Raw genomic sequence first — 61,608 nt, 5'->3', positions numbered from 1 at the left:
TGTCGCCTTTGATGTAGCCTTGCCTCATTCGTTCAAAACAAGTAGCATTATCCTTAACGCTCGTAGGCTCATCTGTGGTAAACTTTAGACCACAATTGTTCGAACATGCGTAACTATGGATCCAATCCATATTCATTCACGAACCACTTCATGAAGAACGATGATCTCTGCATTGTTCGAGGATATAGCGACTAGGGTCTATTCAGTCGACCTCCAAGATGTCACGGTCTTTTCCCATGGTGAACACTTAATCGGATTGGGAATGACCATTGTGTGGGTTAGAGAGATACCCAACATCAGTAAAACCTTCCAAAACACATGTCGTTTTGGGATGGGGATAGAGAACGCAGGCCAGCGTTGGCGGCGTTTCTGGTGTGTGATGGGTCCGAATCCATCATCTCTCTATAGGGATAGAACAAGCCTATATCATTCATACATCTCAAGTATCGAAAGATATCTTTTACACCAATCCAATGGCGTCGCATTGGCGCAGAGCTATATCTAGCTAACAAGTTCACAACATATGAGATGTCCAGTCTTGTGCATTGGGATAAGTACAATAATGCGCCTATTGTACCAAGTAAGGCACTTTTGCCTCTAGCACATCTTCGTCATCATCCTTTCGACGAAGAGGATCATTTTCAGGATCAAGACTACGAACGATCATGGGGGTGCTTGAAGGCTTGACCTTGTCAAAATGCCTAAGCATCTATCGACACGATGCTCAAGTTCCAAGCAGAGACATAATCGTGTTCTCCCAAAATCCTTCATCTCAAACTCGGATTTCAAGTGTTCAGCGGTTTCCCTTAACTCTTTAAGGGCTTCTAATGAAGATCATGTCCAACATGAACCGCAATAGAATCCGAAACTTGTCATAGAAACGCGTGGGCATATCCCTTTCCAATCAAGTAGTCACTTTAGTGAGCGTTTCAACCTCTTTGTAAACGCGCTTCATGGTCTAGAGCTACTTGACTTGGGTAAATGAAGTTCGCCATGAACCTTCATGTATATTTCGTATCTAGATCCCTATAGAGATACGTAGTAACCATATTTGTAAGCTGCATGTTCAGTTATTCGGAAACTACCAAACTGACAGGGTAGTGGAGTGCAATGACATCCATTACGAGAGAATATGTCTCATCGTAGTCGATTCCAGGGCGTTTTGTGAGAAGCCTTGCGCCATAAGGCGAGATTACCATCTCTTTTTCTCACTACGCTTTCTAACGAAGACCCATTAGTTAACAGGTTTTATATTAGGAGGTGTTGGCATCTCTAGCTCGAAAACCTTCCTCTTCGTTAGAGAATCCATCTTAACCTGGATCGCATCTTTCCATTTAGGCCAAAAACTCTCTACGTTGGCATTCATTCATCAACGGAGCATGGTTCGATATCATCTAACTCAAAGACTCATGCGCAACAAAATACGCAACTACATCATCAATTCTGATGGAGTTTCTATCCCACGTCTCATGTACACTAGTGTAAGTTTCATAAAGCTCATTCTCAGGAATAGGTTCTGACGTTGAGGCGTCCCCCAACGATAACCATAACCAGGAAGATACTCATGAGACGGATTTTTGAGTGTCGATGATCGAGGATTGGTTTGTGCCAATGTATCCTTCGAACCCACGGGCCTCCCACGCATCCTAGCTGGGGCCATGGCCTGTAATGCCAGAGTGCCACTCTCTTTGGCATTGGAGCCATGCCTACCTTCGTGTAGGGTGGCGCTACGTCCTTTCGTAGGGACGTCCTTCCTTGCAGGCATGTTTGCAGCATATGTGTGTGATCTCGTCACTTTAATAGGGATCAAGATGAGACATAGTGGGGACAGACTACGACAATTCCTGTCGTTCCTGTTGAACATCTGTGTTCTTATCTCCCCCGAACGACGGGAAGACTGTCTCATCAAAGTGACAACCCACAAATCTAGAGGTAAAGAGATCGCCTTGCAAGGGCATTAAGTGGCGGCCGATTGTTGGAGTCTCAAATCCAACGTAGTTGCCCATTCGTCTGTAAGGACCCATCATGGAGCGCTATGGCGGCGCAATTGGCACATAAATGGCTCACTCAAATGTGCGTAAGTACAAAATACGTGTACCCAGTCACTAGCTGTAACGCATAGGTACATCGAGTGGCGGCAGGTCGTAGACGAATTAGCATACCTGCATGCGATATTGCATCACCCCAAGCGGATGTAAGAAGACTGGTGCGCATTACCAATGTTCGGACTACCATCGTAGTCGTTTCCGTGAGACCAATTGGGTGTGTACATGGGAATGTGATGTCCAACATCCAGCCCATTGCAATATCCATCGAAAGTCTTTCGATGTAAACTCACTAGCATAGTCAAATCCAATTGACTGAATAGGATGATTTGGGGAGTGAGCCCATTGTCATATGATATGTGCTAGGAGTGTAGCATAAGCAGCATTTATAGGTGGACAATGGCACAACACGTGACCAGCGTGTTTGCATGTCAAACAACATCATAAAATATTTAAGCGTCCGCAAGTTGGTTGAATCAATCCACAAAATCCCTATGGATTCTTTGTAAGAACAGAAAGTATTGTCATATCCTTTGCATAGGACAGTCTCAGTCCTAGTGTCCCTAAGGAACGGGCTTTGTAAAACGAGCGAGAGGCCTTAGAAGCAACCGTTAAGTATTTTGGTTAGGCCTGAGCGTTCGAAACGCTATGTGAAGTAAGTTGGTGATTGCAACATCACCTTACCATGATGGACGCTATCCATGGCGTCATGGATAAGGACTACGCCAGCCTTAGGCTGGTGGTGGACGGAGGCGGTGCCCTAGGCAGCAGTGTCGGTCACACTTAGTCTAAGAATCAACTTTTGATTCATGCTTCAATTTGCTCGAGAGAAAAGATGTCCGTGTGAAATCTTTTTGTAGACGGATCATCATATCATGACTAGGATGATCTATCATGTCGTGACAAAGCCAATATGTGTCTAAATCCAAGAGATCTTCTCTCATAACTTTATTGGATTTAATAGCTCGAATAGTGACATAAAGTCTACTAGAGAGACACATAAACTTCTCTAAGATGCGTCTTAGAGGTAATGCAAAGGAACTCATTTCCGTTCTCCACATGCATTTTCGCATGGAATTCGTTGGCTATTCATAGGGTACGATTTGCCCTAAGAGTGTAGAGAGTTTCTGTGACAGCAGTAATCAAGGTGCCATTTGGCAAGTGGAACTTGGGCTATTCCATGTCCTTGAATTAATATTGATGGTCTAGCCATCGTAGTTACAAAGTCATATGCTCAGAATCAAAATTGAGTCATAATGAAAAGCACTCGAAATTTTATTCATAAGCCAACGGAGTACATCATTGTTTCCTTGATCAAAGAAAATCTAATCCAATAAAAAGTAATATGGCAATCGCCTACATCTCTTGGAAAATAAAGACTTAAACAGAATTGGCGATCTATTGATCCCAGCCAGATTTGTAGTCTTCAACCCTTCACTCTAGATCATCTTCTTGATCTTCTTGTTCCACATAGTGAGCTTCTCTTGCTTCACAATATGATTTGTAGGCGGTGACAAGTTCTGATAGCTATATTTAAAGCTATTGATTTTTCTTATTCTCCTGCAAATATGTCAATTGTAATATAGGGAAATAAGGGTCTCCCGCAGAGGATTAAGTTAAACTAAATGCTTCAACAAAAGTCACAAAACGCGACTGCAGTTCCTACTGAACAGAAGTCGAAAAACAAACTAAAAACCTAACCAAAACAACCCAGAAAAATATGAAAATTTACAGAGATGTACTAGACACACAAAGCGTCCAGCACACAAAATTTGGGAATTTTTGGAGTTCGTTTACTATGAGAATAAAATACGTCAAAACAGAGAACAGAAAGAAAAACGAAACTGAACAGATTTAAGATTGGTCGATATCTAGATGATGAAACTAGCTAGGAAGGAAGTATCCACCTCCAACAATCACACACAATACACTTTGTCCAATTTACTACCAATTAACTTAGTTGAAGACGCTCAGATTGGCTCGGTACGCTTGAACACAACCTATTACCCTTTCTTACTTTGTATGCTAGGCAGGAAGTGCTCTACACCTAGACTATTCCCAAGCAATGCAACCTAAAGGTACGCTTATTAGATTAAACATGTAGAGATCATTAAGTTTGAAAAGAGTTTGAGCAATCACTAGGCATCGCAAATAACTTAGAGCCTTGCTAAACCTAGGGTTTTGTTTACTTGCTAGTGAAAACTACCAATTACTTCTCTAAACAATTTGAGGAATCCAACTATTGATCCAGGCATCAAACAATCAAAGTATTAGAACCCTAGCATGCATACTAAGTAGGCCTCCAAAGCATAGAAACATAGAATTCATCAATGAGAAATCGGTAAACAAAACCTCAACTTTATTAATTGGAAAACAAATTGAATGTCAAAGCATGTTATGGATCATGTCTAGGGGTTTCAACTGCCCCCTAACTACTGGAAATTTAGTTACACATAATGGAATCAAAAACACAAAATAATGAAAAAGGGAGGAAGAAGAAGCGAGCGAGCTGCTGCAGATTGGTCTCCTTTTATATGCTTAAAGGTTAGGAAATCCAAAACCTAAAAGAATTTAGGGTTCACGTGCTTAGCTGGAGTTTTCCTATTGGCGTTTGAGCTTGATGACTCATTCCAACCATTCACATCATGCCATTTGTCCATCATAAGTCAGAATATGAAGCAGAAACTCGTTCTCGGGCTTCTTGGTTTGATTTGGGCCTCGAAACCTAAATTCCCGTCCAACCTCAGATTCACGCGCAGCCTGACCTTTTTGTACTAAATCGGCCATAGCTTCCTTTAGAAAAATGATATTGATGAGCCGTAAAAATATTTGGAAACTAGACATCCGAGGCTTTCCATCAATATAAAGATCATTCTCTGGATCGTTCTGAGCTGGTCTCAGTGCTCTGTCGAAGTTAACTGATCTGCACAGGCAGATTTCCCGATTTTGCTTTTCAATCCCTCTTTTACTTCTTTTCTTCTTCTTTACTCCAAGATACCTATAAAACAAATAAAAAAAGTAAATAACCAGAAAATACACTAAACTAACAAAGAAAGTATGGAGATTAACGCTATTAACATCGCATAAATATGCTCTTATCAAGTTCTTCACGAGCTCTACAAATGTGTGCCCAATGATCAGACACTCCACATCGAGAACATACATCTCTTTGCTCAAACTCCATTGATTGAGGCGCTTTGAAAGCGTCATTTAGATGGCTCTTAGTGTTGGTGGCGCCACCAACATGGCCAAAGGCGTTTCCTCCCTCTCTCTTTCCACGTTTACCTTTTCGGTTCCGTGTTCGCCTATTTTGGCGGTTACCTTCCCAAGTAGAGCGATTATATGGATCAGAATGTCCAGAAGTATACCTAAGATTAGGGTTTCGCTCTTGGCGCCCTCTCTTAGAGGTGCGACTATAATTGGATTCCGGAATATGTTATGTTTCCACGGATCTCGAATTATAGTTCTTCACAAGGATATTGTCATGCTTTTCAGCGATAGTCATAGCTCCAATGAGCTCATGAAACCTTGTGATCCGTCTTGCATTTACATTGATTCGATAGTTCTTAGCAACCATCAATGTAGAAACGGGGAAGGTAGAGAGAGTCTTCTCAATCAACATCGCATCTGTGATCTTTTTACCACAGAATTCCATTAAGGATTTAATGCGAAGTGCTTCCGAGTTATAGTCAAGAACTGACTTGAAATCACAGAAGCGGAGGCTATGCCATCTCACTTCTAGGTCAGGAAGCAAGGAGTCACGGACGTTGTCAAATCTTTCTTCGAGTGAGACCCACAGCCTTCTGGGGTCTTCTTCATTCATATACTCGTACTGGAGCGAATCATCCATATGACGAGTCATTAGGATGATGGCTTTTACCTTATTTGCCTCTAAGGCTGCTCTATTTGCTTCCAAAGCTTAAGCTTGCTCAACAGTTAGCACGTCCTAGCTAGGCTCTAGAATCATATCCAGGATTCCATCAGCCTTGAGATGTTGGCGGATATCACGAACCCACCTGTGATATCCAGAGCCAGTTGTTCTCAATGGAGTAAAGTCCAATTTGTTCAGGTTACTCATCCTGAAAGAGAACAAGAAATTAGGGTTAGTTTCGGAGCGAAATAGGCTACCACGAAAACATATGAAATTTCTGAGCGAAATCGCTTCCAAGAAATTAGGAATTTCCGAGCGTAGTCGCTTCCAAGAAATTCGATTCCAAGAGATATTGGATTAGATCGAAACAATGATTTAAGTGGTCGATCATAAATTATCTACAAACTCTAAGTTTGGAGATCTCAACAAGCTCTAAGCTTGGAGTGAGTACGAACCCCCACAGTTCGGCTTAATTTGGTCTCCCCTATAATGAAGAAAGGGGAGTAGAAGAAGGGAGGTTGCAAGTCCCCGAGAAAAGAAGAAAAGAGAGAAAAAAAACTTCAAAAAGGGGAACTTTTAGAAAAGTTTACCTTGAAAAATAGCCGGAAATCTTGACCAGAAAAAGCTACTGTAGATGGCCGGAAAAAGGTCGCCGGAAAAGTGGCCGGAAATTGGTGGTCGGCGGTGGTGGCCGGAGCTAGGCCGGGCTGTGCAGGGGCGCTGTAGGGGGTATGCAGAGGCTGTGCAGCAGCTGTGCGGAGGTTGTGCAGGGGCTGTCGGCAGATGTTTCAGGGGGGGGGTCTGCAGGGGCTTCGACAGATATCGGCAGGTCTCGGCAGCTCTTGGCAGGTGCTTGCAGGGGCTGTCGGCAGCTCTCGGCAGGTGCTTGCAGGGGCTTTCGGCATATGTCGACAGCACTCGGCAGGAGGCTTGCAGGGGTTGTCGACAGGTCTCGGCAGGGCTTGCAGACGCTTCGACAGATGCGCGCAGGCACTCGGCAGGTCTCGGCAGGGGCTCAGCAGCTACTCGGCAGATGCGCGCAGGTACTCGGCAGGGGTTCGGCAGCTACTCGGCAGATGCGCGCAGGTACTCGGCAGCACTCGGCAAATGCGCACAAGTACTCGGCAGCACTCGGCAAATGCGCACAAGTACTCGGCAGCACTCAGCAGGGGTTCGGCAGGGGCAGAGATTGGTCCGATTTTTCCGACAGCCGGTTCAGGGGTTTTCCGGCTTGTTCCGGTGGTTCCGCCGCCGGTTCTGGGCTCCTTGGGATTAGGGCTTCGATATGTGGGGCGGTGGTTGCAGGATTTTGAGGGCTACGAAATTAGGGTTTCAGGGTTAGAGGCTCGTGCTGATAACGTGTTGTAGAGAAACTGAAATTGAGAGAAATTCGCTGTGTATTCTCATTGATAATAGGGGCCACTTTATATAGAGGATTACAATGCATAGAATCTCAATTATACAAGGAAAGTAATCTTACATCAATTAGGAATCTAGATCCTTCTAATCGAACCCTATTACCACTAGGTCAAGTAACCTAGAGTTTGGGCTAAACACAAATTAGGTTTTCCTTGAACAATAACATATTATTTAGGGAAATGTCCAAATACCCTAGTTTTAAAGAAATTAGTCCTCTTTATCTCAACAAACTTACGGATTGGGTAATATAAGATAATTGATTTTGTTTTGTAATACCTAATTGAAAAGTTTTTTTTTTTTTGCTTTTTATTTATTTTAAAGACTATTCTGGCCTCTCATTCTTTTGTCACATAGAGATAAAGTGGAAGAGATAGAGGTCACCAAAGTTTGCCAAAACCTCATCGGAGCTCATTGAAAACTCGCCGGTCGTCGGAGGTCACCGGAGAGGTCTCCAGAGATCCTCAGGGAGATCTTTGGAGATCTCATAAATGTTTTAGAAGGTTTATTGACCCCCACGCATTGGATACCATTCTCTTCCTCCTTTCCAATAATACAGAAAAAGCTCTTGAATCTGATCGATCCTTTGAATTTGGAACGCAGATTCATTTCATATACCCCTAAAATCTATGAACCACACTTTGATTAAATTGCCATGTTGAATATGGCAAATCTGAAGCTTTTTTCTAATACAAATAGCAAAACCCACAAGAAACAACTTCACCTTTTGCAACGAAAAACCAATTTCTTTAATCAAAATCCCTCAAGTCTTAATTAGATTTGTGAAATTTTTTTTTTTTGTTAAACAAAATATAGGAACCATTTCTTCACTGTTATTGGTGCAGAACAGAGGACGATTAAGACAACAAAAGAAGATGAAGCACACTTGAATCCTGACGCACATGACCACTGCGATGTTGCCAGAGATCAAGGTGCAGTCTAGGCACTCCCACTGCGCCATCTAGGCTAGGGTTTTGGGGAGTGACAAGGGAGCAAGTCACATTGGCATATAGCTTAATGCCATCCAACTGGTGTATTAAGCTATATGCCTATTGTATTATAAGACATGTTGATTATCTCCCTCAATTGTAAAAAATCTTTTTTTTTTTCTTTTTTTTTTTTGGGGGGGGGGGGGCGGGGGTTGTATAATCCTAAATATTTTGGCTATAAATCAACTATATCTTCCTTCATAAAATCCCTCTTAAGTCGACTTTGTTCATAAATTAATATTGGAAGAAACACATAATTCAATTAGGAATATTTCTTCTGAAGCAAGTTTTATTCAAAATCTCATGTAGAATATTCTTGTATATTTTTACTTCCCATATCATCCTTAATTCGTTCCACTTTTTTCAATTTTTCTTAGCCTTCTTGAGGTGTCTTAGATTTCCTAAAGATTTACCTTAGTATATATAGTTAAGAACTTAAGACATTATATATGTCCTAAAGATTGAAACCGAAAGACACTATAGATTTCCAGGTCCCTTTGGTCTTCTCTCTTGAACAAATTTTTTGGCCATTAGTTTGTTTCAACCATGAGACGTGACCAAAAAAGGTGTCTCGGCATCCTCTTCTGCCTTTCCGGCATAGGCCTTACCGTACTCATACTATGCATCTTCTTCGTCTTTCCTCCCGCTCTTACTGTCAGAATCACTAATGCCTCTCTCACCCAATTCAAACTCAGCGAGGAATCTCTCAACTACAACCTTGCACTAGACCTCGCCATCAAAGACACCAACAAAGTGTTTCCTATTCACTACAACAGCATCGAACTCGTTGCCAAGTATGGGAAGGAAGGGTTTGCTTTTATGAGTTCCCTGCCTCACTTCAAACAACGCTACAAGAACACGACCATTCTGCACACAATTCTTCAAGGGCAGCAGTTGGTGAGGTTTTCGGAACGTGAGCTCTCCCGGTTTAACTTGGAGACTGTTGCTGGAGTTTACGGTATTGATGTGGTCGCAACTATGCAAATAAAAAAATCTGTATCCGCAAGGGTTTACAAACGTGAATGGATCTGCAGACTAATGCTTCCTTTGAGTTCTGACCAAGCATTTTCGAGTTTCAAGGCTATAAAGTGTATTAATTCAATTTAAGGCTTGTAGCCTTTTTAGGGATAGAACCTTCTAGAGTTCTAGTTCTAAGCTTACCATCGTAAGCTGAGTCTTTCTTCAATTTTTAGTTTTTTTTTTGCTTATTATTAGTTTTTTTATCTGGCTGTTTATTTTAGGTTAATTTTAGTTTAAATGGTTGATGGAAAGGTCTGATTTTCTTCCCTTGATAGAAAGGCCTTCTTCTTTTTTTGAAACATTTTTTTTTTTTTGAGTAAGAAGGTCATCCCAATATTGTATTTCAGCAAGCAGTACCAACCCGACATACCCCTAGGGGCCATTAGAAAGAGCCGTATTACAGAGTATCCTAAGAACCTATTCTCAATACAGAATAAGAAACTAGTATACTCTCAGTACACCCACCTTTTAAGATTACGCACTTTTATTCTAACAAAAACCTAACGCTCCGAAGCGAATTAAAAGATCAACAGAGCAAATTAGATCTTTGCGACCTATTATCTCAAAAAAAGAAACTTGACCTAACCTCCTTTAGTAAAAAAGAAGGCAGACCCAATAGGCCAATACTAAAACTAAAAAAAAAAAAACTAAATAACCAAGGAGGCCCAAGTCCACACAAGGAAGGCCCAACCTCCAACTTGAGGCCCAGAATGCCTAACCATTGGAAACCTTAGCACAGAGCCTCCACCGACTGCAACATGACCGCTGGTGCTGCTACTGCCATCACCGATCCCATAACTCCCAGCCAATTGTCCAGACCAGCCACCACATCGCCGCCATCCTCAGCGACCCGGAAAGCATCTACCAACATTACCCAAGCCAAATCCAATCCACCCGGTTAGAACGACGTGGGTAGAAACATGAAATAACCAAAAGACTCACTCTCGTTCCTTTCACCATCAACGAGCCACCTAGAAAAAGCCACATCGCTGCCAGACTTGAAACCATGCCGCATCACTGATGCAGTCTCCATCAGAGCACCACCACCGAGATATCCCCCCGACCATAAGGCAAAGGCGCCTCCAGTCAACAGAAGATGACCAGATGCAGCAAACTCAGCAACTCGATGAAGTCGAAGCTCACCGCCGTCCTCGGAAGAGCGATCAGAGAGAAGAGAAAATCCCACCTTTCCGATCATAGGTTTACCGTCGGCACTCGGGTGAGATAGCCGCAAGCGGATATTCTCTCGTGAGAGAGTCGGAGAGAGAGACATGCTCTCACGGGTTATTTGCATGTTAGACTTTTTTTTTTTTTTTTGAAACATTATTACAACTTGCAACAAATAGTACATCAATTGAAATCATGACTTTTCACTCCACTAAACTTGATGATACTGAGTCTTTTGGAATGTGTTATTCTTTAATTCCTACCAATAATGTTTTTGTTAGGGTATTTTTTTCACTTTGTCCTTTTGAGTCCCACCTGAACTAGTGAGACTCTTGTTCGTAAGTGAAAGATTATTGATTCAACTGACAAACAAATAATTATTGTGGATTCTTAGTTGGTATATGATAATAAAGAATAATAAGAATCTTCTAAAAAAAAAAAATGAATAATAAGAAACTCTTTAGCTATTGCTAAAGAGCTAGCTAGTAGCTGGGCAAATTAAAAGATAGGATAATAAAATACGATTACGGCCATATATGTCTTGCTGAAAGCCTGAAACATTAATACAAATTGTAGCTTGAAAATTAATATAGCACATTCATCTCTCATTCTCTCTGCAGGATACAAGATCAAAACTAAATTTCAACCCAACATTAATAAAGTAGATGATTGCACATCTGCAGGTTCTGAGGCATGTTAAAGCAAGTTGAAGTCTGACGTACAAATCAAAAACTTGCTAAGGGCTCAATCACAATCAATTTCACAGCTTTGTGACCCTTTTGGGAGATCTGATATCTGTTTGTTAAGATCCCTTTTCTTCTCTGTATTTCCTTCTAGGGTACCGCGGTAGCTTACAAACATATTCTCCAAGACAATTGCATTCTTTAGCAAAATCCTTAATGCACGAAGCTCATTCTGGTTTCCACAAAATTCAGTGACTGCAATCTCTTTAAGACTGGTCGAAAAACATGGAGGCAGTGGAATATCCAACATCCCATCATCTTTTGCATCATCTGAGCACAGCCTAACCCCCTAAAGCATTAAAACACCAATTTTATCAACACTAAAGGAAAACGCAATCAAGAATAATGGATTCTAATATACAAGAGAAAACGCGCAAATACTTTTGAAGTTACCTCATGAAATGACAGATCCCTAAGACAAGGACAGTTTTGGAGTATCCTCAATAGTACCATACTATCAAGTTCTATCACACTCCCGTCGAATATCAAGGTGGTTAGATCATTGAACATGGGCATCTGGGCAAGGAGTTCTGATGCACCAGTTAGAGCCACCTAACAACAGAAGGTGAAGTCAATCATCATGATCAAGTGATTTAGACACATTCATGGAACAGAATGTTAATTAATGCCACATGAATGCAATTTGTAAACAGATATCGATACATCAAACTTAAATTGTAGTCAATAAAAGAGAAGCAAACAAACCTCAAAGTTCTGATGAAATATAGTTAGGCTCTTCACAGTAGAGAGCCCTCTAAGAAGCTTATGCAACAGGTAACTATCAAGTCTGGAGCCCTTTGTATCATCAATACTAATATGAGCCTCATGTACTGATGAGTTACACAAACAATAGTCATTTAGCAACTGACCTGAGTAATAAAAATATGCCAGACTAGCTCCAAACACCATAATCTGACACACATTTGAGCCTCTGGAAATTGGCAACTCGCTTTCATCGATGCTCAAACTCAGAAGTTTAGGAGCACAAATACTCACAAACTTGATATTCTCCCAATTACACTCTGAAAAAGATAATTTTTCAAGGACTGGGCAACCAGAAAACAGCTGCTGGGTTGAGTAGTCATCAGAAAACACCACGGAGCAAAGAGACAATTCCCTTAGACTTGAGAAACAAATAGTAGAAGGAACTTTGAAACTACACGGGAGATACAGGTTCAGCACTTTCAATGTGGCAGAAGTAAGTAGAGAATGAGGCAATGAAAATGGTTCCTTGTGGCTATCCAGCTCTATAGATAAGTCTTCAACATTGCGCCGTACTATGGCAGAGATCCAGGCATGAACACGAGATGCATCACCCAGTACTGGAAACCTAAGACGGAACCGTTTTATATCAGAAGGGCCACGTAAAAGAAGTGCTCTATCTACAACATTCACCAAGAGAGATCTCTTAGCATTCCCTGGATAAAATTCAAGATTGGGAATTGATGTCCATAGGTATTCCCATCTTTTAGACAGTATGCTTGTTCTGATAGCCTCTTTAGTTGGAAGTGAAGAGATGATTTTTGCAATAACCACATCAGGTAAATCACTTAAACCCTTTCTCTGTCCAACCATCTCTTCTCCTCCACCCAACTTCTGCTTTTTGGGTCTTTCCATCTGAGAACTTACATCCATAGTTCAGAACTTCAGATAGTTTCCCTATATAAACCAAATAATGTCAGATTAGACATTACATGCTAAACATATTGAACAAGAAAGAAAGTACAGATATTCAGCATTAAGGCCAAATGCCAAGAATAAAGACTGCAAACGTCGAAGAAGAAATTGATGGCTAGGAGGATGGGATTGCTTTGAGAACAAAATTCAGCCAATGCAATGTGGTGAACAATAATCATAATGAAAATAATGTCTACAGCTTTCAGGACCAAGTGAAAAGGAGCGCATCAAACAAACTGCATATAAACCAGAGTATATATTCAGTAAAGAAATATCATTATAGCGATTTGTTTTCCATTTGAAAAATGATAACAATAATAAACCAGGACAAAAAGTTCATTGCTAGAACTCGAAATGGGCAATAGTTAACGTCTCTATGTCAAGTTTTGTGCTGAGCATACCATGAAAATCATTTAAATTCTTAACTATGCTAGCTACTGTGATGATGTACTAAACATCAAACATGTTAAACGTGCTATTAAAAAGGAAGCACCAAAGCAAATTGAAAAAAAAAAAAAAAACAACTGTAAATTTTGAATTGAAAACCCAAAAACAAATCACAATGCAAATAATCAAACCCAAGATTCACTTCGCAACAAGATAAAGGCCTGAAGTTCCTATGATTTTTATATATAGAGGAACACAGAAAGCTAAGACCACCTGTTTGCTAAAAAGATGAGACGATTCCGCGATTCGATTCTCAGAGAAAAGTTGACAGCGCACTGGCTTCCTCGGTAGAATGTGTAACTTCTGAATCAAACACAAAACCAAGAAGAAACAAAGTTAAGTGAAGCAGTAGAATAAAGCTCACTGAAAATGTAACAAAATGTAGCAAAGCCCAGGAAACCCACTTGCTCTAAATCACGAAAAGTTCCATTTCTAATGAGATAAAACTTACCCAGAATTGAGCGCTTTCTGTAGTCGTAATGAAATGAACGTGCGGATTAGAACTAGGGATATGGCTATATGTATAACACTACAAGAAATTTCTGCCCAATAATGTTGTTTGAACATTGAAATTTGAGAAAGGGCGGGACCGTCCAAACTTTGAGACCTTTTCCCTCCAAAGTAGCAGAATACGACAAAGCAGATCCACACAGTAAATAACAAAGTTACTACTTACTACTACAAAATGTAGTAACTCTGTTGTGTATAAGTGTGTAACTATACAAGTTGGTGAAATACTGGAACTGGTGGTTAAAGCCCCACAGAGCAACATGAAAAATTTAACTTGTGAAGGCATGGAGGTCCTGTGGAAAATTTTAAAGACTTTCAACTAAAAATACTTGGGAACGTACACTTTAAGTAATTATTAATTTTTCTTTTCAATGGAAGAATAATAATATAAAGACGATTACTTCATGATAACTATTGAAGGAAAATTGACTTAGTTTGCCTTATCAAACTAGGATTAGTTTCATGGTTGTAATAGTAGAGAAGGTTATAGAATTCCTAGTTCTACACATATTAGTTTTCCTTGTAATATTAGAACATGTACTTTGTAATCCCTATATATAGGGCTCCTATTCTCAATTTATCGAATATAATTCTCTCTCGAATCCTTTATTCTTAAACACGTTATCAGCACGAGTTCTAACCACAAAACAAAAGCCAAAAACTGAAAACTCTTCTCACCAAAAATCTACCGCAGCCCCTAGCCCAAGCTAGCCGAGCCATCCCCTACAGCTTGCCCCGAGCGTGCTCCGCGCTACCTGCCCCTGCGCCCCCCTGCTGCCCGCCTGCGTGCCTGAGCGCCTGCAGCCCTGCATCGCTGCTCCTGCAGCATCACCGCAGCCCCTACTGCCCGTGTACTCTGCTGCCCTTGCAGCGTCTGCGTCCCAGCTGCATCTGCAGCCTTCTCGGCCAGCCAACCGGTCACACTTTCGGCCTCATCCCATTAGTGCACAAGCCTAGCATCACCGGGCCATCCAAGGTTTTCTCCACCGAAGCTACATCAACTCCAAATTCAAGATTTCAAGCTCCAAACAAACAAGTAAGTATTTACATTAAAGTTCCCGCTTTTGAAATTTATTTTTCCTCTTCTTTTTCTTCGAGGACTTGCAACTTCCCTTCTTCTACATCCCACCTTTCTTATAACGTGGGTTCGATTCTTGAAAAACAGAATCGTGGAGATTCACGCTATTAACGAACTAAGAGCGTTCGTAAGACTTCAGACTAAGAGCGTCCGTAAGCATCGATTTATGACCATCTAAACATCATTGTTTCAGTCTAATCCAATTATTCTTGGAAATCGATTTCTTGGTAGCATAGCTCGGAAATCTTATTATTATTTAGTTGTCGTGGAAGTTTTTAACTTCGAAACTAAAATATTTTTTCTTCTTATTTCAGGATGTCGAAGCCGAAACTTGACTTTCCTATACTTGACTCAACTGGTTCGGAATATCATAGTTGGGTCACGGATGTTGAGAACCACCTCACTTCAAAAGGGTTCCTACCCGTAATTCAGGCACCAAATCCTGATCTTCTATTCGAGCGTACGGCTACGAATAATGCCACCGCCCTCATCTTGATGAGGTGTCACATGAACAAATCACTCCGATTGGAGTACATGGCAATCAAGGATGCTAGAGAATTATGGGTTGCGCTAGAAGAGCGTTTTGGCAATGTAAAGGACTCCCTTCTCCCCTACTTGAAAGTTCAACGGAGCAATCTACGATTCGCCAACTTCAAGTCTGTAGCTGAATATAATTCAAAAGTTCTTCGCCTCAAAACCATGTTGGGGTTTTGTGGACAACCCGTCACAGAGCAAGAGCTAATTGAGAAAACTCTCTCCACCTTCCCTGTCTCAACAATTTTGGTATCAGAGCAATATCGAACCGAATACAATACTGGACGGATCACGAGGTTTCATCAGCTAATTAATGTTATGTCTGTAGCTGAAAAACATGATAATATCCTCGTGAAGAATTATAATTCAAGGCCTATCGGAACTAAGAGCGTTTGTAACGCCCCGTACATCAATTTACTAGTTTACTAGTCATTTGGACGGTAAATAACGATTACTTCCACTTTTTACTTTGTTGAATACTTTTAGTGGCCCTAAAAGTTGACTTTTTGTTCGGTTCAAAATTTGACAAAATTTTCTTCATAAAAGTTGTAGAGGACATTAAACCGAGAGCGTGCATATGTGGTACACTTAAATCGGAGTTCGTATGCGAAAGTTATGGCCAAAATACTAAAATTACTGTTCATAGTAACTTGCTATATATAGAGAAAGTACTGTGGTAAGTTTCCATATTTTTCTAGAAACTTACCGACTCCTCTCCACTCCCCATCGCGTTTTTTTTTCTGGGGTCTTCTTTGTCCGGCCATATCTTCCTCCACAGGCCTCCAATCGACTTGATTCCAAAAGCAATTTTTCTCACCTTGACGTCGTCTATAACTTCTCAGAAGACATCAGGGTGAAAATCGAACTGTGGAGGGTGCTGTAAGGCCGAGAAGCTGCACAGCTCGAGACGTAGTCCATTGGAAGCGCCTTCGGACGTAGTCCAGTGATAAACCTTAGTCCATTGGAAGCGCCTTCGGACGTAGATGATGCTCCCCGAAGCTTTTGCTGAGATTTGAAGCGTGGAGGAAGAATTGACGGTTTGAAGTTGGAGGTTACTATTCACGATTCGGGTTCAACCTTCCCCTTAATTGTTAAGGTACTTCCGCTCATTTTCTAACTTGGTCACAGTTGAAAGAATTAATGGGTGTGTTGAGAAGGTGCTACTGCCAAATTTTGGTGGCCATTGGAGTTGGTGGCAGTGGCGGCGGCGCCGCCACTGTGGGCGGCGGTAGCGGCGGCTAGGGTAGCTTTTTAGTTTCAATTTCTGGCTAGTTAAATGTTATAATTATCATAGAGCTTATATCTGAAGTTTGGTGAGGATTGGTGGAGTTTTGAATCGGTTATAAATTTCTAAAGATTTGGATTTCGGTTAATGTTAATCGTGAATCCGATTGTCGGATTTCCTCCATAATTGTTATATAGTCTGAAATCGACGAGTGGGCAGTGTTGGTGAAGTTTGGTTGGATGTGGAAGAGGATTGGAGAAGTTGAGGTTATGGGTTTTGAGATTTAATTATTGATTATCATAAAATTATTTTTCCGTCTGGTAATTATTTATGTACGAATAATTGTGTACAGGACGAGGTACCGACTCATCGCTCGACGAGGATCCTTAAGATACCACGTTAGCTGTATACTGTGAGTGGACTTTTGTTTTTAAGTAAATGATGCATGCATTTATTTATTAAAGTATGCTCTATTTAATTATCATATTACATTTCGAGCATATGATTTAATTTCAGAGATTGATTTCGCTTTATGTCATATAATTGCTTTCGATAGTGATTTGTTTTCGAAGTTGGTTGTGATTTATAATCCTATTTGACGAATTATTTATTTCCGATGTGATTTCCGGAATTATACTATTTATATTATATTTATATTCGTCGATTTGAGATTTTTAAGAGATTTTCGAAATGAGAATTCGATAGAGTTAGTCTTCATATTTATTTATCGACTTTCGGTTTTGGCATTGGGAATGCCTTGATGATGATCTTGGAATTGGTTTTGTTTCGATTAATGGAGATTATGTTTTATTATTATCTCTCTCCTATTTATTTTGAACTTGAGATTATCTTGGCGTGTGGGACACGTCGTTGGAAATTCATTTGCGAGAGTTGGGGAAGCTTTATGGATTTATGTGGTTTTCGGATTTTCTTTTGCCATACTTTGGGTGACTATTATCATTGCTAGCATTGATCTTCCGCCTTTGTGGTGAGGTGATGGGATCACCGAAGCTCGTCCGCCTTTGTGGCGCTGGTTACTGTCTTTGTGACAGTAATGCTGAAGCCCAATATCCTAATCGCTACACTTAGTGGCGTGTGGGTATATAACGGGAGTATATGGGAGTACTTTAGCCTGGGAGGCTCATTCGTATGGCTATCTTCTTCCCCTACTTTTATATTATTTGTGGGCTAGCGGGGTCTAGTCCGATGATACGATACACAGCAGGTTTGATTTACAGTTTCCAGTCGCCTGATTTTAAGAAATAAAGTTTTATAAACGTTGCATGCATCGAAGTTTTATAAATTTAAATAAGTGGGAAAAGTATTTAAGTTTGCTTCATTTAAATCATCTTATTTATTTATTTTTGTCCACTCACACTGACATGTTTTCAATACTTTTCCCCTGGGCCCTTCGGTTTCAAATGCCCAGTTTGCAGGCGAAATTAGTTGAGGTCGGGCGTACATGGAGTTGAGGCATAGTCAACAGCATGGCTTCCGCGGTTTCCTTTGAATTAGGTTTTCCTTGTTTACCATTTTTATTAGAATTGCTCTGATTACCTGTGGGATTAATGTTATTAAGTTGAGATTTGTGTAATGTGAATTGGAAGATGTTGTGATTGGGGAGCAGGGTGGCTCCAGGAGAATAAGGATGGGTATTTTAGAAGTGTAAATTTCATTTCTCCAGGTTTTGGGTAGTCCATTTTAGGGGAAGTTCTGCCAAATATTTGGTAGAATTTCTTCTAAAGTGAGCCCCGCAGGACCACTTCGGATTTTGGGGTGAAATCCAGGGTGGGTCCTGTCAGCGTTCAAGGGGTGAATTATAATAATGCACCCAAAGGAGGGTGCAAGGAGCGGAACCCTAAAAATAAGGGACACAACGGACGTTTTGGTCCATATAACCGCCCTACAAAGGAAGGTAATCGTCAGAATGAAGGACGAACACGTGGCAACACATGGCAACGTGGGAGAGGAGGCCGTGGGGCTCCAGGACGTGGTGGAGCCGCCCAAGGCCGTGGGAATGGCGCCAACTCCTCTAGGGGACGCCACCCAAGTGCAAACAATGCACCTCAATTAAAGGGAGGCAATCACAATGACATGTGTCATCGATGTGAATCAAGTGAGCATTGGTTCAAGCAATGCAATGCAAGCAATCAATTAGTTGCGCATTATAAGACATATAGAGACTCTAGAGAGCATGAAGCCTATCTTGCCAAAGAAGAAGATGGTGATGATGCCAACGTCAATCTCACCATAGCGGACTTCAAATCTAACAAAGAATTGCACAAGGATGCTGCAGATTTTGATTAGTATAGTCCTTTATTTTTATTTTCCAAGAATTATGTAATGGCAATATGCCTTAGTCAATAAATGACATTTGTATTAACTCTCTCTCATGTGGCGCATCCAATGAATTATGATGTCTAGGAAAGTAATTGAGATTAGTGGTACTTAAGAGAGCCTCGCTCCACCGACATCTCTCTCTACTTCCCTGGTCATATTTGATTGGAGTTACCAAACGGATAGAGTGACTATGATTTGTCTAAATTTGATTTTTATTTTGGATTAGACTTTGGAAATTTTGATGTAATCATTGGTTATTATTAATAAAGTATCGATTTATTTTTCAATGTCTTGGACATATTTTAATTTCAAACTTTATTATTTTTCAGTATGTTTCCTGGAGAGATAGAATGCCTTGTGGATAGTGCAACTACACATACCATCCTTCGAAATAGGTAACTATTCCTATGAATGACTCATTCTCGATTTTCTGTGACTACGATGGCTGGATCATCTCAATTGATTCATGGTAGAGGACTATCCCAATTTATGTTGCCAAATGGCACAATTTTAAATGTCACCGAAGCTCTTTATGCTCCTAGGGCAGGAAGAACCCTATTGAGCTTCAAAGATATAAGAGCCAATGGTTTTCATGTGGAAACACATTGTGAGAATGGGCAAGAGTTCCTTTGCATCACCTCTAATGACTACGGACATAAAAGAGTCCTAGAGAAACTTATGTGTCGATCTAGTGGGTTGTATGCAACCACTATTCGAATAATTGAATCCAATCATGTTATGAGAGATGATTTATGGGATTTCGACACATATAGGCTTTGGCATGACCGTTTGGGACATCCAGGTCGTGATATGATGATCTGAATATTAAAAACTTCACATGGACATCCATTTTTCAGAATGAAAAGAAGCAAAAATCGGATTTTGGACCTCGAAAGAGCCCCTGCGCCTCACGGAGCCGTTCACCCCCAAAACCGGCTTTCACTGGCCGGCGCCGTCGTCCCCCTGCGGCCCAATGGTGGCTTTGATGCCACCAATGCTCTTTTGTCTCCAAATTTTACTTCTAAAGTCAATTGTGACTTCGTGGCTCAACCCAAATCCTCATTGGTTGTTTCTAAAGCCCAATTAAAAAATAGAAAAAATAGAAAATTATTAGGGCTTATTCGGGCGGCCCTAAAGGGCTCAAACGGGCAGGAGGGTTGGGCCGGGTTTCATTCTCATGGCCCATACCCTACCCTATTTTAAAAAGGGTCGGCCCGGGTCGGGCTTCGGCCCTACGAGCCGGGCGGGTTTAGGGCCTAAGGGCCAAATGATGACCCCTATCCAAATTAATTACTCTCAATGAGGCAAGTGATTGTAGAACTCGTTGTCTAGAGAGTGTAGGGACCTCAACTTATATAGAGGTTGATATTAGGTTTGTTCTGCAAAGCCTGCTCTTTAGCAAAATTAGGATCGAGACCATCACATGCAAAGGACACTAGGGCTGGGCGTTTAAGCCCAAAAACCCGCAAATCCGGACCGACCCGTCAAAGCCAGACCCGTTCAGGCAGGGCCCTATTTTTTTCTTCAGTAAAACAATTCGGGCCGAGCCTTGACTTTCAAAGTTGGAAAAGTCGGTCAGGCCCGTATTAGGTTAAAAAAGAGACATATGTCAATGTTTTATTGGTCAATATAAGGCCTCAAAATATTTATCATAGGATCAGGCACACTGAATTATATTCCTCACTGAAATACCTAAACCTAAACAACATGTTCTCTCTGCCTCATTTCTTCCCCCAAAGTCCCAAACCTGATCTGAGAGAGTGGCCGCCTCCTAACCCCTCCTTCACAAACCCGATCTGAACCATCTGAACCTAACCCTCCTCCGGCCGCTTCCGCCAAGTCCGCCGACGCCAAGACCTCTCTCTCTCTCTCTCTCTCCACTTCACTTCACCTGTAACCTAATCAGTCTCAGTTCCAAAACTTGATCTCAACCTTCAGTTAGCATATTGTTTCAGAAATTTGTGGGTTTCGGTTTCAGAGCTTAGTATTTGTGGGTTTCTGTTTAAGGAATTCTTCCGGATTGGGCAGGTTAATTTCTCTTTCTCTTTGTTCATTTGTTGTCTTGTTGTGATATTGTGCTAGAGTTAAGGTTCTGGTTTGATTTTGGGAAGCTTCAAATTGGTGGCTCTCGAGTTGTGAACAATCAGCAAAAAAGGCTGCTTGTAGGGCCAAAAAATCGAAGATGGCTGCTGGTATTTGATCTATTGCTTGCTGCATTATTTTTTGCTTATTTTGTGTATTATTCTTTGCTTGCTGCATTTTGTTATTTGTGCAGCTTGAATGGTTCTTTTGTGCAGCTTGAATGGTTCTTTGATATCTAAATCTATATCTATTTATGATGGCTGTTGTAGTGAAAATGGTGGAAGCCAATTGATGGATGGCTGCATTGCTGGTGATTTAGTGGATAGAAGACCAGAAAAATGTCTACTAAGTTGCTATATTTGAATTAGGACTTTCTATTTCATTGCATATTTGTACTTGAATCTGGACTTCGTATTTAAATTTGGACACTTTGTATTTCAATTGTTGCTTTAATTGTTCTTGATGAGTACTTGAATTTGGATATTATGTATTCTGGATATTTGAATTTGCAGCTTGAACTTTAGATCTTGATATTGTCTTTTGATTCAAATCTTCAGCAGGTTTGATATGAATGAAAGTTGGATATATAGCAAAAGTAAATATAGAAATGGTAAAATATAGGTATTTGGGCCCGAAATGAAACGGGCCGGTCCCTATTTGTGCCAAAAACAGGCTTTGGGCCTGAACCGTCTAAAACGGGCCTAGCCCGAGCCCAGTAAAATTTAAGTCAAACCCGGCCCATGCCCAGCCCTAAAGGACACTAAAGAAAATATATCATTCTTGCAACGAATCTGAGGAGATATTTGTGGACCTAGTCAATCACCATGCGGACCATTTCAATATTTTATGGTGTTAGTAGATGCATCGACACGCTGGTCACATGTCATGCTATTGTCCACAAGGAACGCTGCATTTGCTAAACTCCTAGCACAAATTATTAAATTAAGGGCTCACCACCCAAATCATCCTATTAAGTCTTTAAGATTAGACAACGCTGAGGAGTTTACATCAAATTTTTTTGATGATTATTGCATGTCCATTGGGATTGAAGTTGAACATTGACTTGATGCATATGCTCTCGCAAGCGTACGAATCGTTGTCAAGTAAGGAAAGTATTTGAACCTTGATTATCGTACCTCGGGGATTAGGTGTTGGACCTAACCAAGGTAATTGGCGGTAGAGTAACTTAAAAGTATACAATGAAAAATAAAAATAAAATAAAGCGAAATAATATTCACAAGGCACCAAGCCTCAGCAATGCTCGGCTTAGCTCACACTAAACCTAATCAAAGCCACTAACTTGTAGCCCAAATGAGTTATGCACAATGGAAGGTAGAATTTTGTTTGGAAGTTTTGAATTGGGAATTAAGTAAATTAAATGCAAACTAAAATAAAAGCAAACAACTAATTATCAAGCAAGAAATTAAATTTGGATTTTCAAATTAATGGGAACTTGGGAGTGTCTGGTGATTCACACTAACTCTCTTGCAAATATCGATACTAATTTCACAAACGCATGCATTTCCTATATGTTAAGTCCCGTATCTAGTACCGGTTAAGGCTACTAAACCAATTATCCTTTCGGTATATTGATTATGCCGGTTAAGGCCACAATCAACTCTCTAATTTGGGCATTACGCCGGTTAAGGCCGCAATATTCAAAATTAGAGGCCTAGAGAGCAAGATAATAGAGACCCAAGCAAGCTTAGCTACAATTAAGCTAGTTAATGGTCACCACACTTAAATCCTAGATGCAACAAGACTAATAAGTTGTCAGTTTATCAATCTATTCATCACAATTGCCCACAACATAATTTCAAAGGGTGACAAATCCTAGAAACATGCTTCTAAGGACCAATAAATTCGGATTTAAAGCATACATAATGGAAATTGCATTTATTAAGATTAAATCATCAATATTTATACAAGATGAGTTAGGGCTTCACAACCCTAACTCCCAAAATTGAACTACTCACTTGATACGCCCAAAATAGACGCTCAACTTAACCCTGCAAGATGTAGTCGTCAGCAATATAGAGTAAGCAGGGATCGTTCAAGCCGGGGATTGAGGGTAACTATTTAATCACAAAGAAAATTAAAAATAAACTAATCTAAACTAATCAAAGAACACAAATCAAACAACCAAAGAAATTAACTAAAAGAAAAGAAAACAAACGTAGAATAAGGAGAAGAAGAAAAGAAGCAACGAAATAAAAGAAGAAAAGAAAAATAAATGTTTTTGGGGGTTTTTAGGTTTTACGAAAATTAAAGGAAAACAAAGAAAGCAATTTCGAATTTTAAGTTGAAAAACAATATGGAGAAGACGTTAGAGACTCAGAAATCCACCACCAATTATTTTCGAACAATGTTAAGTTAACCTAGTTTCAATTACTAAGGTGTGAACAGAAATCAACCAAGAAACAAGTCGGAGCAGATCATGTCCCTTATTAATGTTTCCCTAATTACCTAGTCTACGTGAACGCACAATAGCAAAGCCTATCAAACATGCAATCAAGGTATAGAACGCTATCCTATCAACAACACATATAGTGTCAACATGTTTGAAGCATTAAGATCTCATGGAAACGATTGATTATAGAGTTGCAGTCTAGTGTGGAACGCCTACCTAGCATGCTCTTCTAGTTGTTTAAAACATTAACTTTTGTTCAAAGCCTTGCATACTTGTGGATTAGAAAACAAGACGATTAAGTGAATTATTTTCTAAACCTAGCTCCAATTACATGCATAAATCCTATGTTGGCCACCATAAAACAAACACATGTAAAAGTTTTCAATCAATCAGAGATAAACGACCAATCCACACCACAGATCAAGAAACTAAATTTAAACAAATATATGTTCTACATAATTGGGGCTTCAAACCTCGCCCCTAACAAAAAGTAACTAGCCACACATCGTCTTAAATTCAACAATTAAAAACATGAGTATTAGATTACAAGATGATAAAAACCGTAAAAGGGAGAGTATGAGAGCCACGAATTCACCTTTAGGCAGCCTTAGATGCAGGCACTCCTTCAAGACAAGTCACGGCAGAAGCTTGATGGAGATGGATGGTGATGTTCACGGTTTTCCTTCTTGAAGACTTGGGAATTTTTGAGACTTTGTGTGCTAGGGTTTGGGAACAGAAGATGGCGCTGTAGGATGGTGCCCTCCAACGTGTTCAGAGCCTCTATATATATAGAATACACAGCCCAAGTTTCCTTTTCCAATTCAGCTTTTAAAGCCTCTCCTAGTTGCTTGAGGATTACTCTACTTGGTGCATAATTAAATGATTTTCAAGCCTTAATAATCTTCCCAAAATCTTGAGGAATCATTCTAGGACTCTCCTTCATATTTGCAGCAACAATAACCTTCCAAAAATGCCCTGGAAATCCGTCCAAAGAAGAATTCTGCAAAACCGTCCTGTTTTGACTAGGATTCAATTTCTGACTCTGAAGCTTCCTTCTTGGACAAGGAACGACTTCGTCTTGACAATTTTCTGGATGGTTCTTGACTCCCACGTGTTCTATGACATCATATCATCTAGAAGGATCAATAACTTTCTGGAAAAACTCCAAGAAAATCGCCGGAAAAGATCTCCCAAAAAGCTTCGTGAAAAGCTGACAGTTTTTGCCTTATCGGGAAGCATACTTCGACTTTGATTTCCTACTGCCTCGTTGATGCTTCTGACCTTTTCTTTAGCTTTAGTTGAAGTATAACATCATTTATTCAAGGATCACTGGCCCTTTCTTCAAATTTGCAGCTGGAAGGATGCAAGAATGTCTCCTCAATACCGTTCCCAGAAAGCTGATTCTGAAACTGCAGTTTTCTGCTTTGCAGCAACTGTTTTTCACAATGAATTCTGTGGACTTCCCTTGTAATTTCTGGCCAAATGGTTAATCAAACTTGGTCCTTTGCATCAGTACTTCATTATCCATGGCTCCATTGCTCCCTTTCAGCTCTTATTTCTCTTGAATCACTCCATGAACTACCTAAAAAGAAAACAAAGTTAAAACTAACTTTAAAGGAAATAGCTAAGAAAAGTGTAGGGATTTCACACTATATTCGTCGCATTTATGCTCCTATCATCACTCATAATTAAAACAAGATTTAACATCAAAACCATGTACAATTAAAATAGATGAGAAGAGAGAGGATAAGCTTTGCTTAATTTCAACAATGCTAGAAAGCAAAGAAAACTAAGCTAGCTTGAATCCTCCTAACTACCCAAGATGAAATTAAGGTCTTGATGATCTTCCTTGATGAAATTTGAGAAGAGCCCAATAATTTAATGTAGAAGAGTGAGTGAAATGGGAGAGTGGGTGAGAGAGTTATGGAAGAGTGGTAATTGGGGGTGGTGTGCGGCTGTAGAGATGAAGAAAGAGAAAATGGATCTGGGGAGAGGATTGGGGTGTGCTGCCGAATTCTGTAGGGTTATGGGTCTATATATATGTGTGTGGCTGGGCTGTGTGGTTGCAGAGAATATGGAATAGATGAGGCCACGTGGCAAGAAAGGAGAGGGAGAGGAAAGAAAATCGGTGCGTGAAGAAGAGGATGGACGAGATGAGAATCATGGTTTAATTAACCATGGGTGCCACATGTCAAAGCTGAATTGGTTTTCAACCAATTATATACAGATCTGCACGTGCTGCAATGTTGCTCAACTCTCTTACTTAATTAATCAAATTAATGATTAATTAACCAAATCAATAGTTAATCGATCAAATCAGCGATTAATTAACACTTTTCTTCAATTTCCTCCCTCTTCTTCTTGTAATTTCATGCACATACCCATAACTATGCGTAATAGCCTTATGCTTCTTTCTTGGCTCTGACTTTAGTTGACCACATCGGCAATTCGTCTTTTTGTCGGTAATTCCAATTAACTCCAATTTCGCACAACTTCTTCCGAAATCCACAACTCCGCTTATTTACTACAATATAAATAAAAGTGAATTAATTACATAATAATTGACATGAGGATTAGGTTAATTCTAGTGTTTTAGACATAATTACACATATATAAATGCGTGTAATCAAACATCTAGTTCCTCATGTTCACACCCAAAATGGTCTCGCAGAAGCCGCCATTAAACAACTACAAATGGTCGCTAGAGAATTGGTAATGCGCACCAATCTCCCTATTTCTGCTTGGGGCTATGCAATATTGCATGCAGCTGTGCTTATTCGTCTGAGTCCCACTGCCAATCAACCTTTTTCTGCGTCCCAGATGGTGACTGGGTATGAGCCTGATGTCTCACACTTACGCATATTTGGGTGTGCAGTTTATGTGCCAATTGTGCCGCCACAGCGCACTAAAATGGGTCCTCAATGACGATTAGGCATTTGTGTTGGATATGATTCTCCAACGATTGTCCGCTACTTATAACCCTTGACAGGCGATCTCTTTACCGCTAGATTCGCTGATTGTCACTTTGATGAGACAGTCTTCCCGTCGTTAGGGTGAGATAAGAACATAAATGTTCAACAGGAACGACAGGAATTGTCGTGGTCTGTCCCCACTCTGTCTCATCTTGATCCCCAAACCGCACAGTCCGAAATTGAAGTGCGGAGAATTCTCAATCTTCAGAACGTAGCAGAATCGATGCCTGATGCTTTTTCTGATATCGCTAAAGTGACGAGATCACACATACCTGCTGCAAACGTGCCTGCAAGGATTGATTTCCCTAAAATTAGAGGACATGACGCCATCTCAAGAGTACGTACCTGAGAATGGCGCCAACGTCCCCACCCTTGATGACGTTGTGGCTAAGAAAGAATGCGCGGGAGACCAACGTCCCCACGGCTCCTGCCAGGAAGCGCGGGAGACCAATAGGTTCGATGGATTCTTGCCCAAGAAAGAAAGCGAGTTTGGCACAAAATAATCCATTAATCATCGATGTAAATAATCCATCTCATGAGAATATTCCGGATTATGGTTATGTCCAAGAGACATCATTGGAGGACGCTCCAATGTCAGAACCAATCCCAGAGAATAGAGAGATCTCCATGAATTACACTAGTGTACATGAGATGATGGATAGAAATTCTATGGCAATTGATGATGCATTTGCATATCATGTTGCAAAAGGAATTATAGAATATGATGATGTCAAACCTCACTCTGTCGAAGAATGTCAACGAAGAGCAGATTGGCCTAAATGGAAAGATGTGATCCAGGCTGAATTGGATTCACTAACAAAGAGACAAGTATTTGGGCCTATAACGCAGACACCCCCAGATGTAAAACCTGTTGGCCATAAATGGGTCTTTGTTAGAAAGCGTAATGAGAAAAATGAGGTGGTTAGATATAAAGCCCGCCGCGTGGCGCAAGGTTTCTCACAACGCCCTGGAATCGACTACGAGGAGACATATTCTCCCGTAATGGACGTTATAATGTTCTGCTACCTTGTCAGTTTGGTAGGTTCCGAAAAACTTCACATGCAGCTTATGGATGTGGTTACAGCATATCTCTATGGGGATCTAGATTCAGAGATATATATGAAGGTTCCAGATGGACTTCAATTACCCAAATCAAGTGGCTCTAAACCATGGAGCGCGTTTTCAATAAGGTTAAAACGCTCACTATATGGATTAAAACAATCCGGACGGATGTGGTATAACCGTCTAAGTGACTACTTGATTGGGAAGGGATATATTAACAATGAAATATGCTCATGCGTATTCATTAAAAGAACAAGTTCCGGATTTACAATCGTAGCAGTTTATGTCGATGACATGAACCTAATTGGGACTCTAGATGAGTTAAAAGAAACTGCTAAATATTTGAAATACAAATTTGAGATGAAAGATCTTGGGAAAACACAGTTTTGCCTCTGTTTAGAACTCGAGCACTGTAGTGATGGGATTTTAATCCATCAGTCTACATATACTCAGAAAATCCTAAGGCGCTTTAATGAAGATAAAGCAAAGCCTATGAGTACTCCCATGATCGGCCGTAGTCTTGAGCCCGGAAAAGATCCATTTCGTCCAAAGGATGAGGACGAAGAATTATTAGAGGCCGAAGTGCCCTATTTAAGTGCAATAGGCGCATTATTGTACTTAGCTCAATGCACAAGACCGGACATCTCCTTCATAGTGAACTTGTTAGCTCAACATAGTTTTGTGCCAACACACCGCCATTGGATTGGTGTAAAGACAATCTTTCGATACTTAGGAGGTACGATTGATATAGGCTTATTTTATCCATACAGAGAGAAAAGGAATGACTAAAATTTGGGATCGGACCCCAAGAGGCAAAAAGCCACCTTCCAAGAGTTGGCCGCCGGCCATGTTGCCACCGCCGCCGCCGCCCATGGTGGCCGACGTCTTCCTACTCCCCTCCATCAAAACAACAATGATGTTTTCATGGGTTTCGCTGATGCAGGGTACCTCTCTGACCCTCACAATGGTCGCTCCCAAACGGGTTATGTCTTTACCATGGGAAGCACTGTGATATCTTGAAGGTCTACAAAACAGACCCTTGTTGCTACTTCTTCAAATCATGCAGAGATTATTGCTCTAGATGAAGCTGTGCGTGAATGTATATGGCTAAGGTCTGTAATTAGACATATTTAAGGAAGTTGTGATTTGAAGTCTACCACGGATGAACCTACATGCATTTATGAGGATAATGCAGCTTGTATTGAGCAAATGAAGTTAGGTTTCATCAAGGGCGACAACACTAAGCATATATCGCCTAAGTTCTTTTACAATCAGCAACAACAATCACTTCTAAAGATTGAAGTGAATCAAATCCGATCAGAGGATAATGTAGCAGACTTATTCACTAAGTCGTTACCTAAATCCACCTTCGAGAAACATGTGAAGAGCATCAGATTGAGAAAGTTATCCGAACTCCCATGATTGTAGCAATCAGGAGGAGATATCGACATCAGGGGGAGTTATGATGTCTACATGTTCGATCTCGAAGAGTGAAGGACGTGTTGTACTCTTTTTCTCATCCTCGAGGTAGTTTTTGTCCCACAGGGTTTTTCACTCGAGCAAGGTTTTTAACGAGACAATGGATGAAGCGTCACCACCAAGTTTGAGCGGCATAAGGGGGAGTGTTGAAGGAAAATCGACTTAGTGTACCTTATCAAACTAGGATTAGTTTCATGGTTGTAATAGGAGAGAAGGTTCTAGAATTCCTAGTTCTACACGGATTAGTTTTCCTTGTAACATTAGAACATATACTTTGTAATCCCTATATATAGGACTCCTATTCTCAATTTATGGAATACAATTCTCTCATCAATTCTCTCTCGAATCCTTTATTCTTAAACAATAACAACATGAGAACCGAGTAGTCTAAGCTAAACAAAAACACTTTGCCTGCCGACATTGCACTCTAATGGCCCTCGATTTGAGTAATTATTCATCAACTGAATACCAACTGGTAAGTTGATGGTACATAAATAACTTTAGCAGAGAAAACTACGACAAGTATTCCACCACTAACAGACTCCTTTAACGGAAGGGATACTCTAATAGAGGGTAATTTCTACCTAGACTCTTCCTAGAAATTCCAAGTAAATTAACAAAACCGAAAAACTTAACAGCCTCCCTCAAACTGAAGTCCCTTACGCAAGAAACTCCAGCAGCTTACTTCATGCCGGAGTTTCTTCTGTAAATTGATGTCTTAAGGACGGATTCAGTTTAAGGGAAAGTGTTAAGTTTTTGGTTTTGTTAATTTGTTTAAACAAATTTTGAAGTTTGTCAGCGTGCTTTTTCTCATGGACAAGCAACAAACTCTGCAGCTCCTTCAAACAAATTCTCCATACCCTTTTTGACTTGCACCAGCAAGAGTCATGGTACATAATTGTTGTCGGTCGCGGCCATGATTGTTGTTGGTGCAAGTCACAAAAGCTACTGCTTTTCTTTTCTACCTCAAGCCCAGTGGGGGCTCTGATACCAAATGTGAAAAAATTAAAGACTTTGAACTGAAAATACTAGAGAAAACTAAAGAAATTGAAGTGATTATTCATTGAGTGACTCTTAAATAGAGCGTCACCTAAACAACTTTAGCAGAAAATCTAGGACCTCTAGTTCGCTACTAACAGACTCCTTAGAGTAGGTAAAAGCTACTGACTCCTAACAAATTGGATTAACAAATTGGATAGCAAGAATAATTCAAAGTAAATCTACAGAAAGCTTAATGGGAGCCTAAATACCCAGTTAGTCCTTGACACCCATATTCGTCAATATACTAGGTGGCTTGTAGCAAATGAACCCTTCCATGAGTAGGAAAAGTGGTCAAGATACAACACCATTGTACAATGTCATCTGATAATTGAGGCAGTAAGGAAGAGTGGCTAAAGTCACAAGTCTAAAGCAAAAGGATTCTCGCAGGAGAGATGACTAGGGGTTCCTGAGTTGGGCAAAAGGTAGAGGCAGGGTTGATCATTATTGTTTGGTTAGAACCTACATATTGAAGTTAGTAAGGTATTAACTTCAAGAAAGTATTTGGATATTGTAAAAATATCCATTATACAGCACATAGAGGATTCAGGACAAGTAATTATCAACCAAATGAGACAGAAGAGTATTGCAAACCAGCAGGTTAAACTTAAAAAGAAGGCAATGAAGTCTGCAAGTACAATTTTAATACGCGATCAAAGGGATCAAACAAGAACAACTTCACAGCTTTCTGACCCTTTTGGGAGATCTGATAGCTGTTTGTTAACATCCTTTTTCTTCTCTGATCCTCCAACAAAATTGTGCATGCAAGTTAAGATCATCGTCTCCAAGACCATGGCATTCTTTAGCAAAATCTTTATTGCACAAAGATTATTCTCGTCTCCATAGAATTCACGAACTTCAATCTGTTTAAGACTAGTCAGGAAACATGGAGGCAGCGGCTCCAACACCCCATCGTTGTTAGCATCATCTGAGGACAGGTTAATCTCCTAAAACATCAAAAGATATCAATGTGAACAAAATTACCAAAAACACGACACTAGAAAACAAACTGTGCACATGAACTTACCTGAAAGAATATCAGAGTTTGAAGGTAAGGACAGATTCCAAGCATTCTCAATAGTGCTTTGCTACAGGGAACTACTTCCTCTGCTTCCAATTTCAAAGTGGTTAGGTGATTCAACAGGGGCATCTGGGTAAGCAGTTCTGTTGCATGAATCTGAATCACCTAAGAGATTGAGGGTGAAGCAATCTTCAGGACCAAGCAAATTTAGACAGGCCATTACTGGCATAGAAAGTTAATGCAGCATATGCCGTCTGTAACAGAAATTAATAGATCAAATTAACATTTGTAATCAATTAATAAGAGAGGAGAATACATACCTCAAGGGAATCAGAATTGATAGCTAGTTTCTTCACACTAGATAGTCCTCCAAGAAGCTTATTAAACCCGTAACTCATATGCCTCGACTTCTCATCAGAGAAATGAAAAATACGAGCCTTATCTACTGATGAGTTATTGAAGCAATAATGATTTCGGAATTCACCCGAGTAATAAAAGTTCGTGAGACTAACACCAAATATCATAATCTGGCAACCATCTGAACCTTTGGGATAAAAATCAATGTCTTCATCAATTTCCAATCTCAAAAGTTTGGGGGCACAAATACTCACAAACTTGCAATTGCCCCAGCTGCATTCTCCTAGTATCAAGTCCTCAAGGACTGGACAACCCGAAAACAGCTGCTGGGTTGAGCAGTCATCAGAAAACACCACGCATTGAAGTCTCAACATCCTTAAACTTGATAGACAAACAGTAGAAGGAACTTTGAAAATACAGGGCACAATTATGTCCAAGTACGTGAGTGTTGCAGAAGTAAATAAAGAACGAGGCAGTGAAAGCTCCTTAGAGTTAGACAGGCGAAGTATAAGCTCTTCAACATTACGTCTTAGCATGGCAGTGATCCACCGATTAACACGAGATGCATCATCTAGCTGCTCTAACCCTCTAAACAAAAGAAGAAACTGTTTTAGATCAGCAGGGCCACGAAGAATTAGTGCTCTGTCCACAGCAGTCACAAAGGAACATCTCGTTTCATTCCTCCCTTGAATGAACTTAAGTTCAGGAAGTGATGTCCATAGGTATTCCCATCTTTTAGACAGAATGCTTGTTCGGATAGCATCTTTTGTTGGAAGGAAGGAGATAATTTGTTCAATAAGCACATCAGGTAACTTGCTTAAGCTCATGCTGCCTCCTTCCTCTTTTTCCCCAGATAACTTCTGCTTTTTGGGTTGTCCCGTTTGAAAACTTGCATCCATATTTCAACCTAGCTGTATCAAACAATCTGTCAAATCAGACATAAACGATAACGTGAAAACCAATTAATGTAAACATCTTAGATAATACTGAAGTGCAAACATTTGGCTATAAAGATTAAGGCCAAATGTCAAATGCTAAGAATAAAGAGCATAAGCTCCAAAGAAATCTGGTGGCCTAGTGGGATATAATCAATTTGCCTCTAGGACAAAATTTCAAAATACAATTGGTACAATTCAAAGTAATTTTGCTAAACAATACAGTCAACAATAGTTCTGATAAAAATATATCTTCCCTTTCAGGAAAGAGTGAGAAACACACAACCTGATAGACTAGAACAAACAAAACATAGAAACCGGAGGAATGTATTTGGTGTAGAAATCATATCATAAACATTTGTTTCATAAAAATGTAATTATTCAACATGGATTTCAGATCAAGAAAATTCAAAAATCAACCAAACCTCAATGACTAAGAGAAAAGGTAGTAATTATTTTATTAATACCATACATAAACTATAACATGAAATAGCAAATAAAAAAGAGAGTGCATTATATCTTGCACAATGTAGTTCAGGGGGACTGTGCTTTTATGTCATGTTCTCTTGAATCTACCTCACTTTTGCCCCATCAGTTTGGAGTTTTGTGCTAAAGCTAACTGAAGGCTAAACTAAGTAATGAAAATTGTTTCACAGATTTAACTTGATTGCACCTGATCTGTACTTTTGTGTCATTTTACATTATGTTTACTCGAATCTGCTTCATTCTTTACTGATCAGTAAAGAGTTTGTCACAGAATAATAGTGGATTAATTGTTAAATTTAGAAATGAACCAACATTCAAAACCTTAACTTAAATAAACCTGATCTGTGCATAATTAGTGACCAGAGGTCTAGAGCTCAAATAAATTCATTTTCAACTATTAGAAAAATATGATCGGGCTAGATAACTTTTGACTTATGGACTGAATTTTGATGCCATTTGTGGCTTAAGTTATGTACGTTGCCCTTCTGAATCTGTGTGCCTATAACTTTTAATTAGAACGGGAGACAATAACATCTACACACCCATTTTTTCTAGTAGTCTTATCGTGAAGTATTCACTGATATAAACATGCATATTAGTGTCATAGAAAGATGGAAAATTGAGATCACCTGCTTTGTCACTAGCTGCCACAGAAGACTGTATATCTCCTGAATCAAGCACAAGACAGAAGATTTAAGTGAAGTGAAGCAATAGAATGAAGCTCACTGAAAATGTAACAAAATAAAGCAAAACCCAGAAAACCCACTCGCTCTAAATCACGAAACCATCCATTTCCAGAGAGAGAGAGAGAGAGAGAGAGAGAGATCTACCCAGAATGCTCTGCTTATTTGTAGTCGTAAGAAAACCAAAAGTGGTTTGGATAATGATATTGGATGTTCCTATTATTGGAATTTTGAAAACAGCGGGAGCGTGAAAATTTTGGGAGATTCTCCCTCCAAACTAGCAGAATACGACAACCGTGCGTCAGAGAGTGGTAATTTCCTTGTAGAGTTTTTTTTTTTTTTTCTTTTCTTTTTCACGAAAATACCCACAGAATGTGGAAGAGTAATATAAGGCCTGCAAAAATAGAGGGAAAAGGCCCAAAGGAAAATGGAGAGAAAAAATTTTCTTTAAAAAAAAGAGAGAGATGACGGTTTCAACTCCTAAGATTTTAAGATATCTCGTCGATATACAAGTTAAATGGTAAAGTATTTAGCCCAATTTTTTTTTTTTTTTTTTAAAAACCACTTAAAAGGAAATGCCAATAAAAAAGAGGTTTAATGGGATATGTAATATAAAAGACGGTTTTTAAAACATTTCTCCAAAGGGTTTTTTTTTTTTTTTAATGAATAAGGGATTAGACGATATTAGTTCATCGGAGGCAAACGATGTAGGGAACAAGTCTCACCCTCTATCCCAAAGGAGATGGGTTTGCTACACTCTGGGAACCCACCGCCCGTCCCCCTATTTTTATTTTATTAATAACATAAAAAGAAAATACAACCTAAAGAAGGGGGGACATAAACCTTACCCCAAAAGCTAGAAAGAAAGACAAAAGGAAGTGAAAAAATTGAAGCAGAACCTCAAATTTTCCCAACTTCCAGATAATTAAACAGCTTGCAAAGCAAAACAATGGAAGAAAAAATAAAAATTGCACTATCTGCCAAGAGAAGCCATGCATCAGCACCCAGCTTCGTAATGAAACGAATGTCCAAGTAATAGCGACCAGCGTTTGCATTATAAGGAATGTAGAAAATATAGTTGCCAATGTTAAAACAAGCCCAACACCAACCCATGCAAGAAAGAGAGTTAAACATGGTGAAGGTAAGGGAATCCCAAATCATCCATACGAAGATAAGGAGATATATTAAGCGGAGGAGAAACATGCCATACCAGGGATGGAGAAAGTAAGCCCATGTTTGCCATTCTATCAGCCACCGTATTTCCTTCCCAAAGTATATGGGAACAATGAAAGGTCATTGCTCTAATACATGCTAAGCAAGTAAGCCATGCAATTCGAAGCAGCCAAGGTGGAACAAAAGATGAGGATTTGATGCATGCAATTACACTAGTCGAAACACATTCAAGCCATAGGCATCGCCAACCATACTGGAAGGCATATTCAATCCCAATGATCACACCCATAAACTCTGAGTAGAAGGCAGATTTATGTCCCAATCCTTGACAGTAACTGCCAATGTAATGACTATGGGTGTCACAAAACACACCACCACAAGCTGCAGGTCCTGGATTACCCTTTGCAAGACCATCAGTATTCAACTTAATCTAAGGAAAAATTGGAGGGTGCCAGAGAACTAACCGAGGCGCTACTCGATTATTAGGACCAACCAACAACTGAGTGTCAACCAAACCATTCGAATAACCTGGCATGTCAGAAGCAGCAAAGCGAAGCCAAACCTTGAGAGAGCTGAAAATTCACATGAGGGAAGGGCGCTTGTCCTCAAATCTAAGCTTATTGCGAGCTTTCCATATAGCCATAAGAGCATAGAGACAACTAGCAAGCCAAATATTTTTTAGTTGGGGAGAGAAAGACTTGCCAATAATGGAGGTAAATAACCCGCCAATAGTGCCACTAGTTGGTAAGAAAGTCCCAAAACAGCATGCTAACCATTGCCAAACATGTTGCGCAAATGAGCAAGTGACAAATAAGTGAATAGAATCCTCAATATAGCCAAAAGTACAAAGCTGGCAAACAGACACTGTTGGGATACCCCGTTTTTGAAACTGCACATCAGTAGGTAGTTCATCATAGGAAAGGCACCATGCTAGTAAAGATAAACGTGGTGGAATGAAAGAATGCCAAACCTTAGAAACCCACTCATCTTCTGAAAATGATTGTCGGACTACATGGTATCCATCAGAAAAAGAGAAAGAACCTGAGCTTGAAGGCTCCCAAATTAATACATCACTTTCAGGTTCAATTGGTAGTGGAATCTGAAGAATTTCAGCTGCCAAAATCGGAAATGAAATTGAAAATTCACTGGGCAAGGTCCATTGCTGAGTAGTAATAAAATTTTCCACCTTACTCATCAAACGTTTGGGAAAATTCAGAGCCTGTAATTTTACAATTAAGGGGGCATTCAACCACTTGTCCATCCATAAATTCACCAACTTTCCATCACCAATAAGCCACTTGGAGTTATGGAAAATGAAAGGAAGAGCTGCCTTTAAACCATGCCAAACTGAGGACCTGAAATACCGATATTTCATAATGCAGCAAATAGAAAACCGTTGAGATGCATAGCTACTCCATATCAAACCCAATGTGAGAGTAGACCAACTAAGAGATATCAGAGTTGCCAAGTTAAGAGACTTGAGATCACGTAGCCCAAGGCTCCCTTCCTTCTTTGGCACACAAACCTGCTGCTAAAAAACGATGACAAGTTTTCTTTTTGATAAATCTCCAGACCAAATAAAGTTTCGAGCACATGTAGACAAGTGTTTCAATAGTGAAGAAGGCCACAAGTACACAGAGAAACTATGAATAAGCAAACTCTAAAATACATCATGAACCAATTGAACACACCCCGCCATGGACAACAACTTGCCTTGCCTTGCTTTGCCTTCTCCAAATGGGTTTGATGATAAGTAGGCGTGCTATATGATTAGAGCTTCAAAGGGTGTCAAAATGAGTTTAGCACCCAGAATGGGACTTCACCATTAGAGTTGCCCACACAAGTTCATCATAGACCAATACTAGCAAGTAGCAATGTTATTTCCCCATTATCATCCACTCTTTCAGCATGACAGTATTGAACCAATTCTATCCAAAAAATAAATAAATAAACCAATGAGTGGGAAACCATATGACTAATCCACAGCAGTCGATCTATAAAGGCAGAAGCTCATTATACCCCCAAATTGAGGCCTATCTTCTATCATTCTTCGCTATGTTATTTTTGAAATTTGAACGTCAAAACAAATTGCAAATCAAGTCACAAGAATATCATTCCGCATCGGCATGTTTAAAAGGAAAGCCTGCCAAAGCAATTTAAAGTCTATGCATATATGGTAAAAACTCAAGGGCTCAACGAACAAATAACTTCACAGCATTTGGATGAGCCTCTAGGTAAATCTGCTAACTGATTGTTAACATCCCTCAACTTCTCCGGTCTGCCTTGAAAAGAATCGGAGCAAGTTATAATCAGCTTCTCCAAGACCATTGCATTCTTTAACAGAACCTTTAATGCATCAAGCTCTTCCTGGTTTCCAAGAAACGCATGAACTTCAATCTTTTTAAGACTTTTCAAGAAACAAGGAGGCAGTGGCTCTAACACCCCATCATCTTCTGCATCATCGGAGGACAGCGTAATGCCCTAAATCATCAAAGTTCAGCAATTTTAACATGCATTACTGGGAAACACATTAATACAACTAACACATAGTAGCACTCATGAAGTTACCTCACTGCATACTAGAGTTTGGAGAGAAGGACAGTTTTGGAACATCCTCAGTAGTCCCTTACAACCAATATTTACTTCCTTTTCTTCAAATATCAAAGTGGCTAGATTACTAAACAAGGGCATCTGGGCGAGAAGTTCTGATGCATTAGTCTGAACCACCTAATAACAGGGGTAGCCAATCATCAAGAGTAAGTGGATTTGGACAAGACATTGTGGCAATAGAAAGGTAATGCAAACGAGCGATTTGTACAGAGATTGATAGATCAAATTAAGAATTGTACGTTACCAATAACATAGAAGCATAGAAGCATATATACCTTAAAGGATGAAGAAGAGGTAGTAAAAATTTTCATACTAGAGAACTCCCGAAGCAGCTTATACAACCGGTAACTCACATGTCTCAATCTCGAAGTAGGAATAAGAATCTCAGCCTTATCTACCGATGAGTTATAAAAGTAATAATCATTTAGGAACCCGCCCTTGTACTGAAAATATTTGAGACCGACTCCATTTACCATAATCTGACAACAACGTCCGAAAAGCTGCAACTGACCACCAGTTTCATATATGATCAAGCTCAAAAGATTGGAAGCAGAAATAGTCACACACTTGAGTTTCGCCCAATTGCAATTGATTAGAGATAATTCATTGAGAACTGGGCAACCAGAAAACAGCTTTTGAGTTTAATAGTCATCAGTAAACACCACAGAGTTCAGAGACAATCTCCTTAGACATGGGAAACAAACAGTAGCAGGAACTTTCAATTTACTAGGGATATATAGTTCTAAGTCCCTCAGTGTCGCACAAGTAAATAAACACGGAGCCAACGAAAATGTTGACCTAGCCCCATCAAGAGCAAGAGAAAGCTTTTCAACGTTGCGCCAGACTAAGCCAGAAGTCCACGAACTAACACGAGATGCATCACCCTTCTTCACTGTAAACGAAAGACTGAACTGTTCTATATCTGCATCCCGAAGAATAAGTGCTCTATCCACAGCTTTCAAGAAAGAAGATCTATTATCATCAGACGACCCTTGAACAAAACTAAACTTGGAAAACGATGTCCATAGGTACTCCCACTTTTTACACAAAACGCTTGTTTTGATAAGATCTTCTGTTGGAAGCAAGGACAGAATGTATTTAATAAGTTCCTCAGGTAAATAGCCAAAACTCTTGCTGCCTCCTTCAATCTCTTCTCCTCCATCCAACTTTTGTTTTTCGGGTTTAACTATCCGAGAATTGGTATCCATAGTTCAACAGTTTTTCCTACTACATATACCATTAATCTGTCAGATAATAGATACATAACATAAAAACCAACTATATGATCGAACAAGTGCATTCAATTCCTCATACAGCCACTATAATATGTCAAACGAGCAACAATCATAGACAATCAAAACCTAGGATCAATTCCAATCAGTTAAAGTATGAATTTACTATGATGAAATTAGGGTTTTAAATTAACAAACTGTTCTATAAAAAGCAAAACGCAGAGACCACAATTGTTAAGAATCACGATCTCGTTCACATCCAAAGAGAGACGTTAACTAAACCTGGTGCGGCGGATTATCACAATAGGGGGCCGCCTTCAGAGTTGCATGTGATTTGTGATTTGTGATCAGAGTTGCATATTCTGCTTCACTTGCTCATTGGACCAATATATCATGTATGCGAGTATTGTTTTATGTTTTGGACTTGCATTCTGTATTAAAAAAAAAATGGACTCAATTTTTTTTATCTTTTAATATTCAAAATACCAGAATTGCCCCTGTGAATGTCCGCTTCTCATCCGCCAAATTGTACTAACGTAATCATCGTTCTAGCAAATCGTCACTTTGTCCATATTTATAATAGATCAAGATGATAATTTAGCAGTTGGTTTTCCTGTAAAGTAACATGAAGTATTATGTATCAAAAAAACAATGAAGTATTCCAAAACCCAAGTGTGATACCCAAAATAAATTGTTCCTCCATAACTTATAAACAGTACCAGTTGCAACCCATATCAGTTCATTATACACTAAAATAGTAGCTACTTATTCTTCATATGCTTTCAGCCTGAAGGATTCAACATCAAAACTAATCATCAGCCAAATACCACATAAGATCATTGCATATCATTGAAAACTCCATAAGGGCTCAACCAAGAACAATTTCACAACTCTCTGATCCTTTGGGGACATCTGATAACTGTTTGTTAACATCCCTTTTCTTCTCTTGTGCCCCTTGAAAATTATTGGAGCAAGTTATACTCATCTTCTCCAAGACCTTAGCATTCTTTAGCAAAACCTCTAATGCATGAATTTCCTCCAGGTCTCCGTAAAATGTATTGACTTCGATCACTTGAAGACTTGACAAGAAACATGGAGGCCATGGCTCCAATATCCCATCATCTTTTGCATATTCAGACGACAGGCTAATCCCCTAAATCATCAAAGTTCAGCAATTTAAACAACATTACAGGAAACACACAATAGAAGAGAAAATATAAGGTACCTCACAGAAAATCATAGTTTGAAGGCAAGGACAGTTTTGGAGTATCCTCAATAGTCCTTTACTACGAATATCTACCGGTGATGATTCCAATATCAAAGTGGTTAAATCATTGAACAAAGGCATGTAGTCAAGAAGTTCTGGTGCATTAGTCTGAACATCCTAAGAACAGAGGGTGAAGCCAAACATGAGGACCAAGTGATGTTAGACAAGACATGGGTGGCATGTAAAGTTAATGCAACACATGAGAATTATCAACATAAATTGATAGATAAAAGAAAGAGTTACAAACATACCTCAAAGAAAGTATGACAGATAGTTAGGTTCCTCACACTAGAGAGCGCTGTAAGAAGCTTATAAAATCGGTAAATAAGATGTCTTAAGCTCTTAGTGGAATTATGACAAATGTAAGCTTCAGTTAGTGATGATAAGTTATAAAAGCAATAGTCATTTTGGAACCGACCCACATAAGATAAATCTTTGAGACTGCCACTAAATACCATAATCTGGCAACCATCTGAACCTCGTGGATATTGCAGATCCATTTCATTTATGCTCAATGTCAAAAGCTTGGGAGCACAAATACTCACAAACTTGAGATTGGCCCAATTGCAATCTTGTAGAGTTAATTCCTCAAGGACTGGGCAACCAGAAAAAAGCTTCTGGGTCGAGCAGTCATCAGAAAACACCAACAACGTAAGAGTCAAGCTCCTTAGGCTTGAGAAGCAAACAGTACAAGGAACCTTGAAAATACAGGGCAGACACAGTTCTAACTCCTTCAGTGTTGAAGAGGTAAATAAAGAACAAGGCAACAAATTTGGTTCCTTCAATGGTTCCTTGAAGCCATACAGACAAATGGAAAGGACCTCTACATTGCGCCTGACTGTGGCAGAGATCCATGAATGAACACGAGATGCATCACTCAGCACTGGAAATGAAAGACTGAACCGTTTTATATCAGCAGGGCCACGAAGAAGAAGTGCTCTTTCAACAACATTCACCAAGGATGTTCTCTTATCGAGCATTGCTTGAGTAAAATCAAGATTGGGAACTGAAGTCCATAGGTATTCCCATCTTTTAGACAGTATGCTTGTCCTGATAGCCTCTTTAGTAGGAACTAAACCGAGAATTTTTCCAATTAGGACATCAGGTAAGTTGCTTAAACTCTTGCAGCCTTCGTTCATCTCTTCTCCCCCATCTAGCTTCTGCTTCTTGGGTTTTCCCATTTGAGACCTGGAATTCATAGTTCAGACTGTTTACCTACCATACCAAATGATCTGTTAGATGTTAATTCATCATCATCAACAACAACAACAACAGTTACTATCTCTAATCGATTTTCTTCCTGACTCTGCCTCTAGAGCTAGTGACTGAATAAAAGAAATGAAGTACTCAACAGGAAATGGATAATATGTACCCATGTATGTGCAACCATAAAACATGCAAGTAAAATCGTCGGAATCTGCAATTCTTTTAAGTCTAGCAGCTTATTATGGAGTCTATGGAGAAGTTGAGTTTATCTACTTTGTGCCAAGTCTCACTTATAAAGACCAGAAGCTTCAAAGTAAAATCTGGTGGCAGCCTGGTGGGATAAGATCAGTTTGCTTGCAATAACATAATTAAGTTCAACATAATGTGGCCAACAAAATACAGAGAACGGTCATTCCAATGGAACTAACATGCACCCATTTCATGACACAGTAAATAGAAAACATTTGCTTGATATAGATGCAAGTATTCAATCATTACTCTAGTAAACCATTATTCTAATCAGCATAAATTCATCAATGTCAAACTGCATCGTATTTATATAGCATGCACCCAATCAGAGAAATAATCAAAGCACTAACTTATATACCATCAAGTAATCAGATCATGGAAAACCGAAAGGTTTACAACCAATCAGCCAAAACCCAGAAAACCCAAATGGAGAACTCACCCAGAATGAGGATAGTGCGCCAGGCGATGTAGCCTTATGATTGGTTTTCACTTTACTAATTGAGTTTTGAGGAAATTTTAGACACAATCTTTCCCCTCCATTTTTTTGGGTCGTTTTGTCAAACTGGCTCGTGGCCACGTGGCAAATTTGGAGGGAAAGAGTAACTTGCTCCCGCCACTACTAAAACTCACTCTTGGGACTCTTGGTAAAGGGTACCTTGCAGCCACAAAATCATCAAAACCTAATTTCTATCAAGATACTCTCTCGAGATCATCTGGGCACCATTTTTAGGTAGGCTTTTGATGCAGAACGGATGGCAGCCCAATTCGAAGAGCAGTTTGATCGTGCAAAGGGAGGAAAACGAAAAGTTACTAGTAGCTACGCCATAGCTCGGTGTTCGATTGGAGCGCGCCACAGCTTTCCGGAAAGAGAATCGCGCTAGGAACAAAAATCGCGACGTGTGTGGTTTTTTCGGGCTTTCGGGGTCGTTTAGGGCCTCAAAACTGCATTTTACTGTTTTTATGAAATTTCGGTTTCCTAGTTTTTTTTTTGTTTGTTTTTTTTTTTACCTGTGAGCTTTAGGGTTTCATTGTTAGTCGTCTTAGGGTTTCTTTCCTCATATATAAGCAACCTTAAACGGCTGCAGAACTATCTTTTATCATATTTTCAATCAAATTGAGATTTATCTCTTTTATCTCTGGTGGACTCCAGAACCTTTTATTTTTAGGTTTATTGCTTGTAAACCTAGGTGATCTTTCCGACTGCATCAGGTGGTATCAGAGCAGGTCTTCCCTGTCTCTCTTATTTGCCTTAGTAGCAATGTAATGGGTGAAGTTACAAAAGCAGATATTGAAGCTCTTACAGCAGGGTTTACTGCTGCCTTCAACTCCGTGAATACTCAGATTGGAGAAATTCGTGGACTGTTGGGAGAGAGGAATAACAACAACAACAATAATCGGAATAGAGGAGGGGAATAAGGCCAGCGAGCTAGGGCTCCGCTTGGTGAAGTTGTTGATAATAATTCAGAATCTGGTTCTGAAGAAGAAATTGTGCAACTTGAACAACAAGGAGAAGTTGATCAGGATTACAAAGTCAAAGCTGAGATCCCTTTCTTTTCGGGAAACTTGGGTGTGGAAGATTATTTGGATTGGCAGCTTCAGGTGGACAGATTCTTTGAGATTATGGAGGTGCCTGAAAACAAGCAGGTTAAGCATGTTGCCTGGAAATTAAAGAGTACTGCTGCAGTTTGGTGGGATAAGTTGCAGAATACCTGGAAGAAGCAAAGAAAGCAGGGAGTTAAAACATGGCGAAGAATGAAGCAACTTATGATGGAGAGATTCTTGCCGGATGATTATGAGCAGATTATGTACAGGTTGTATATTGAATGCGTCCAAGGTACGAGGACCGTTGCTGAGTACACTGCTGAGTTCTTACGCTATTCTGAGTGCAATGAACTAGGAGAAATTGAAGATCAGAAGGTGGCTCGCGCTATATTAGTGGGTTGAACAAAAGCATTCAGGAGAAAATTGGGTTACAAACTGTGTGGACTGTGGCAGAAGCTTCAAATCTAGCATTAAAGGCAGAGTTGTTAGAGAAGCCTTCACGACTTCTTCTTTCCAGAGATATAACTACCAAAGGAGCACAAATTTGGTAAACGCTTCAACTGATAAGGGTAAAGCCTTACAGCAGAATACAGGAAGTGCTTCTAGGGTTTCCAATCCCCTTCTAAATGGACTGGCAATTCTAGCAGTTCTAGTGGTGCTCCAAATAGGGCCCCAAACCAGAGGCTTACCAATCCTTATGCTAGGCCTACAACTGATGTCTGCTATAGGTGCAACAAGCCTGGGCATAGGTCTAATGTGTGTCCTGAGAGGAGACAATCTGCCCTTATAGATGATTATGATGAAGATGAAGAAGAAGTTGGAAGAGGTGATGAATATGAAGGGGTTGAGTTTGCGGTGGAGGAGTCTCCTGAGAAGGTTAATATTGTGTTGCAGAGGATCTTATTATCTCCTAAGGAAGATGGGCAGCGGCGCAATATTTTCAGATCACTTTGTTCCATTAATAACAAAGTGTGCAATTTAATTGTGGATAATGGGAGCTGCGAAAATTTCATAGCCAGGAAGTTGGTGGAGTATTTGCAGTTGCCTACGCAGCCTCATGATACACCTTATTCTCTGGGGTGGGTCAAGAAAGGTCCATAAGTTCGAGTTGCTGAGTCCTGCAAAGTACGGGTATCCATTGGTAAGCATTATAAAGATGAAGTTCTATGTGATATTATTGATATGGATACTTGTCATATTTTATTTGGGCGACCTTGGCAATTTGATGTGGATGTGACGTACAAAGGCAGAGATAATGTGATGATGTTTATGTGGAATAGTCATAAAATTGCCATGGCTCCTATTTATCAATTTGAGAGATTTGGTGTAAAGAAAGGGGAGAGTTTTCTAACCTTGTCTAGCAGTGAAATCGAGATGGAGGAAGCCTTTAAAGAATCTGAAGTTATTTGTCCAGTGGTGATTAAAGGGTTGTTGACTGCAGAAAAGGAAGATATGGTGATTCCTACGGAAGTGAGAATATGTTAAGAGAGTTTGAAGAGCTGATTTCAGATGAGTTGCCCAATGAGTAACCACCTATGAGGGACATTCAACATTAGATTGATTTGGTTCCCGGAGCTAGTTTACCGAATCTGCCCTATTACCGCATGAGTCCTAAAGAGAACGAGATTTTGAGGGAGCAGATTGAAGACTTGCTGAAGAAAGGGTTCATTCGTGAAAGTATGAGTCCTTGTGCAGTTCTAGTCCTCCTTGTTCCTAAGAAGGGTAATCAATGGAGGATGTGTGTTGATAGTAGGGCTATAAATAAGATCACTGTGAAGTACAGGTTTCCTATCCCTTGTTTGAAGGACATGCTTGATGAGCTGGAGGGTTCCAAGGTGTTTACCAAGATAGATCTTCGAAGTGGTTACCATCAGATTCGAATCAAGCCAAGGGATGAGTGGAAGACAGCCTTTAAGAACAAGGATGGCTTATATGAGTGGATGGTGATGCCATTCGGGATGTCTAATGCACCTAGCACCTTTATGAGGGTCATGAACCAGGTTCTTCGTCCTTTTATTGGTTCTTTTGTTGTGGTGTATTTTGATGATATATTGATATATAGTAGAACCAAAGAAGAACATCTGGTTCATTTGAGGCAGGTTTTAGGAGCCTTACAGGAAAATAAACTGTACATTAACCTGAAAAAGTGTACTTTCTGCACTAGTAAGCTGTTGTTTCTGGGTTTTGTGGTTGGAGAGGAAGGCATTTAGGTTGATGAAGAGAAGGTACGAGCTATAAGAGAATGTCCAGCTCCAAAAACAGTTTCTGAAGTGCGGAGGTTTCATGGTTTAGCTGCTTTCTACAGGAGATTTGTGAGGAATTTCAGTACCATTACTGTTCCTGTTACTGAATGTTTGAAGAAAGGCAAATTCCAGTGGGGAGAGCAAGAGAAGAGCTTTGCCTTAATCAAGGAGAAACTCTGTACTGCACCAGTTCTTGCTCTTCCCAATTTCGACAAGGTGTTTGAGGTGGAATGTGATGCTAGTGGCGTGGGAGTAGGTGCTGTGTTGTCACAAGAAAAGAGACCAGTAGCGTTCTTTAGTGAAAAGCTAAGTGAAGCTTGACAAAAGTGGAGTACTTATGATCAGGAATTTTATGCAGTGTTCCGAGCATTGAAGCAATGGGAGCACTACTTTATTCAGAGAGAGTTTGTATTGTTCACTGATCATCATGCCTTGAAGTACCTAAATAGCCAGAGAACTGTGAACAAGATGCATGCAAGATGGGTGAGTTTTCTGTAGAAATTTCCTTTTGTAATTCAGTATAAATCTGGTACTCTTAATAGGGTGGCAGATGCTTTCAGTAGGAGAGCTTCCTTGCTGGTCACTCTAGCTCAGGAGATTGTGGATTTTGATCTCTTGAGAGAATTGTATGAGGAAGACGTTGATTTTAAGGAGATTTGGGCCAAGTGTAGTAGCAATCATGCAGTTGCAGATTTCCATGTGAATGATGGTTATTTATTCAAGGGGAATCGGCTATGTATTCCCAGTTCCTCATTGAGGGAGAAATTGATTAGAGATTTGCATGGAGGGGGTTTGAGTGGGCACTTGGGCCCGTGACAAAACTATTGCTAGCCTTGACGAGAGGTATTTCTGGCCGCAGCTGAAGAAGGATGTAGGATCTATTGTGAGGAAGTGCTACACCTGCCAGGTTTCCAAAGGTCAGTCCCAAAATACAAGTCTTTATCTACCTTTTCCTGTTCCTAAAGATATTTGGCAGGATCTTGCTATGGACTTTGTGTTGGGATTACCCCGTACCCAAAGGGGTGTGGATTCTGTGTTTGTGGTAGTTGACAGGTTCTCCAAGATGGCGCACTTTATAGCTTGTAAGAAGAATGTTGATGCGTCCAATATAGCCAAACTGTATTTTAGGGAGGTGGTTCGTTTACATGGAGTGACCAAGTCCATTACTTCTGATAGAGACACGAAGTTTCTTAGTCACTTCTGGATTACATTGTGGAGAATGTTTGGAACAGCTTTGAATCGTAGCAGCACAGCTCATCCTTAAATTAATGGGCAGACAGAGGTTACTAACAGAACTTTGGATAACATGGTTCGGAGTGTTTGTGGAGATAGGCCCAAACAGTGGGATTATGCTTTACCACAGGTGAAGTTTGCTTATAACAGTGTTGTGCATGGTGCAACAGGGAAGTCACCATTCTCATTAGTTTATACTGTTGTTCCTCGACATGTGGTTGATTTGGTGAAGCTTCCTAAAGTTTTTGGTGTTAGTACTGCTGCTGAGGATATGGCTAGAGATGTGCAGGTTGTTAGAGAAGAAGTTAAGGCCAAGCTGGAAAAAACTAATGCCAAGTATAAAGTTACAGCTGACAAGCATCGAAGAGTTAAAGTGTTCTAAGAGGGTGATGACGTGATGGTGTTTCTGAGGAAGGAGAGATTTCCTGTAGGTACCTACAATAAGCTTAAGCCCAGAAAATATGGTCCTTTTAAGGTGCTGACAAAGATCAACGACAATGCTTATGTTGTTGCCCTTCCTGATTCCATGGGCATTTCTAACACCTTTAATGTGGCTGATCTGCATGAGTTTCGTGAAGATGAGATTCTTTATTTCTAAATCCCGTGAGATTCTTTATCTTCGGAGGTGGAGAAGACTGATGCAGAACGGATGGCAGCCCAATTTGAAGAGCAGTTTGATCGTGCAAAAGGAGGAAAAAGAAAAGTTACTAGTAGCTACGCCACAGCTCGGTGTCTGATTGGAGCATGCCATAGCTTTCTAGAAAGGGAATCGCGCTAGGAACAAAACTCGTCACTATGCAACGACGTGTGGGCTTTTTCTGGCTTTCGGAGTCGTTTAGGGCCTCAAAACTGCAATTTACTGTTTTTTCGAAATTTCGATTTCCTAGTTTTTTTTTGGTTTGTTTTATTTTTTCCCGTGGGATTTAGGGTTTCATTGTTAGTCGTCCTAGGGTTTCTTTCCTCATATATAAGCAACCTTAAACAACTGCAGAACTATCTTTTATCATATTTTCAATCAAATTGAGATTTATCTCTTTTATCTCTGATGGACTCTAGAACCTTTTATTTTTAGGTTTATTGCTTGTAAACCTAGGTGATCTTTCCGACTGCGTCAGCTCTCTTTTCGAATGTGGACGAGCACTCCATATCCAGGTAGGGTGAGCTGTCCCTTCCTTGTTAGAGGCTTTTCGATATATGTGGAATGCTATACTAAGATAGTATGTTGCCTGCAAGTGCGCTTTTGGTTGTTCATTAGTCGATGCCTCGTGATATCTGTGTTTCCATAACTGATAAATGTTTATTGCGAAAACCGAGGCTAGACTTGCATGTTGAGATACGGTACCCATCCTATATTTGTACTTGTGACTTGAAAGTGAATGGGACCTAGATGAGTAGATTCCTAGGGATCCCACGGTGTCGATAACCGTGAACCTCCGGAGGGGGCTGTGCTCCTATGTTTGTCGAGGAAAGGTAAGTATAGACAGTGAACCAGTCATAGGAGACTCAGAGCTAGGAAATGGACACTTTTGCTACATGTAGTCACGGGAACTATAGAGTAGTTGGCCTGTTCTCGAAGGATGACGAACCAGGTCGGTCACCGATTTGTTTGAGTTTAGCCGGCAGGTAAGTATCTCGGAGCTCCAAATTGTGTGAAGCATACTGCATATGCTTTATAAAAGAAATAAATGTTTGTGGTTGCCTCTTTTTAAAGTATTTTTGATAAACGTGCACAATATTATGTAGTAAATATTTTCGATTATTATTATTATCTTTCAAACCTAGCATGGTCGGGTCGGCCCCTACTGGGCATGCGAGGACGAAAGCTCACCCCTACAACAGTATGCAGGTTTCGAGTACGTGGTCGGGGGGGGAGCATACAGAGGAGGCACATGGTTCGGCTTGGCGCATTTCTCTTTGACTTTATCAAGAAATGGTTTTGGTCCTTTACCGGATTTTGAAGTAACTTGTTTATTTACTTTCTAACAAATTTACTTGTTTATTTATTTCCTACTCGTTTACAAAATCTCGGGAGACCCGCAACCCTAGGGCGTGTCTCTCATACTTGTATTTACTTAGTGATTTGTCATTTTCTGAATTGGGCTCCTATTGCAAGCCCAAAACTCTTAGCCCATTTCAAATTCCGCTTTTGAAAATGTGTTGTTTGGTTGCAAGAACGATTTGTCCAAGAAAGTGTTTTGTAAACCAACAGTTTGTACCCAAAAGGCCTTGCGATTTCGAGTTGATGAGTTATCGGGATATCATTCGTGACATGTCGGTTTCTCATTGGCACGGGGTCGCGGCGCTGTGGGACCCCTCTCTCGGGTCACCACAGTAAAGTGGTATCAGAGCTCTAGGTTTCGAAGTACTTTGAAAATTGTTTTTGCAAAACTAGCAACCCTTTTCAAATTTTTCAAGTGTCGAATTTGGTTGAGCAAAACACTCGGTTTTCTTGGGCATCAAAAAAATGTTTTGGCAAAAATATGTTAGGATGCTTTGAGATTACAAGGCCACGCCCTTGTATTGGTATTAGTAGGAACACCTTAACGTTTCTAAGAGTGGTCTAGAAAAGATCTTTAAAGGATTATAACTTTAGCAGCCAGTTTTCTTTACTTCAAGGAATCTTTGATTGCTTTGAAGTCAAAAACGCTACGAATTTCGGAACGTGGACAAGTCGGTAGCACACTCTTGAAAGGCAACTTTGATTACATGGTTACAATGAAGTTGAAATGGTAACGTCAAGGAGTATTTGAAAATTCGAAAGTTGAATTAATGCCTCCTATAGGGATGTGGAGAAAGGTGATCAGTGTGCCATGTAGAATTACATATTGTGGCTTCGCCATCAAGAAAAGGAAAAGTCGAGAAAGGTTTGAACACAAATACTTATGGGCAATCGGCGAGCTCATGAGTCTATTATTGGGACAATCATTCCAAAGGTTTCGTTACCTTAAAAGATTGAAGTTCGAGTTAGTTTCCTCTTGATTACGGTGATTAGCGTGGATGAACCTAAAGCTTCAGTTCGCTACCTTGGTATGGAATTCGTTTGAAGAGGTACACCATAATCAAGAAACTAGGTACGATCCTTTGTTGACTCAAATCGATAGAAGAAATCGCAAGTCAACCGTAGCTCTCCCGGATCGATGTATCTCCTAGTTTTGCTTGGGGAGAAATCCACTACATCGGGATTTGAGGCATGATAAGGTAAAAGACGAGTACGAGTTCGAGAATCTAGGTGACAAATTGCGCATTTACCTCACATGTTTGCTTTTGAGACAAGGAATTCGTAACATTTCTTCCACACCAGGAGTTTACACTAACTATTTTACTTTCTCGCCTCTTACTACAAAAGTTGATTTTCGTCTCTTGCATTACTCAAAATGTTTTCCTCATAAGTCAAGAGACTACACCTCAAACAATCGAGTTTTCCTTACTAAAACGTTTTGTTTTACGAAGCTTGAACAATTTTAGGTTCTTTAGAAGTTTTACAACCTAGACTTTGAAAACAAACTCAAAACTACCTTCAAGGCTGTTTCAGCAAAATGCATTTGAAATTATTCCCTTACCTACCAAAAAGTTCTTGCCAACAACTCTTGTTCGAAAAGTAGGAAAGTTGAAAATTTCCCTAATCCATTTTCAAGCAAAAATTAAAATTATGAGAATTTTACTGTTTTGTCCCTGTAGCTACTTGAAATGTAGACCTCTACTACTTTTAAATTTCTGAGATTTTACGACGGTCTCAGTCAGTATCTCTAGATTGGATCTAGGGATCTTGATTTGGTTGAAATTGTTTATCCAAAAAATTCCAGTCGTGAAACCATTCAAAATTATTTTCCAACTTCTTGGAAACTGGGAAATGTTAAAGTCGTTGTGATTTTCTTTTCTCTTTGGTTATTCTTTTTATGTAAAACTGGTGGTTGGAAGAATGTTAGTTCACCTTCGAATATACTCAGGACACCCACTTTGAAAGTAAAGGACTACTTTAGAGGAAAATATATAGAAATTACTTTTTCTTGTTGTCGGACGAGGACACAAGAAAATAAAGTGCTTGTAATCGATTCAACTGTTTTGGATTAACCAAAAATTGCAAGGAGCGCTTATGACTTGATTTTTGAGTTTTGACATCAAACGAGTTCGTATGATGAAAATGATAGTTCAAGGTTGAGACCGTGAATGGAAATGCTACGAACTTTACAAATTCCAAGGAGTCAACTTCGATTGGTGACCCACGAATTTCGTTGAGCATTATCAAAAAGTATTGTTGCAACTTGATGCCTTGAGCATTGGGCGGTTTGTTCGCTCAATACCTAGTGACCCATTGATTGGTGTCTCATGACGTGCAGTAGATACCTAGTTGTCGCAATTTCACAATGTGACATCAAGTCTATTGAATTGTGTGCTTGGTTTCGACATCATATGTACAAGCTGCCACAATTGTTTGGTCATGGAGTAAACAGTATCTACTAAGCTACGAATAAGGGTGTATGAGGTTTGACAACCAAAATCGTTGATAACTACAAGGCTGACGTCAGTGATGACATCGTTGACTTATCATTCGTAGTGACGTTCTACGAAACTTATTTTAGACATGCAAAGAAAGCTTTGCTTCCTTTCTTGGTTGCTACTCATATGTGAGGCTCAAATTCCCGAGTAATTTTCTACTCTCGTTACATGGGAATTGAGTGTAGACGTCAATTTGTTTTAAGTGATTTTAAAAAGTAAGCCATTATTGCATGGTTGCAACGAAGTTACTATCCAGCGAGTTATTTATCGAAAAGAATCATTATTCATGGTGAGAAGTGTATCCTATGGAAAGTATAATAGGAACACTTGGTGAAGTGATAAAGATAGCCCCGAAATTGGGATACGTAGCTAACGGAAGCACAAAATGTGAAAGTTTTATGAATGTTTTTATGTTGCGTAACTTGATGCGTGATGGGGTACTCCACGCGAATTGTTTACAAGTAAAGCTTGGGAAATTTTTACACTAATGTGTTGGTCATCTACTTGCGGAAACGAGGTTGATAAGTGGATTTACTACTGCTTTGCAGTATGTTGTTATTGAGATTAGTGGGCGACTAAATGTTAGTCCCCGATTTGTCTTAAGGCTCTTTGAATTTTTCAGAAATGCTGAAGTGATAATGTCTTTGTATATGGCATTGAGCTCAGAGGAGTTGGGTGAGACTATGAAATCAAATGTGTGACATACACGTACAATGTGATTGAGGAAAATCGCAATTTACAAAAACCAAATGGTTAGAGAGTTTGATGAGGTCATCCCAATAAGTGAAGTAACATGAACCATGTGAAAGGTAATGGTTCAAAAAGTATCAGAGGAAGGTAAAACTGTGTCTTGTGCACACTCGAGTCCGAGGTGAAAAGAAGTAACCTCTCTCATTCATGCATCGGGCAAATTTCGAGGACGAAATTTATTTTAAGGGGGGTGGAGTGTGAGCCCCCGAACATTTTTGTTTAATTTTTTTAAGGTTATTTTTTTCTCCAATAAGATTTTTTTTTCACAAGGTCACTCAAGTGAAGGAGTTGAGTTCGAAGATTTCTTTGGTGACGAGATTCTTTAATTCGGGCCATGTGATTTAAGTTTGGGCCAATGTTCTTTTATTTGGGCCTAAATTATTACTAGAATTTATCGAGACAAATTGTCGAAGTAAATTGGAATAGGATACGAATTGGGTTGTAGCGAATTTGAATATTGAGTCTGTTAGAGAAATTGTTGGTGAAAAACGAATACAAGTTACGAGCCCGAAAACCCGAAAGCGATCAGCGTGGAGTATTACGTAATTTGACGTGAGGGCAAATTTGACATTTCTCACGCGCTAGTATAAATAGAAAGTTGGCAAGGGAAAACCCTAGATTCCCATTCTCTCCCTCTCTCCTCTCTCGGCTGCATCTCTCTCTTTCTCCCCCGACCTCACTCTCTCGTCCTCCATCTCTGCCTTCGCCAGAATCATAGAGTCCGGCCACCACCTCTCGTCAATGCTACCACCAACGGAACCACAATCCAAATCTGACCAAATCCCCTCGAAGCCCGGCATCGACCCTAACCTCTCGCTTCCGCTCTCCTTCTCTCTGCCACCACCGGAGACTCCAGTTCCGGCCACCATGTCACCACACAGTCTCCACCCTTCGAACTAGCATCCAAATCCGATCAAAGCCCAGCCATTTTCGCCGCAGATCGAGAACCCAGAACCGTCGTAGCATGCACGCCTGGAAAACGAAGACACTACGAAGTCTGTGTTCACCGACTTCCGGCCGTCACTTCAACCCACCAACGATGCTTGGAGAGCGCCGACCATCAAGCCACGAACATCCCATCACCGATCAACGACGCACGACGCCACACGAGCATCGTCAGAGCTCGAGGCTCTGCATGCCTCTGTTCTCCAATCTCCCTTCCGAAACGAGCTAAATCACATCCGTAAACGGAACCCCCGCCTCACTACTCACCTATTCATCAAGCCACGAACATCCCATCACCGATCAACGACGCACGACGCCGCACGAGCATCGTCGGAGCTCGAGGCTATGCATGCCTCCGTTCTCCAATCTCCCTTCCGAAATGAGCTAAATCACATCCGTAAACGGAACCCCCACCTCACTACTCACCTATTCCCGAGACCTTAACCTCCGACTCCGACCAAAGCTGCCTCACGCGCTACACGCGCCACCGCTGGTGCATCGACCACTGTAGCTCCGCCACTCATGAACGTCGGATCTTCGTACAGTCACGATTAGGTAATTGTCGTACCCCTCTTTTCGATTAAACATCCAATTTCGATGTGGACTGAAAACCCTAATTTTGGATTGTTTAATTTGGAGGACTGCGTTTCTGGAAGTTTTGGGGAAAGAGAAGACTGCTGGGTCAGTTTCAATTGAAACTGGAAAAGGTAAGAGCCATGTACAGGTTCTGTTTTGGGATACCGAAATGGTCAGGATTTGGTTATTAATGATCTGGTATTTGTTAGGTGTTTACACGACTATGGATGGTGGATTGCAGCATTTGGAATTAGCTCTCAGTTTGGAAAAGAAGAATTGGTAAGGGTCTGGGTTTTGAATCTGCTGTTTGGTGAAACTATTGTGGTTGTAATCTGTTGTTTGATAGATGAATGAGTGTGGTTAATGTGTGAAATTATTGGTAGCAGATATGTGACTCGGTTAAGTTTTGGTGTTGTGACTCACGATTGAAATTGTAGAAATGGGTAATAAGAGTAAGTTAATTGTGGGTTGTTGAGCATGATGTTGAATGGTTGGAAAATGGATTAAATGGATTAAATGAAGGTAAATTTAAAGTGACATTTTGGGTCAAAGGCACAAACAGTTTGGAAATTGAGATTGGATCAATTTTACGACGTAAACTAAATGTTGTGATTGATGTTATTATTGAGAAGCTATTGATAAAGAAAATGGTGGTTTTCATATGCTTAAGTTACTCTATTAAAGTTAAGGAAACAAAAACAATGAAAGTATTCTCTTAGTTATCATATCCCGGAATGAACTTATTAGTTATCATATCCCGGAATGAACTTAGTAAACAAAATCATTCGGGAATGAACTTAGTAAACAAAATCATTCGGGAATGGTAGTTGTGCTTTATTTTCTTAAAGTAAAAGTGCTAAACAAAAGAAGGTGAAAGTGCCAAGTATGATCACCATATCCCAAGTGATTCAAATGTTACATCGATCATTTGGATTATTTGGGGAATGGTAAGAGTGATTGTTACTAAAAGAAAGGATGGGTAGACAATATATTTAACCCGAACCATATTATTGAAAGAGGTATGATCACCATATCCCAAATGAGCTTACTATTCTAAGTGAGTTGTTGGGGAATGGTTTTTGATAATTATCGTTCATGGGTTATTTGGTGAATTTTAAAGTGAGTTATGAATTAATTACTTATCGGATTTAGTTTTTGTTAAAGGACTCGAGCGTGTGCGTTTGGATTTGGACAAATGATAGAAAGTCGGGAACGAACCCGAATGTGGACGAGCACTCCATATCCAAGTAGAGTGAGCTGTCCCTTCCTTGTTAGAGGCTTATCAATATATGTGGAATGCTATACTAAGATAGTATGTTTCCTGCAAGTGCGCTTTTGGTTGTTCATTAGTCGATGCCTCGTGATATCCGTGTTTCCATAACTAATAAATGTTTATTGCGAAAACCGAGGCTAGACTTGCATGTTGAGATACTATACCCATCCTATATTTGTACTTGTGACCTGAAAGTGAATGAGACCTAGACGCGTAGATTCCTAGGGATCCCACGGTGTCGATAACCGTGAACCTCTGGAGGGGGCTGTGCTCCTATGTTTATCGAGGAAAGGTAAGTACAGACAGTGAACCAGTCATAGGAGACTCAGAGCTAGGAAATGGACACTTTCGCTACATGTAGTCACGGGAACTATAGAGTAGTTGGCCTGTTCTCGAAGGATGACGAACCAGGTCGGTCACCGATTTGTTTGAGTTTAGCCGGCAGGTAAGTATCTCGGAGCTCCAAATTGTGTGAAGCATACTACATATGCTTTATAAAAGAAATAAATGTTTGTGGTTGTCTCTTTTTAAAGTATTTTCGATAAACGTGCACAATATTATGTGGTAAATATTTTTGATTATTATTATTATTATCTTTCAAACCTAGCATGGTTGGGTCGGCCCCTATTGGGCATGCGAGGACGAAAGCTCACCCCTACAACAGTATGCAGGTTTCGAGTACGTGGTCGGGGAGCATACAGAAGAGGCACATGGTTCGGCTTGGCGCATTTCTCTTTGACTTTATCAAGAAATGGTTTTGGTCTTTTACTGGATTTTGAAGTAACTTGTTTATTTACTTTCTAACAAATTTACTTGTTTATTTATTTCCTACTCGTTTACAAAATCTCAGGAGACCCGCAACCCTGGGGCGCGTCTCTCATACTTGTATTTACTTAGTGATTTGTCATTTTCCGAATTGGGCTCCTATTGCAAGCCCAAAACTCTTAGCCCATTTCAAATTCCACTTTTGAAAATGTGTTGTTTGGTTGCTAGAACTGTTTGGACCCAAAATGAGCATTTTGGCTTGACAAGGCATGTCTTGGAGAAATTGAGCCAATGTCAGTGGCTCAAGCTGTATATCATCGACAAGTTCGAAATATATATTTAGTGGCTAAATAAAGCCTACTATGGAAGCATGGAAGCATGGAAACATGAAAAGTCAACTTTAGCACATTTTCCTACTTCGGCTAGGAGAAACCGAGCTAAACAAGGAAGGAGGGGCGGCAGACTAACCAAATTAAATTGAAATGAGCTAAAACTATCCAGATTAAATCTACACTCATAGTGGAACATTTCTTATGAAGAGTGCCAGAGCTAGATTTTAGTGGAAGGCATTCAAAAAATCAGTCCAATCTTTTGCAGAAGCAAAACTGGAAAACTGGACCTGTAAGAGGTCCAGCAGCGTTTCCAGCCCAACCACTATATGAAAAGCTCTGAAATTTGACCAGGATGATCTACACTCATAGTGAAACATTTGTTATGAAGAAGTCACGGTCAAATTCGGAATGCTTGATGGAGATATAATTGAAGGAATAAAGGAGCCGAAAGTGCTTCTTTATCTCCAAAATTCATCATTCCTTAATTATCTCCAATTATGCCTCCTTACCTCCTTATCTCCGAAATTCATCATTCTTTATCTCCAATTATGCTTCCTTATCTCCAAAATTCATCATTTCTGATCTCCAATTAATGCTCCACTATCATTTGTTTAATGCTAAATGCTTTGGCATGGTAGTCTATAAATAGAGGTTACAAATTCATCACAAAAACACAGATTCACAACATCAAAACATCTCTAAGATGATCTAAGTTCTCTCTAGAGCAACCTCTCTAAGAGCAACTCCTCTCCTTCTCTTTCTCTTACCGGTGATCACACTCCTAGTCCTAGTCTTCTCAGAAGCAGACTTTCAGTGCCACCAAACCCTCTGCCAATGTTCTTCGGTCCTAGTCTCCTCGGGAGCCGACGGTAGTGCCGCAACCACAACGGTTACAGAACCAGCCAAGCAAGGGTAACGCCCTAGCAACCCAGCCAAGCTAAAGTCACGCTTTAGCAAGTTCTCCTTACTTCTTAGTAGTTCTCGCTCTGCTCGATCTACAACATTGAGTATCGATTGTGATTTTGAAGAAGCTCAGCAAAAGTCCTCACCACGAGGCACAAAGAATCCCACGACGAGGTTGGTGCTCTCCTCGTCCACAATCGCTTGAAAGAAGTCAGGTCAAGGGACAACCCCAAGGACCACACCCGAACGGTGCTGGCACGCCCGCGCAGAAAAGAGACTGTTGACCAGCTGCAACAAAATTGGAGCCAAACATTTTGGCACACTCGGTGGGACATACTGGGAGCTGTAAATCACACCACTATTAAGAAATTGAGGTTAGTAAGGGGTTGTGAATCATAACGGAATAGGTGAAGTCTCTTTTGTTAATATTGACTTAAACTCCTTATTGGTGCCTAGTTCAGGTCCCTTAAGGTTAAGGACGGTTTTTATTAACACTTGTTGAACTGTCTTCACACATATGATCTTTCTCATCTTAGTAAGTATAGCCTATGTGAAATGGTGTCTAGAAATGGGACAACGTTCATAACAGGTTATTGAATCCAGAAGTGCGTGCAAATGGGCCTAAACCACTATGTGGGAGTAGTTCATGCCAAAATGGATTCTGCCTCTTTTGTTCGCCCTCCCCCACCTGGCCATTTCAGTAAGGTTGCCCAAAGGATTTGAAAGAAAGTTTGTGTCTAGGCAACTATACTTGGACTGCAAGTCTAAACCTTGATTCACAAAATCTTATTGAATTCAGCTACTTATACAATACAGCATACTGCCAGATATTCACCATTGGGAAGTCAGACGATAACCCTTACCAAAAGGTTTACGTCAACTGCTTGAAACATAAGACCCCTAGTTATAGACCGCACACGCGTGCAGACTGTCGTGGTCTTTCAAAAGAATTAGTAATTCAAAGATTTTCTCTCCACACGCCATCAACAGAGATGACGACCGAACGAGGAGAATGTCAACAGCCGGATACTGCGGGCGAGGCAGTTCTCACCGTCGAGCCTAATGAGGCCGGAAGAGCATTTGATACCACCAGGGTGGCTGAGGACGAGGTGAGAGGGGATATTTTTGTACCCATCCCTATCCCAGAAAACGCCATCCTGGAAGCGCAACTTAACATCATGCGAAAAAACAATAGTACATTCTTGGCAAAGACGGCTAAAAGATTCGAGGAGCAGCGACGGATGTCCAACAATCTGATAACGAAAGTCAGGCTGGAGATGGAGCGCAATACGGAGCTATTGCAAGGGAATATAGACCACACGTCACGACAAGCCCAGGAGCAACATGAACAGCTCGTGACCTTGATAAATGCCCAAGCTGCGCAGACTAAGGTCATTCTCACAGAAGTCGCGGCTATTCGCAGTGAGGGATCCAATACCGCGATCCAAGTTGCCATGCAAAAAACTGAGATGGATCAGGCAAGAGATGTCCTGAATAAGGTGTTAGGGGACCCCAATGCTATTCTAGGGTCCCTCGGCCAGCCTACAGGGTTAGGTAAGTACATACCACCAAATGCTCGAGAAAAAGAAAGTGGCGGCAGTACAGCCACATCCGCTACTGATGTATCAGTTAGAGGTAAAGAAACTACTCTGGCAACGGGTGGGAAGAACAACGCCACGTCATCAGTCACGCAAGGGACCAGGACTTTGAAAATCAATGAAGGGGCCTCTGTTGGTCATAGCCTGTTTCCCCAATATGACAGCGACTGAGTTGAATACGTGCACCACGATCCACCTCCAGCAAGTCATTATGGTATCGACCGGGTTGAAAGTCCAGCGAAGGTCACCGCAGCCACAAAGGGTCAGCCAGCAGTGGGTTTTACGTAGCAGACGTCAACCCGACACAAAACGACCCATGGAGGCGGCATATCTTTGGTTAATCAGGCTTCACAGGCGCCACCGCTGATCTAGCCAGTTGATGGTATAGTGGTTCACCCACCTCCTCCTGATCCAAGATATATAAGGAGAGAGGAGGTAGAAGCAATGATCAGGGCTGCGAACCAGAGGCCTAACCTGGAGGAGGCCTACCAAGGGCCCTTCCCACCGCATATTTCACAGACACCTTATCCTAGGGGATATAAGAACATTACGTTCTCTACTTTCTCGGGAGAGGAAGTCGAAAATGCCGCGGCCCATTTGGTTAGGTTTCGAGTACAGTGTGGCCAGTACCAGAACGACGACAATCTGAAGTGTAACATCTTCGCTACTTCTTTATCGGGGTCTGCCTTCACCTGGTTCACTAAGCTACAACTGGGATCAATTGCGAGTTGGCCTGCGATGGAGAAGCTGTTCAAGGAAACCTTCGGGACTATCGAGCCGGAAGTAGATCTGGCTTCACTCACTCAGATGGCTCAGCAGCCAACTGAATCCGCTATCAGGTACCTTCAGCGCTTTCAGATCCAGAAGGGAAAGTTGAACGTAATTCTGCTGGAGAAAGAACTGGTGAAATTGGCAATCAAAGGCTTAGAGCCCCGCCAACGCAAAAAACAGCATGGAAGCATGTTCAATTCCATGGGGGAACTGATCACAGAAGTAGGAAGTTTCGAGCACTTGCTCAAGGAGATGGACGCTATGAAAAACGCCTCGAAGGGGACATATATCCCAGGGAAACGCCGAATAGTGGCTGCACTCAGCCATCAATCCAGTTCCTTTGATCCTTACTACAAGAGTGAGCAATCTAGTACAGCAGAGGCTGATGAGTCTGAAGAAGATGAGATAGCTGCCCTGGAGCTCACCGAGAAAAAGGCTTCAACGTTAAAGCAACTGAAGCTGTGCAAAGAGCCGGTGAAGCTCAAGTCGGTGGTTTTCACCAAACCAGAGTTCGCAAGTTATACATACAACGCGAACAAAGCGCATGAAATCTTAGATGAAATGATCGCCGCGAAGATGGTGAAAACCGACTTCGGCCCATTTCCCAAACCAGAGCAGCTAAGGGGGAAGAAATACTGCAAACTCCATAATATGTGGAATCATAATACAGCCGATTGTGTTAAGCTGAAGGATCAGATCCAAATCTGGTTAAATAACGGTAGTTTGCAAGTAGAGGCACCGACAACAGCAGCAGCGTTGGTGGACATAGATCCCTTCCCAGATACCGGCATCAACATGGTGGACGTGGCATGGGGTGAAAAAGATTAGCAGAATCAAAGTCCAGACCATGCGGCTAAGGATTTGAAAAGGATTGGAGACAAAGTCATGAAGCGGGAATCCAAGACTCGTTTACCCATCGTCCTATGCTCGCGGTGCAAGGAAGAATGTGACACTCAAGCCCTAGATGAGGAAACATCCCAGACTGTCCGCTTTGGATCTCTGCCGCCAATACGGTTAGCATCATCCTCTAGAAACTTCCAACCATGCAGCCCAAGAGTATACAGTGGTTCAGAAACTCTTTCTCCAAGGGACTCAAACTTATTCAAAAAGTTGAAGACAGCGAGGGAAGAAGAGCAAGTAGATAAGCGGCAAGGGGTTTTAACCAGACCTTACATTCCGCCAGTGTTGACGTCCTCCATCAAAGAAGGGAGATGGTATACACAGAAGAAGGGCAAGGCGGTGGAGATGAGCTCTTCAAGGAAGAGAAAACTCCAGCGGAGGTTTGGAGAAGCAAAGCGAACCTTGGAAGCACTAGATCAAGGACTGATCAAACCATCGCAATTACTGAAACCTCCAGAAGAGTATCAGAGACAATTGGAGGCACTGGCCTCCAAGAGATTCGTTTCCCCGCAAGTTCAGAAACAGCAGCCCAAGGTATCACACAAAGAGCAAAAGCCACGTGCCCCCAAAAGCAGCGCTCAGGAGAAGTCCCTAGTTTCCACGAGGCAAGAACCGCCGCCAGCTCGTAAAGTCAATGTTTGGCGGAGAGTATCTCGCGAAGAAAGAAATAGCGAGCCTTCCATCTTTGACAGGCTGGGAGGCAAAGACAATCGGTCCGCAATTGTGAAAAAAGTTCAAAGCTTGATGGTCGCTCTCCCAGAGGAAGTGCCAGCGGCAAAACAAATTTTTGAATCACTGAACCAGGTTTCCATGGTACAGGAGCACGAACAAGCCAAGGCGGTGATCCCTGCAGAGGAATCATTGGTTGCTTTCATGGTTAAACGGTTCAACGCCGATATCCCAGCAGATGAACCCAAGCTCAATCTTGATGATGACATGGACGAAACAGAAATGGTGGATACCTCTTGCAATATGGTTTATTTGCTCCCTACTAAGTATGCCTTACCAGTCGCTGCGCAGGAATGTGTAGAAACCGACGCGATTGGAGAACAGCAGTTGCAGATCACTTCAGCTGCAACAACGCAGGTGAAAGAAGCAGTGTTCCTTGAGACTAAAGATGCTAACAATAAGGGTTTCTTCATGAGCTTCACAAGACCCACACCCGCCATGGTGCAACACATGCGACCTTTGTATATCATAGCAGAAATGAATGGGACTAAGGTCAGCAAGATAATGGTTGATACCGGTGCGGCTGTGAATGTCATTACTACCAGAACCATGCATCTACTAGGGATCAAGAAAGAAAAGATCCAATCCACTTCCCTTACGCTAAAGAACTTCGCAGGGACTGTGACCAAAACATTGGGTTTGATTTTCCTACGAGTCAAGGTGGGTCCAGCAGAAGGGGTTTAAACTTTCTTTGTTACAGATTGCTATACGGCATATAGCGCAATTATGGGCCGCGACTGGATCCACAGGAGTTATTATGTCCCATCCACCCTTCATCAGGAGCTGATCATATGGGACAGAGTCGCGGACAAGGCAGAAATTGTAAAGCAGACCCGCGACCTTTTTCGGTGTCCGCCAACTACTTGGACGCAAGGTATTACCTAGAACCAATCTCTCTTTTACAAGTCGTTGGTATTGATGATAAGGGCCGCCCCACAGGGGTGACGACCTCTGAATTGGCACAATGGGGGCTCGCGGTCACAAAAAACGACCTCGAAAGGCCTGGATATGCGGTGCCATCTCCAAGTGCTAATTAATGGATCACGAACTCATGGAGGAAGAGGTAGAGGTCTTCCATTCTTTGTATAAGAGGCTATCCTCATACTTGGTGGAAACAGAGGCCTATGATCGAGTCACGACCTTAGAAATTGTTAATGAAGAGTTCACGGATCAAGAAGAGGAGGAAGAAGAGATTCAGCTTGCTCCAGCGGCATTGGATGACACACC

The 61,608-nt window shown here is 40.7% G+C and overlaps 7 protein-coding genes across 14 annotated transcripts; 2 read left to right on the top strand and 5 right to left on the bottom strand.

Moving 5' to 3' along the window:
* Positions 1-8,867: 8,867 nt before the first annotated feature.
* LOC112164080 (NDR1/HIN1-like protein 3) lies at positions 8,868-9,428 on the top strand. The gene has a single exon (XM_024300320.1). The coding sequence runs from the start codon at positions 8,868-8,870 to the stop codon at positions 9,426-9,428; it is 561 nt and encodes a 186-aa protein (XP_024156088.1).
* Positions 9,429-11,068: 1,640 nt separating this feature from the next.
* Positions 11,069-13,883, bottom strand: LOC112167857 (F-box/LRR-repeat protein At3g26922). Its single transcript, XM_024304950.2, has 5 exons — positions 13,827-13,883; positions 13,589-13,678; positions 11,957-12,910; positions 11,645-11,803; positions 11,069-11,540 (listed from the first exon to the last, which is right to left on the bottom strand). The coding sequence occupies exons 3-5, from the start codon at positions 12,884-12,886 to the stop codon at positions 11,253-11,255; spliced, it is 1,377 nt and encodes a 458-aa protein (XP_024160718.1). The 5' UTR covers positions 12,887-12,910; positions 13,589-13,678; positions 13,827-13,883; the 3' UTR covers positions 11,069-11,252.
* A 16,767-nt stretch (positions 13,884-30,650) lies between these two features.
* Positions 30,651-33,915, bottom strand: LOC112167677 (F-box/LRR-repeat protein At3g26922). Of its 4 annotated transcripts, none has more exons than XM_040507129.1 (5): positions 33,671-33,915; positions 33,534-33,572; positions 31,447-32,408; positions 31,133-31,291; positions 30,651-31,052 (listed from the first exon to the last, which is right to left on the bottom strand). In XM_040507129.1, the coding sequence occupies exons 3-5, from the start codon at positions 32,380-32,382 to the stop codon at positions 30,768-30,770; spliced, it is 1,380 nt and encodes a 459-aa protein (XP_040363063.1). In that variant the 5' UTR covers positions 32,383-32,408; positions 33,534-33,572; positions 33,671-33,915; the 3' UTR covers positions 30,651-30,767. The 4 variants fall into 4 exon arrangements, with proteins under 4 accessions (XP_040363063.1, XP_024160489.1, XP_040363064.1 ...); XM_024304721.2 differs by having other exon boundaries at positions 33,735-33,915; XM_040507130.1 differs by having other exon boundaries at positions 31,447-32,394; positions 33,735-33,915.
* A 2,980-nt stretch (positions 33,916-36,895) lies between these two features.
* LOC121053144 lies at positions 36,896-38,015 on the bottom strand. Its single transcript, XM_040519670.1, has 3 exons — positions 37,646-38,015; positions 37,329-37,487; positions 36,896-37,241 (listed from the first exon to the last, which is right to left on the bottom strand). The coding sequence occupies exons 1-3, from the start codon at positions 37,844-37,846 to the stop codon at positions 36,945-36,947; spliced, it is 657 nt and encodes a 218-aa protein (XP_040375604.1). The 5' UTR covers positions 37,847-38,015; the 3' UTR covers positions 36,896-36,944.
* LOC121049273 (putative F-box/FBD/LRR-repeat protein At4g13965) lies at positions 38,012-38,578 on the bottom strand. The gene has a single exon (XM_040505981.1). The coding sequence runs from the start codon at positions 38,576-38,578 to the stop codon at positions 38,012-38,014; it is 567 nt and encodes a 188-aa protein (XP_040361915.1).
* Positions 38,579-39,287: 709 nt separating this feature from the next.
* Positions 39,288-42,033, bottom strand: LOC112168037 (F-box/LRR-repeat protein 25). Of its 5 annotated transcripts, none has more exons than XM_040506983.1 (4): positions 41,764-42,033; positions 40,121-41,084; positions 39,828-39,986; positions 39,288-39,755 (listed from the first exon to the last, which is right to left on the bottom strand). In XM_040506983.1, exons 2-4 carry the CDS (start codon positions 41,066-41,068, stop codon positions 39,471-39,473), a joined length of 1,392 nt encoding a protein of 463 aa, XP_040362917.1. In that variant the 5' UTR covers positions 41,069-41,084; positions 41,764-42,033; the 3' UTR covers positions 39,288-39,470. The 5 variants fall into 5 exon arrangements, with proteins under 5 accessions (XP_040362917.1, XP_040362918.1, XP_040362919.1 ...); XM_040506984.1 differs by having other exon boundaries at positions 39,828-39,977; XM_040506985.1 differs by having other exon boundaries at positions 40,121-41,057.
* A 16,392-nt stretch (positions 42,034-58,425) lies between these two features.
* Positions 58,426-59,580, top strand: LOC112164079. The gene has a single exon (XM_024300319.1). The coding sequence runs from the start codon at positions 58,426-58,428 to the stop codon at positions 59,578-59,580; it is 1,155 nt and encodes a 384-aa protein (XP_024156087.1).
* Positions 59,581-61,608: the final 2,028 nt, after the last annotated feature.

This window comes from Rosa chinensis, chromosome 5 (assembly GCF_002994745.2).
Source record: "Rosa chinensis cultivar Old Blush chromosome 5, RchiOBHm-V2, whole genome shotgun sequence".
In the NCBI taxonomy this organism is placed as follows: Eukaryota; Viridiplantae; Streptophyta; class Magnoliopsida; order Rosales; family Rosaceae; genus Rosa; species Rosa chinensis.
The sequence above is the reverse complement of the archived record's forward strand: the minus strand, read 5'-3'. Positions and strand labels throughout refer to the sequence as shown.

Bases quoted from the DNA above. Each gene is read 5' to 3' on its own strand.
- LOC112164080 (XM_024300320.1), top strand. From the start codon at position 8,868: ATGAGACGTGACCAAAAAAGGTGTCTCGGCATCCTCTTCTGCCTTTCC.
- LOC112167857 (XM_024304950.2), bottom strand. From the start codon at position 12,886: ATGGATGTAAGTTCTCAGATGGAAAGACCCAAAAAGCAGAAGTTGGGT. The intron at 11,804-11,956 runs GTTTGTTTGCTT...TTCTGTTGTTAG, and splicing joins TATTTCATCAGAACTTTGAG to GTGGCTCTAACTGGTGCATC. The intron at 11,541-11,644 runs GTAACTTCAAAA...TTAATGCTTTAG, and splicing joins GGGATCTGTCATTTCATGAG to GGGGTTAGGCTGTGCTCAGA.
- LOC112167677 (XM_040507129.1), bottom strand. From the start codon at position 32,382: ATGGATGCAAGTTTTCAAACGGGACAACCCAAAAAGCAGAAGTTATCT. The intron at 31,292-31,446 runs GTATGTATTCTC...TCAATCTCTTAG, and splicing joins TCAATTCTGATTCCCTTGAG to GTGATTCAGATTCATGCAAC. The intron at 31,053-31,132 runs GTAAGTTCATGT...TTGATGTTTTAG, and splicing joins AAACTCTGATATTCTTTCAG to GAGATTAACCTGTCCTCAGA.
- LOC121053144 (XM_040519670.1), bottom strand. From the start codon at position 37,846: ATGGTAAATGGAGTCGGTCTCAAATATTTTCAGTACAAGGGCGGGTTC. The intron at 37,488-37,645 runs GTATATATGCTT...CCCTGTTATTAG, and splicing joins CCTCTTCTTCATCCTTTAAG to GTGGTTCAGACTAATGCATC. The intron at 37,242-37,328 runs GTAACTTCATGA...TTGATGATTTAG, and splicing joins AAACTCTAGTATGCAGTGAG to GGCATTACGCTGTCCTCCGA.
- LOC121049273 (XM_040505981.1), bottom strand. From the start codon at position 38,578: ATGGATACCAATTCTCGGATAGTTAAACCCGAAAAACAAAAGTTGGAT.
- LOC112168037 (XM_040506983.1), bottom strand. From the start codon at position 41,068: ATGAATTCCAGGTCTCAAATGGGAAAACCCAAGAAGCAGAAGCTAGAT. The intron at 39,987-40,120 runs GTATGTTTGTAA...CTCTGTTCTTAG, and splicing joins TCTGTCATACTTTCTTTGAG to GATGTTCAGACTAATGCACC. The intron at 39,756-39,827 runs GTACCTTATATT...TTGATGATTTAG, and splicing joins AAACTATGATTTTCTGTGAG to GGGATTAGCCTGTCGTCTGA.
- LOC112164079 (XM_024300319.1), top strand. From the start codon at position 58,426: ATGATCAGGGCTGCGAACCAGAGGCCTAACCTGGAGGAGGCCTACCAA.